This window comes from Papaver somniferum, unplaced genomic scaffold (genome assembly GCF_003573695.1).
Source record: "Papaver somniferum cultivar HN1 unplaced genomic scaffold, ASM357369v1 unplaced-scaffold_19, whole genome shotgun sequence".
Lineage (NCBI taxonomy): Eukaryota > Viridiplantae > Streptophyta > Magnoliopsida > Ranunculales > Papaveraceae > Papaver > Papaver somniferum.
This window is the reverse complement of record NW_020628818.1, coordinates 3719125-3790557: the sequence shown is the minus strand read 5'-3', so window position 1 is coordinate 3790557 and position 71433 is coordinate 3719125. Positions and strand designations below refer to the sequence as shown.

Here is a 71433-nt window from a genome sequence, read left to right as displayed (position 1 = left end):
TATTTCTCCAGCAGCACTACCATGTTATGCCATGACGGGAAGCTGTTAGCCCTTTCTTTTGTTAGATCTCTCTTTCTCACTGGTTTTTTGCGGGAGTATTAGGGATGAAGTTTAGGAAAGACAAAAAATCTTATAAAACCCTAGGTTTATCAAAATACGAAGATGTTGAGATTTGCATGTGAATTGAAACTCCAATGAAGAACTGAGACCAAAGCAGAATTAGAGAAGAAGAAGAAGAATAAAAGACCGAAACATAATTTCAGAAACTATGGGTTTGGGAGATATTTTGTCGTAGAAAATGGGTGTGCGCCTGTATTTTTTTGAGCGTGGGTTTCACAGTGTCCAAAATATGGAAAATGGGTGTGGCTGTAGTTTTCACATTTGCTAATGCTTAGCTCGAGCCCCAGACAAAGTTGCTCAGGTAAAACACAGATATAGACAAGCATCCTCGCTAATGAATAATACTATAACTTAGTAGTTCCAAGAGGTAAACCATGTGCAAGTTATCCTTTGAGAAATGTAGTTGAATTAAACAAGATGACACTTAGCTTTTTATGAGATGAGGCACGTGTCTCGAGGGCTTTGTTCTGGCGCCTTCTGCTGGAGGTATGTTACGTGGAAGGTCTGAGTCGATGTTACGACTCATTCTTGAGCCATCCACACAACAACACCATCTTCAATTTAAATCCATTGCAGACTCATAACACTCGATTGTAATTCAAACACTTTCATCTTGTAACTCGAGCTACAATAACCTCCGTATATTTATAGGTCACAACTTCTCCTGCACATCTGCAACCAACCGACTCTGTGATACCAACATCCTCTGCTTGTCTTAAGCCAACACAAGAAGCAACACTGCCACTTTTCCTCAGCTTGCGGTTTCAGCACTTTCCCCTTGTTCTTGCATTATCTGTAAACGCTTATATCACGGCTCATCATCAAATTCATGACAATCGCTTCCCATTAGCATCCGCTTGTCAGCTTCACCAAAGATTCTTCTCATTCGATCTCGTCCGAGCCAAATTGCCTCCACCTAGGACGCGCCTAGCATATTCATACTTCCTGCCAACTGATTAAGAACAGAAGAGAGAAGAGGGGGGGGGGAAGAGGAGTTAAATTAACCAGGGAAAACCTAAATTCCGATTAGGTAAGGAGGAATCGAGAGTAAATCAAAAATCAAGATTAAATCAAAATGAGGGGTGCAAATTAAAGGTCAGGGACTTAGGGTTATAATGAATTTTTGTGACAGAACAAGCACTTCTTCAAGATTTTCTCAAAAAATGATTAACTAATCGAAGCCAATTTTCGAAACCCTAAAAAGAGTTTTTATGAAAAATTCTTTTCGTGGCGGAAAAGTCACAATTGTTTATCGAAGGAGAAAGAGAAAGGGAAATTAGACTTATCTCTTTGTTGATTTAATCAGTCGTTGGTGTCACACTGAGTAATCAATCTGATTGTTTGAAGGAGAAAACTTAGCTTTCCTTGACGTAGTTTGGTGCCGCCGGAGAGGAGGAAAAAAGCGTTTGTGTTTGTTGACAACGACAACAATCATGGGCGCGGACATGATTTGGGAGAAGTCTTCAAACTTGAAAGTGAAGATCGGCTAGGGTTTGATATAATCGGAGGAGGAGGAAGCGGCTCTGGTAATTTGGTGTAGTCGGAGATGGTGAACGCGGGTGTAGGAGGAAAGGTGAGTGAAGGCGCTTATGAGGTTAATTGGCATGGTGAGAAGAGACGCGGAAGTGGTTGGGTTTAGGTGGCAGGATAAGGCACGGGGGAGGTGTACATGAAAAAGTGTGAGCGCGTGAGTGGGAGTACTGATTAGAGGGGAAAAGTGACGCGGGATGTCATGGAAATTGGATGGCTAGGCTACAAGCCTCCGGGTGTGGTCGCCAAATGTTAACACCCAATTTTTGGTTTAGATTCTACCCGTCCTAGCCATATCATATCAAATTCCCTATAGAGAGAGTGGATATAAAGAGGTGTGGTCGCCAAATGTTAACACCCAATTTTTGGTTTAGGTTCTACCCGTCCTAGCCATATCCTATCGAATGCCCTAAAGAGAGAGTAGATAAAGAGAGAGAAAAATAGGATCCCCTCCATTGTACTACATGCCTCTTTATATAGACTTTTCAAAAACCCTTCTTTTCATGATATCATGCCACATGTCCTAAACCTCCTTAATTACTACTAATGACATTCCTTCTTTAATACAACCTCTTTCTTTCCTATTAATTCCTCCCTTGTCCTTTCCATCTTATGGATACTTTCTAGTGGACTTGGGCTTTAGTCCCCATGTTTCATGTTGGGTTTGCCTCCCTTTTGCGGGCGCACTAGACCGGCTAAGAGGGAATATTTTTCATGTATCAACAACGGTACAGTAAATGACACAAGTGTTTAACTTGGTTCAGCTTACAGTGAGATATGATATTTTTGCATATGTAAAGGGAAACACTCTAAGTTACAATGTTCCTCACTCTACTCGTAACTCTCCACACAAATTTGCCAACCCCTTCTTATGAACCAAAGCTGTATATTTTTATAGTATTGACTGGGACCCTCCAAGTGACTTCTATATTTTCTAACCTGCCAAATATCGTTTATCATGGTTTACGTCTTTCCCTGACGCTGCTCGCTCCGCTGGAAACCCTCCACGCGGAAGATAGAGTTAGGTGGAGGCATTAAAGGATGAGCTGGTTTGAAACACACGTGTTAACGTCTCTCCTTTACTGTCTTATCACATTACAGCTTCGTGGATGCATTCTGTCTATCTGTACGAAGCGATATCGGGTTGATTAGTAGTGAAGGAGAGGGAGATAGTGTTGGTGAGCAGTGGAGGAGGCAAAAGCATCACTGGTGGCTGGAAATAGCGTTCTAGTGGAGGAAGCAGTGATATTGGTGAAAATGTGAAATCAAATGTTTTTTTTATGCAAGCGTAAAAGTTTCTGAAGACAATAATAACGCAAAAACACAATTTTGACACCTGCAATTACTTGCCATCTTCGTTGAACGTATTGTAGCAGAAATATACTCCAAAGAATATGAGAACTAGTAAGTATTAAGATTAGACTCATGGATATGGTTTGTTAAGCCTATTCCTATGCACATGTCAAACATTATATTTTTTTCCGTATATGCACCCACTATGGGTATGCCAAAGTGCCAAACATATATGTATATATGTCAGATATAACATACAGGCATACACGACAGACTTTCCAGCGAGCGATAGAGTGTCCATCGCTAGATGGTCAAACAAGCGCTCGTTGGTCATTCCAGCGCTAACGATTGTCACTATGTCGCTCGCTGACTTGATCATCGCTTATCAGTTCCTCATCCAACGGCTACAATTTTCCTATAAATGCCCAATTTCAAACTCATTTCAACTTACACAAGAATTTCTAAATCTCTCTATAATTTCTCAATCTCCAATTATTTTCACCACTCTTCCAATTCCTCAAAGAGCATGGCTGACAATACGAACACGGCTGAGTTCGTGGCAAACCAACATGTTGTTGAAAATCAAAGAGTTTTTAATCGTGCCAATGTGCGACCAAAATTTACTACTGAGGAATATGAATGTAGTTGCAGGAATTTTGTTTCTTTTGCTGAGACTTGAAAAAGCTGGGGTCTAACAACCACACCCAATATTTCGCTTAGCAATCTGTATGGACAAACTCTAATATACTTTCTAGAAAATCAACTAGACAGTGGTAGCTGGGAAAAGAGTACCTAAAACTACAACCTATGTTTTACCTACAAGTATACAGGGTCTTGATGAAGCTAGTGTGCAAGTAGGGGAAAGTCCATAAGGACAAGGAGGGTGACATGTTGTTTTCTAAGTGATTTCCTAAAGAATTCTAAATGGCAGTGATATGGGAGGGACTAGGATCTTGAATCCACCCTTTTCCTAAGCTAAGTCCTCCTAGTTCTAATAGAGTCTTGTTCCTTGTATAGATATTAGTGAAGTTCTAGCCTCATCTAACTATCTAGATGGCAGTTGAGGTTCTATGCCTGCTGCTCATCAAAGGATGGTCTTAGGAGAATGGTTCAGTGTCTCTAAGATGATCCTAATCCTAGTTCTAGCTGCCTTCTCACAATGCAACTAACTATGGATTAACCTCTTAGATAGCTAAACAATCCTGAAGGATATTCTAATCGCAACTAAGGTGTTCCTACAAAGTACTAACTGTCTGATAAAAGTACAATTATTAAAAGTTATGAACAACAATCTGTTAAGCATGAGTTGCAACACATTCAACATAGAAATAACCTGACTACAATGGATACAAGGCATACATTGTGAAAGTAAAATGCTGACATGTTTAGATTATATTTATCCACAACATTATATCACAACAAGAACACTGTCTAGAATATGAACAACTTAACATCAGAATTGGGGTTTCATCTAAACCCTAGACATGAAATCATAACATAACAAACATTGTGCAAAACAATTGAAAATAACACAGTTGAGGAACTGGCTAGTCCAGTCCTCTTGGGTGAAGCTCTGGCTAGTCCAGGCATGCCCCAACACAACACACAAGCCTTCTATTTATACCCAATTTCAATTCCCCCAAAATACCTAATTTCTAAAATTAGGGTTTACAAATTAAATCAAAAATTCTTACCAACTACTTATGAAATCCACTCAATTAGCTTGACCCACGCTTCCTCTTCCTCTCCTGCTCACTCTTCTGGTACAATTGCCCTAGCTCGAGCTATTCCATCATTTTCTCTCCTAGGGTTTCAGGAACTGTGAAGAGGAGAAAGTGATAGAATAGTAGGCTAGAATGATGGGGGATTAGGTGGTAGTGATGGGTTCGAGTGTTTGGGGATTTGACGGCTCGTGGAGGGGAGTGGTGGTGGTTGAGGCGACGGAGAGGGTGGAGTTGGCAGGAGCAGAGCTCGACTGCTCGAAGGAGGAAGATGAGAATTTGGGTAAGGTGCGTTTGGCTGAAGGGTATAGGTGTCAGGTGTTGTAATGTTGAGCGGAACATCAAAATCTGATGAACATCGAAGCGAAAGCGTTGGATTATCAATTCTAGATTGATTCTAATGGCAAGATGGAAGCAGGTCTTGAGCGACCGTTGGATGCGTGACACAACGAAAATGACGGCTCAAGATGGAGTTAGGTGCTATAGTGTTTGACAGGAGCTTCAGATTTTGATGCACTATGATGAAGCGACTGTAGGATGCTGAGATGATCCAATCTGACGGCTGAAGATGGAGGCGGGTATGGATATTGGAAATGGGTTTGGGTAAGGGTTTTGAACCTTGGGTATACCAATCCCATATCTTCTTTAAGAACAATTCTTCCTTGTTAAGCCCATTTGTAGCCTTTTGGTCTTGTGCACAACATTCCTCGCGGCTTCCTTGCGTAATTCCTCCCGGCTTCCACCACTTTTCTGCTCTTTTCGCTCCGTAATTCCATCCAAACTTTATTTAGAACCTAAAAATACAAAATTAATTAATAAAAATATTTATTCTTGAAAACAATGAAAATACAGAATATGGGATAAAATGTAGAATTAATGCACAAAAGATGAGTTAAATGCCAAGAAAAATATATAGAAATATGCACTTTTTAGCACTCATCAAATACCCCCAAACCTGAATTTTACTTGTCCTCAAGTAAAACAAAACTAAGAAAATCCTACCTATACCACTGTCGCTGGTCTCTCGAATGCATTTAGCGTATGCACTAAGCCTTTTAAACCACTAAGTGTCCCTAGTGGACGAGTTGAAGTCTCGTGAAGGTTTGCTTAGAACGTACCTACAAAGTTCTAGGACAAAATATAAGCTCAGATTCCATGAAATGTGACATGTGCAAGACAGTAGAAGCTCACAGCAAAATGGAGATGTCAATCTAGCTATCAAAGGCACAATCCTAGCACTGATAACAAATAAAGGCATGTGATAAGAGTGTAAAGTGTATCTACATATGTGTAAAGAAAGATCGGATGTTATGACTACTAATCACCAAGAGATAGTTTCTCAGGCTAAGAACCGAGGTCGAAATCTAGCTAGCTGTCCGGACTTTACGAGAATTGTGAATGAGTTGGAGGTATTTCACAATCACTCGCGTTGTACATCAATGGCATACACCCTTCCTTGCTTATTACAAGACTATTTACAACAAAAAGATGACTCTTTACATGACTCTTATTTACATTGATTACTCTCTTTTATTTTTGGAACAAGAGAGAACTATTGTCTTTAACATGACAAAACATGGAATGAATAAATAAATACTTGATTTTTTTTTATTTTTTTTTGAAGAAATAACTTTGATCTTTACAACATAGTGACACTTTTGATACATGAACAAAAAGAAAAACATAATTACATGACTCTTAGCAAGAGGTGGCCCTTATCGAATGCATCCGGTCAAATTCTATGGTTGCTTTTTTTAACGTATCCTCCAACTTCTATCACAGCCAACCAAAGAACAAGCTAGTCAAGTCTCATTCAGTATTCTAAAGTGATTGGCAATCTAACTTCCTATCAAACACCTTGAAGATCGAGGCTATACATGTATTGGTAGATTGTGCGTGTGCAAGTTTCTTATCACATGTGAATTGTGCTAGAATCAGGGTGCCTAAATATCTAGACTAAGAATCCTTATGTTTACATACATGCACAAGAGTCAACATTTCAAGGTAAATGATCTCCATTTTTATGATTTTTTTTTTTTAATTATTTTTTTTTTCAAAAAGAAAGAGTTCTGTTTTCAATTATTGCATGCTATCGTGGTATCTACTCTTTACCCCCAAACCTAAACTAAACATTGTCCTCAATGTTTCAAAAGATGAACAAAATTGTAATACAACATATGAAGAGGATCATACTGAGTAGAGAAAAAGGAAAGAGATTACCCAATTTGACGGCGAAAGCAAGATTAGAACTCCGTTATTCAAGGCTAGAATCCAACATTTTTTAGCCGAGATCATATTGGATTAGCACAATATATACAAAAGAAAAAAAAGATTTATCTAGAATATTATCTACTGGATTATATACAAGAAAATTCACCATACACTAACAATCTAAAGAGTTGAGGATCAACCCAAAAGACGGAGTGTAGACATTTCAACATCTTCACACAATAATAATAGGAAAGAAATGCAAGTGAGGCTGTGAAAAAAAATGAGCTACCCCAAACCTGGATTTTTCAACAGATATAATTTTGGGTACTAAATCTCGCAGTTTTGGGGTTCATCATGCCCAAGGTCTAGCTCGAAATGAACTTTGCTAGGGACGAGCAAACATGTTAATTCCAACTGTGGCTCCTCAAAGATATTATACTTAGATGCAAAATAGTCCAAAAGGACTTGGGAATCACACAGTTCCAAACCAAGGTTGGGCATTCTCAGAAAAATTGGTTTGACAATATCGGTAGAAACCAAATCTAGGTTGGGTGGAAGGCCATCAGATTGTGACTTATGTAGGAAGATAGGCACATCATTATTAATCAAATCAACATCTCCTAAGTCTTCTACAAGTGTCACAACATGCTCACCATGCTCACACAAATCAGAATCATCAACATCATCAGAAGAATTATTCTCATGCATCGGCAAATCAGTGGAAACATCACAACGTGACCCAGGTAGAGGATCCGACACAACAATTATATTTTCATGCATATTAGTGTCAACAGAAGATTCTATATTACCTAAGTCATCTTTATAGGACAGATGCACATGCTCAAAATCAGTATCAACATCACATGTATATGGAATACTAGAAGAAACATCATTCATGAAGGTCGAGGCAGAGAAGCCTAATATATTTGATAAAGGTTCCATAACATTTTCAGTATAGACATGTTCTTCTAACATAATATCATAATCATAATCATCATCATCATCATCATGATAGGGATTTTGCAATCTAGGATAATTTTCAATCCTAAGATCGGAGCTATCACAAGAATAAGACTCTAACTCATGGGGGTGACTCATACCATGTGGTGTTGTCCCTGTTTCCCTAACAGATTCCCATTGATGGGTTTTCTCTGCAATCTCAGCTAAAAATTTTCATGCATCATCCACAGATTTATCAAGAAATTTACCATTACACATAGACTCAACCATGGTTCGAGATTTAAAGTCTAGTCCCTCATAGAGGATGACGACAAGTCTCCACTTCTCAAATCCATGGTGCGGACATTCGCTCAACAAATCATTAAAACATTCAAAATAGTGAAAAACAGTTTCCTCATCCAATTGGACAAAACAATTGATACTTTGACGAATAGCGATGGTCCTATGATGTGGAAAGAATTTTTAAAAAAATAGATCTGTGAGTTGGTCCCAAGTGTTGATTGATTGTGGTCTCAAACCTTAAAACCATGTTTTGGCCCTTTCCTTTAGAGAAAATGTAAACAAACGCAATTTCAGAGAGTCTTCGGACATATGATCAGGTTGCATAGTCCGACAAATTTGTTCTAACTCTCTTACATGAGTATAGGGGTTCTCAGAATAGAACCCTTGAAATATAGGAAGTATTTGTATCATGCTTGCATTTATTTTAAAAGGGTTATTGGTTTGAGGTAAGACAATACATGATAATGGAATTTTTATTGTGGGATACATTTATTCATGGAGAGCACGAGGTTGGCCCATATTGAAAAGACACAAAGCCCACTATTTGGTTTTAATGGGTTTTCAAAAACTCCTTTTGGTTTTAATGGGATGAGGCCCAGCTAACTGGTTCAAATTTTCTGTGGGACAAGCCCAGCGGACGGCCTATAGATTTGAGTACACGGCCCAACTAACGAGTTCAGCGAACCAAGCCCAGGAATGCACGAGGCCCAGCTGGGTATTTGATTTTTGGGCTCTCAGTTAGCCAAAATACGATGCCCACTTGGGCCTAAAAACGTTTTTCAAATTTTTGTTGGGTCAAGCCCACAGTTCAGTTCAAATTACAAACCCAATAGAAAACGGAAGCCCACAATTTGGGTTCTCTTAATGGGTTTAGGCTTACTCTTTAAGCACAGCCCAGCTGCTCTGATTTTGGTTGCACAACCCAGTTGGGCTTGGTTCTCAGCAACAAGCTCAGACCAGCAACTCAACAATATCAGAAGGAAAACAGCAGCACCACCAGAGGCTGGCTGTAGCAATGGCCCAAGCACCAGCAGCAGCAGGAAGAAGTAGCAGCAGCAGCAGGGAGAAGAAGAAAGTAGCAGCACAGCTGCAGCAACAACAGCAAGAGCACCAGAGGCTCAGCACCAATTAGTAGCAGCACCAGCAGCAGCACAGGTTCAGCAGTACCTGTCACTCAACCAAGTTCTTAGTTCCAGAAGTTTCAATAACTTGAGAGCAAGATATGCAACTGCTACAAGATAAACATGGCCAGAGATGCACTACACAGCAGGTTACAGAGCTACTAAGATGCAAGAAAACAGATGATGAAGGATGAATATGAAAATGCAAGATGAATATGCTCCTAAGTTATGCAAATTATGCAATGATATGCAAGTATGACATGACAGTATGCAATGCAGCTAAGTTACACTAAGTTACACTACACAGCAACTAAGTTACACAAAAAAAAACAGCAAAGTAAGATAAAAAGAACAACAACCACACAACGCAAAGTCCCCGGCAGCGACGCCAAAAACTTGGTAGCTGGGCAAAGAGTACCTAAAACTACAACCTATGTTTTACCTACAAGTATACAGGGTCTTGATGAAGCTAGTGTGCAAGTAGGGGAAAGTCCACAGGGACAAGGAGGGTGATATGTTGTTTTCTAAGTGATTTCCTAAAGAATTCTAAATGGCAAGATATGGGAGGGACTAGGATCTTGAATCCACCCTTTTCCTAAGCTAAGTCCTCCTAGTTCTAATAGAGTCTTGTTCCTTGTATAGATATTAGTGAAGTTCTAGCCTCATCTAACTATCTAGATGGCAGTTGAGGTTCTATGCCTGCTGCTCATCAAAGGATGGTCTTAGGAGAATGGTTCAGTGTCTCTAAGATGATCCTAATCCTAGTTCTAGCTGCCTTCTCACAATGCAACTAACTATGGATTAACCTCTTAGATAGCTAAACAATCCTGAAGGATATTCTAATCGCAACTAAGGTGTTCCTACAAAGTACTAACTGTCTGATTAAAGTACAATTATTAAAAGTTATGAACAACAATCTGTTAAGCATGAGTTGCAACACATTCAACATAGAAATAACCTGACTACAATGGATACAAGGCATACATTGTGAAAGTAAAATGCTGACATGTTTAGATTATATTTATCCACAACATTATATCACAACAAGAACACTGTCTAGAATATGAACAACTTAACATCAGAATTGGGGTTTCATCTAAACCCTAGACATGAAATCATAACATAACAAACATTGTGCAAAACAATTGAAAATAACACAGTTGAGGAACTGGCTAGTCCAGTCCTCTTGGGTGAAGCTCTGGCTAGCCCAGGCATGCCCCAACACAACACACAAGCCTTCTATTTATACCCAATTTCAATTCCCCCAAAATACCTAATTTCTAAAATTAGGGTTTACAAATTAAATCAAAAATTCTTACCAACTACTTATGAAATCCACTCAATTAGCTTGACCCACGCTTCCTCTTCCTCTCCTGCTCACTCTTCTGGTACAATTGCCCTAGCTCGAGCTATTCCATCATTTTCTCTCCTAGGGTTTCAGGAACTGTGAAGAGGAGAAAGTGATAGAATAGTAGGCTAGAATGATGGGGGATTAGGTGGTAGTGATGGGTTCGAGTGTTTGGGGATTTGACGGCTCGTGGAGGGGAGTGGTGGTGGTTGAGGCGACGGAGAGGGTGGAGTTGGCAGGAGAAGAGCTCGACTGCTCGAAGGAGGAAGATGAGAATTTGGGTAAGGTGCGTTTGGCTGAAGGGTATAGGTGTCAGGTGTTGTAGTGTTGAGCGGAACATCAAAATCTGATGAACATTGAAGCGAAAGCGTTGGATTATCAATTCTAGATTGATTCTAACGGCAAGATGGAAGCAGGTCTTGAGCGACCGTTGGATGCGTGACACAACGAAACTGACGGCTCAAGATGGAGTTAGGTGCTATAGTGTTTGACAGGAGCTTCAGATTTTGATGCACTATGATGAAGCGACCGTAGGATGCTGAGATGATCCAATCTGACGGCTGAAGATGGAGGCGGGTATGGATATTGGAAATGGGTTTGGGTAAGGGTTTTGGACCTTGGGTATGCCAAGCCCATATCTTCTTTAAGAACAATTCTTCCTTGTTAAGCCCATTTCTAGCCTTTTGGTCTTGTGCACAACATTCCTCGCGGCTTCCTTGCGTAATTCCTCCCGGCTTCCACCACTTTTCTGCTCTTTTCGCTCCGTAATTCCATCCAAACCTTATTTAGAACCTAAAAATACAAAATTAATTAATAAAAATATTTATTCTTGAAAACAATGAAAATACAGAATATGGGATAAAATGTAGAATTAATGCACAAAAGATGAGTTAAATGCCAAGAAAAATATATAGAAATATGCACTTTTTAGCACTCATCAGACAGTCAGACTCAATCTAGACAAACAATGTATCAAAGAGTTTATATCTCAATCTGTTGATTTAAATCTTACTCAAGCAAACTGCGAGTCTCAATTTAAATACAAGAGAGATAAACTTGGATGGTACCAAAGACCAATATCCAAGTGTCAATCAATTTAAATCAACAACCAAAATGTCGGATATTATAATTGATTGAACAACGCACAACCTGTATTATTTCAATTATATAAACAAATATAATGCGGAAAAGAAATAACACAGACAACAGAAATTTTGTTAACGAGGAAACCGCAAATGCAGAAAAACCCCGGGACCTAGTCCAGATTAAACACACACTGTATTAAGCCGCTACAGACACTAGCCTACTCCAAACTAACTTCGGTCTGGAATGTAGTTGAACCCCAACCAATATCACACTGATCCAAGGTACAATTATGCTTCTACGTCTCTGATCCCAGCAGGATACTACGTACTTGATTCCCTTAGTTGATCTCACCCACAACTAAAAGTTGCTACGACCCAAAGTCGAAGACTTTAATAAACAAACCTGTATCACACAGAAAAGTCTACGATAATAGATAAATTCGTCTCCCACGAATATACCTACGAGTTTTGTTCCGTCTTTTGAAAAATCAAGGTGAACAGGAACCAATTGATAAACCGAACATATCTTCCCGAAGAACATCCTAGTATTATCAATCACCTCAATAGTCTTAATCGATGCAGCGGAAAAAAATATTGTGGAATCACAAACGATGAGATGAATATGTTTGTGATTGCTTTTTATCTTGCCTATCGGAGATAGAAATCTCAAGCCTATTATTACAATTGTACTCGTACGATAGAAACGGCAAGATCAGATCACACAACTACAAGAAAAGTCGTATCGGTCTGGCTTCACAATCCCAACGAAGTCTTTAAGTCGTTAACCTGGTTTAGAAGAAGAAACCAAAGGTTAAAGGAGAATCGACTCTAGCTTAGCACAACTACTATCACACAGAATGTGTGGGGATTACTTTTCCCAGTTGCTAGAGTTCTCCCTTATATAGTCTTTCAAATCAGGGTTTGCAATCAATGTTAGCTTGGTAACAAAGCATTCAATATTCACTGTTAGATGAAAACCTGATTTAGATTCAAGTTAATATTTATCAACCGTTAGATCGAAAACATAGCTTGTTATACACAAATGAAACGCACGTTCCTGGGCTTGTGTAACCGTACCCAAACTTGTACATTAGTTGGTTCAACAAAAGTTAACCAAATGGTTAGCCATATGATCACTTTCATATCAACCATATTCTTCTTCACCATAACTAGTTCAAATGACTCAAATGAACTAGTTAGAGAGTTGTTCAATTGCAAGGAAATCTCATGTACTAAACAAGACACAATTGAAGCAAAAATGATTTGATTCACATGAATCGGTTCATGAACTCTATAGCCACGGTTTGCAATTGCATTCCTTAGTTTATAAAGATAAGTTCACTAAACATCGTTTTTAGACATAACCTACTCAAGTTCGTGGACTGGGTTCACGGGCTTAAGTTCCCGAATGGAGTTTACAAACTCCAGCAGAAATTCTCGGGTTTGAGAACTTCGCCAGTTCGCGGACTTAGCTCACGCACTTCTCCGGTTCACTTGATCAACAAAGTTCGCAAACTTCGGTTCAAGCAATAAGGACTTATACATATATATGTTTCCACAACAATGCTTATATCCTCCAAATGGTTATATATTCTAAACTTTCATTTCAATCATTGAAACGTTCTCAGAGGACGTTATATAGTTGTTATTCACAAACCATTTTTCGTCAGAGCAATTTTCAAAGTGATTGAAACATAACACGACTTTCTTCACTAAGTAAAGATGAACTTGGCTAAAGCGAAAGCTTTACCAACATATATTTCGAGAAATAGATAGGTGAGGTAAACTCGGCTCGGAATACCAAATGTGTATAATCTAAGTCTATATAGTAAAACGACTTTTTTCTCAAGATAGGAGATAAATAGACTTTTGAGTGATAGATAAGTTTAAGTCTCCACATACCTTTTAGTCGATGAAGATCCACCAGTTTGAGTAGTCCTTCGTCTTGTATGATGATTTTCATGGAGTTCTTGAGCTTAACTACACTTTCTATCCTAGTCCGAGACCTTAGATATAGTAGACTAGAAATCAAGACTTATAGTTTTGATCACTAACATTGACAAACATGCTTGAGATAGCAACGCGTGCGAGTTCGACCGAGCAATGCTCTAACAAGACTTTATTCGCAGACGAATTCAGTCCTCAAACATTTTGGGAAAGGATTTTTGGGAAATTTCAAGAACAAACAATGAACCTAAACAATCGTGATGTTTCAGGGTTGAGTTATCGCTTCACTATACTCAATAAGGAAGTTATTAATATATTGTTTTACTTCAGCAAGAAGGTCCAAACACGAGGGATGGTGAAACCATGGTGGAACTTCAACAAAGATGTCATGCGGAATATCGTCGCATCTACGAAAAAGTCTTCCAATTTGGAAGTTGTTTCGAGATTTCAAGAGGGTTGCCCAAATATTGTCCAATAATTATATTTTAATTTCTTAATTGTCTACATAAGTTTAAGTATTAAGTTGTAATATTTGTTTAAACTATTAAATGTATCTCTAAAATGTAAAATTGGATTAAGAATAGAATTAAGTTTAATATTCAACAATGCTCGTCAAATTTTCAAATTCATTGAACTTCGATATAATCATCAATAGTCATTTTACAAGACATAAAACTAGACAATAATAATTTGAAATATAGACTTTAAAAATAAAAATTTGGGACAATGTTCTTCATCTTGTTAATCTTCTTCATTTCACAAAACTTTCAATCAATGTGCTTAAGAACGGAGTTTCCTTTGTTTATGTTCTTCTTTGGCTTCAAATTTGTTTTGTCTTGATTTTCCTTGCCTTGAACTTTTCATTGCCTTTTCTTAGTTACGGTTTTGACTTGGTTAATATCCAAAACTTGAAGACTTCTTTGCTTCTTACCTATTTCTTTATAACTATCACATATCTTCTCAACGTCACCTTCAAGCATTACTCCAGAAAAATCAAGTTGCCTTGCCAGATCAAGTTGGGTTTGAAATTGTGTCATTTGGGGAAAATAAAAAATATAAAAAATTAGATTGGGAAAGAGATAAATATAGAAATTAGATTGAAAATGAGAGAAATAGAGAGAAAAAAAACACACAAAAATTGGGGTAAGTTTTGAGTTTGAAAATTACCTATTTATATGCGATAAAGAACTAGTAGTTAGTGCTAGACTCAATATCGAACAATATGAAAGGTAGTGCTGGCGATATTATCAATATCGATCACTAGAAACTCTGTCGCTCCGTGGTTTTTTCATAATGGCCCAACTAGTTTACCATACCACCTGTTATATCAAACAAATTTTATTTTTGGCATGTACATAGGACTAAGCCTTCTTAACAAGTTACTGCCAAGATAGAGATTCAAATACCTAATATAATAAGACAAAAGGAAAAAAACACAATTTTCAAAACAATAAAAGAATTTATTGTTCACCTTCACACTCTTTGTATTCCATGGTCGAATTACATTCATATCCACTCTCATATGGAAAGTGGATTTGATTCACATGTGAAAGACTCACACGTAGGGCCCATATTTTTTTCCACAAGGTTCATACCGAAAGAGTCCAATGGATTTGACTGTGGGTTCCCCCATCACATGGATAGAACTTTTTTCCAATTAGATAAAATTTTGCTAGATTGTTATTTATCAAAAGAATATATATTTACTCTAGTTTAAAAAAATGACTAATAATCATCTCTGGAAAGTATCGTGCAGCATAATCCAATGCACACTTGCACAGCCCTTATAGAATCAGTAAGACAGTATTTAATAAAATCATATTCAAATGTTTATTGAGTTGGCCCACATATGTAACAAACCTCCACACTTGCACACTCCGGGAGCATAACTGGCAAACGCTTTCTCTTCTCTGCTGTGAAGCGTCTAGACTGATCACACAAAACCCCTCTTTCTCTCCATAAAAGCTTCTCCCCAAAATCCCTTTCTCTTTCCTGCCCTAATTTCTTATCCTCCGCTCCTCTGAAGCGTCTAAACTACCGTAAGTTCTTCATCATTTTCGTTTTTGTAGAGCTCTTCATTCTCTAGCGACATTGTTTTCCTCTTTTTGAAATCATATGCATAATATTGTTGTTGGAAGAAGATTTTAGGGCTTTTTTAGAGGGATTTTGGTGCTTAAAGTAGGATTCTATAACTCTACTAGTATCAATTTTGTTGTTGATTGTTGTATGCTCTGTATTATCTGTATATAATCTTTACTTGAGGATTATTGTTTTTTTTTGTTTTTTAATTAGGTTGATTTCGAAGTATTTTTCTAGGCTTCGTTGTTAATGTGCAATGAAATCTCTTCGAATGCTGTGGTAATAATCTAGGTGTAAGTTTTTGCTGTTTTTTTTTAATTGAATTTGGGCTTTTGTGAACTTTTTATCTTTTGTCTGCTTTTGCATGTCATTGAAAATCGAGGGATTTGAAGCGTGTATCCTCATGTTTGGGTTGGAAAGTGGCGGTGTAGATATATTGTTGGTTTGATATTTGTCAAATGTATTATTTACTTTTCCCCAGCAAAATGGGATTTACTTTGTTTTGGATGAACTTTTGAGAGTTTTTTTTGTTTTTTTAATTATCCGTTTACATTGTTGTTGGATTTGTATCAGATTTCTTTGTAGAACATTTTACATTCCAGTAGTTTATAGTGCGACTTTAGCACTTCGACGCGAAGTGAGCATATGAGCTGGTGGTTAAGGGTTTGATCATCTTGCGCTTTCTCACTTTTGTTCAATGATTTCTGTTTAAGTACATGATTTCGGGTTTATTGTTTTATTGTCTTGCTGATGTGATATATTGGATGATATCGATGGTTTTTTTGTTGTTGTTTAAATCTTGCATATAGTTCAGTTTACTAGTACATAGGTGATCAGCTATTTGGTAAATAGGTTATCTGTTTTTTTTTGGGATTTTATGTTTATTTTCACATATGGAATCGGTATACTTGTATGCCTGTTTCTTTCAGCTCGCTTATTTGGTTTTGAGATATTGTTTTCTTACTATTTTTTCAGCCGCAAATGCACGTGGAATGTGTAAGTTCCACTTCGGCCTCCAGGATTTAGAGAAGAACAAGAAACTAGGTAGTGAATAGTGTCGTGAGGAATTTCTATGGACATCAGAACAACAATGGTACAAGATCAGAAAGTTATAGATGCCTTGCAGGCAATGAGGGAAATGGACATTCCGGATGAAACAACACACAGAAATCTGCAGAAACTTTTGAAGTTGTCTAAAAATAATTGGGCACTTCTAGAACAAGATAACTTCAGCAGATTGGCAGATTATATATTCGAGTCCGAAGAACATAAGGTGCACCATCTTTTGTCTTGTCATTAGTTTTTTTCCTTTTTTTTTAACTGGTTAGCCTGTGTCTTTCAGCCTTTAGTACTTGGTTAATCTTGTTAGTCTGCTTTATCAGGAACAAGGTGCAGAGAAGGTGGAAGAAGTGGATCTTAGAGCTCCTCTAAAAGAACTGCATCCGAGACATGATTGGGAAGCTTCACCTTCTGCTGCATTTTCTGGTCTACCACCAGTAAAAAAACAAAAATTGCAGAAGCATTTAGGTGATATTTCCAGTGACGCTACTTCAAAGCCTTCACCTCTAAATTATATAAATGGGGAAAGAACCGAACATTCTCAGAACCATTCCAAGGAAAAACAGAATCAGTCTGTTTCATCACCTCGAACTTGTTACCGTCAGGACTGTGAAGAGTTATATCATCCAAGTTGTAGAGAACCTGTCTCTGTTTTAAGAGAGAAGAAATCAGAGGCAAAAATATCATCTGATATGTATCTTACTAATGAGCAACCTACTGGTGTTTTCAATTCCATGAATGAGCAACCCATTGTAGCCTCTGCCCAGTTCGAGGTTCCTCTTTCAGTGATCCACCCGAGCGACTCTGCTCCAGTTAGAACTGAAGGTAAAAAAAAATTGCATACATATTTTGTGATTGATATTTGCTTTGGGGAACTTAAGTTGAATGGTGTCAACTTGTTTCGTCACTTTAGTCATGTTTCTAGAAGTTCTCGTTTGCTTTTCCAAGAAAATTCACGCACTGGATGAAACTTATTAACTCTTTACAACACGTCTACTCCTGTCAAATGGAGCTCCCTAAAACTAAATATGTTAAGAAAAAGATTCTCCCGCGCAGCATTGAAGTCGCTTTCTGCTTTGTCACGTATTAATACAAGTTAGAGCTCCTTTAAAGTAGTATGAAATATGAAACTCTTACAGCCAGTATCATAAGTTTATAGGCAGATCTACTGTAGCAGAGTATACATGCATAGTGAGCACAGCACAGATTATCACTACACTTCTTGTAAGCATCTTTATAACAAAATAACAAATGGCTTAGGAGGAACCTTCTGAATATTTGGAAACAGAGAAACAAAATTAGCTTTATGAACGAATAAAATAAAAGGAGCTTAACGAATACAATATTTTTTTCGTTGTTTTCATAATCCTATCTTCCATTGTGTTTTTGGTACATGGGATAATAGATGCGCCTGAAAAAATTTCTTTTAGCTGGTTCGCCTTGTGCTTATTTCATATCTGAATTCATTGAGTTTCAGGATATTTATTGTAAGATGCAAATTTTATCTAATCTTGTGTTGCATGTTCGTGTGTTCGCATTTATGTTGCATGCTATATCATTGATTTATTTCTGATCTTCTTATGATTTTTCTGGTCAACTTTCTGGTTCGTTATGTTAAGATGGTGTTCCAATCCCAAATGATTCTATGGGCACACAAGCCTTGTTGGAGTACAGGATGCCTTGTAATAATTCCGAAGAGAAACGCGAAGATGATGGCATTTCGGACCAGCAGACTAGCTCCACGGCATCACTGGAGCATGCAAACAATCCAGAGTCTCATTCTTCTAGTTTTGAGATTGCTTCATCCGAAATTGGACAAGTTAAAATTTCTCTGCAGATTAACTATGCCCATGATCGTCCAGACTTCCGTGTGCCAAATCTAGATGCACTTTTCAATATGGTGGAAGACAAATGCATCAAGTCCTACAAAATTGTTAACCCCGACTTTTCTATAAAGAAGCTGATGCAAGACTTTTGCCAATCCTATCTTGATGCGGCGACTGAGAGAAAAATAGGCAAGGGAAAAGCACTTGTAAATGGGACACCACCCCTTGATGTGTTGAAGAAATCTTCTGTGCTGCCTAAAGCCAACCATGTGTTCAAACTCATTATTCTAGAAAGCCCTGTGAAAAGCTCATTGAATTCTCGGGCCCAAATTCCCCGCCCTATTTCAACAGATGGTCTTGGTCTCCCTACTCAAATTATTCAGCCAAAAGGGAAATTGCTTCTGACGACTAAAGGTGAGAAGGATGAGGAAGACATTTTCAGTGGCTCAAAACCTTCAAGTTCAGGAAGTTCCATGGTTCTTGACCAGAGTGAAGGTACCCTTGATGGGACAAATCCATTAGGTTTGGTGGTTCTTAACCAGAGTAAATGTACCCTTGGTACAAATTCATTCCATAAGGTGGCAGACATATCAAAAGGGCAAGAAAGATATAAAATTACAGTAGCAAATGAAGTCTGTACTGAACTTCTCCCTCCTTCCTTTCATTACATACCCCGAAACTTGGTGTATCAGAATGCTTATATCCAGTTTCCACTTGCTCGTATTGGGGATGAAAATTGCTGCTCAAGTTGCGATGGTGATTGTTTGTCCTCGCCAGTTCCTTGTGCATGTGCAGGTGAAACTGGTGGTGAATTTGGATATACAGTGGAAGGACTTGTTAAAAAGGAGTTTCTGGATGAGTGCATGCCACTGTGTCGCGATCCTAAAAAACACAGCTTTGTTTATTGCAAAGAGTGTCCCCTTGAAAGATCTAATGATGCGGATTTCCCTGATAAATGCAAGGGGCACTTAGTGAGGAAGTTCATCAAGGAGTGCTGGAGTAAATGCGGATGCCACATACAATGTGGTAACCGTGTGGTGCAAAGAGGTATATCGCGCGAATTACAGGTTAGGTTAATTAATAATAATCATCCTATTTCTCGGTGGCAGCTCAGTTTCAAATCCATCAAATTAGCTTCTGGTCACTTTTTTCTTCTGTGTATTGAAGTTTTCTTGGGTCGTCATAATTTTCTGAGGTTCCTTATGTTGCAGGTATTTTTTACAAGAGAGGGGAAGGGATGGGGCATTCGTGCTCTTCACAAATTGCCTAGAGGTGCTTTTGTTTGTGAGTATGTTGGTGAAGTATTGACAAACACTGAGCTATATGAGCGGAATGTGCGGAATACTGGTAACGAGAGACACACATATCCAGTGCTATTAGATGCTGATTGGGGTTCAGAAGCCGTGTTGAAGGATGACGAGCTCCTCTGTTTAGATGCAACATATTATGGAAATGTTGCAAGGTTTATTAACCACAGGTATTCTCCACATACATATTCCATATGCCTAGTTGGATAGAAGTTGCATTTAACATGGTGAATGTGCATTTTTCTCTTCACTTATATCTGACTTTCCGATCCATTGGTTAATATTATAGGGTCAGGTGTTTGGCCTACTATTCTCAAATTTAAAATAATAAAAAATAACTTGTGGGTCCTACTAGAACGAGCTTTTGATTAGTTGCTCAAAATATATAATTACTCTTTCAAGTCTCCATGAGTTAGAGGCACTATATTATCTGTGAATTTGGACCATTTGCTTTGTACATTCATTGCAGAATTGCTGAACTTGTTTTTTGATACTGTTCGTAGGAAATATACTATGATTTCCTTTCTAGTTCCATATATGCAATATTTTTGTTGTAACGTCTATGACTCTGTTATTATTGAATAGGTGTTTCGATGCAAATTTGATCGACATCCCCATCGAGATCGAGTCCCCAGATCATCACTACTATCATGTACGGATGTGTAATTCAGTAATTGGCTCTATTGTGCAAACCATCCTGTGTAGTATAATTTTGTAATACTCAAGTCTATTCTTGGAAAGCATGCTAATAGAACTTTCATGTATTTTTCTTTCTTGTTTATTTAATCCAGATTGCTTTTTTCACATCACGAGAAGTGGCGGCAATGGAGGAACTCACTTGGGTAAGTAGACTTGGGTTATAATTTTGAGGATGTTATAAATTTAACGAGGATGATCTATCCAATGTGTAGAAACTCCTCACTAAATCTGCTCTTGAACCCTGTGTGTCTCGATTTTAGTCTGCACGAGAATCTTTCAGATTGCTATTTCCCAATTTTACCACTTCTAAGCTTCTTACCATGACATGCTTTTAATATTTTTCAGGACTATGGAATTGATTTTCTAGACCACAATCACCCTATCAAGGCATTTCAGTGCCTCTGTGGAAGTAAAGGCTGCCGAGATATACAACGCAGGACAAACAGGTAGTATTCTATGTTGCCTAGGCTCCATACTGGCAGTTGCACATTTAAGTTCCTTTTCAAACAAGGCTATGCATCTTTGCTTAATAGCTTAGTATTCTATTTTGGCAGCGCTAGTAGATCGAATCGTCATGTTTTGAGTCGATGAAGCGTAACTCTGTTGGAAGGACAGTAGCCTGTTATTTTGAAGTTGATTTTGAGGGGGGTATATTGTACAGGGGTATATGAAATGTGTATACAGGTCCCTTATTTTTGTAGCGGATATTGGTAGATGCAAAATTTCCTCACACTGTTGCAATTAGATGTAAACACACTATTTTGTTTTTGTTTCTGTTTTTAGGTTCAAAACATGGTGGCACTTTTTTAGTGAATAGCATTTATCATCTTTGATACTTTGTAGAATATTTCTTTAATCATTACTAGGTTTAGCCAGTTGATTTTCGTTTCCTGTATAGGAATGTTAGTTTTCCAAGGACGCAGAAAATCATATAGGAATCTTGGTGGACCAAAATGAGATGGACTTAGAAATCAATCAGTTATTTTTTATTTATTTTTAATAGGAAAACACCAATGTCTCCTGCCTGTCCACAGAATGAACCAGGCCTTGAAACAAGGTTTGGACTCCTAAACGGAAGTGGAGTTGCCATAGCATGATTAAAAGCAAATAAAGCAAAAGAATATGGATGGACTGGAAGCGGTGTCTTCATAATTCCCTTGATAACTCTCATGGTAGCTGGAGAACTTTCTGAGTCTTCCTGGAGTTTCCTTCTCATGGTAGCTGGAGAACAACCTAAATCTTCCCTTGAGTTTCCTTCATGTATAGCAAGTTTATTCAACGTTAGTGTGTTGCATTTCGTTGGCCAACTTGAAAGCTAGGTATGCTCCTCATGTTGCTCCATGATATCCTAACTTCCATCTTTCTCCAATGAGGTTTTCTGCAAGATCTGCAGCAATTAGAGTAGTGTGATAATAGAATGTCTCTGGGTTTTGGAGAATGTAAATCTTATTGGTAACTCCAAAATACCCTGAAAGAGTTCCGCATTGTTGACAATATGCGCAAGAATTTTATGGATTCTGTTGTAGTCACAGAGATTGTGTTTATCTATATCTGGATACATTTTGAATACGCTCATATTTATAAGAATATCTATATGTTAGCTCTGTATAGAAGCTAGAAGATGGGCTTAGACTTCAACCCATGACCTAATGAAGTGTTTTAGTTAAGGTTCACTAGTAAAACCACATGATGCACTGGCTTGAATTTTACTCTTTTAACAACTCTAAACTTGATTACAGTGATATTTTTTCGTAGAATAAAATTTAATATTCTTATTTATACTCATTATGTAGGTAATTCGAATAGCTTTTCAAATGTGTTGATTTTACAAAAATCCGGTGTGTATTTTGAAAAATATAATTTTTTTAAAACAATGGCATTTCTGTTAATTTGTAAATATGTAAGGTTGATTATGTAAATATTGATTTAATGTACGTTTTTACCCTTAAATGTACGTGAAGTGGCAGTTAATATTAAAGGTCGTATTAGTAATATCAGTGTTACACCAAGCTGCTTTTCCTTTTGTGACCAACCAAAATACCTCTTATATTAGTATGAGATGAGACGGGCTAAAAAGCTACTAAGCCCACTTCATATATACGGTCCAAACAAATACATCTCAGTTTTCTTAAAGATATTGTCACACCCGGCCTTGTAGATGTACCAACACCTACTTGCATAATGATGCTGATAATTTGTTCTGTTACGGGTAATAGCAAACCAAGAGTTTAACCTGTTAGGGTCCGTTTGGCACATAATATTTTGAACTACACGTAGTTGCAACTACATGTAATTGTAACTACACAGCATTCGAACCACATGTAGTTGGATTTTGGTGTTTGGCATGGTATAGAAGAATTTCTCATTTTAATTCTATATTATTGCATATCATGTGTTTTGAAAATAATTAGAATGAAGAATAATTCCATCAAACACTTAATTATCCATCAAAAACTTAATTGCTCATCTTAGATCTTTCATATATTACTCAAATCTTGATATTTCTCCTTAATTTTATATGACCAGAGCTTATGTCAACTATTTTACTAACCCAAAATTATCCAAATCGAACATATAACTTTTCATCAAAACCCAAACCATTAACAGATCTATGAAATCAACATCTATGATTATTGAGGAATTATCCAAACCGAACATATAACTTTTCCATCAAAACCCAAACCATTAACAGATCTATGAAATCAACATCTATGATTACTGAGGAACAAATAAGTAAAAGAAGGAGAAGATTTACTGATGATGGGTTCTTAGGTTTCGATTGATTATCTACAAAAAAAATCATCTGGATTTTGAAACCCTAAGTTGCAGACACTCCAAAGACGGAGAAGATGAGTTTCTTTCTATGGAAAGATAAAAGATAAACATTTAATTAATGTTGGTCAAACAAAGTCACAGGTAGTTTGACATAAGTAATAAAGAACAAAAAAGGGCGACATTGAATTCCCTAGTCTAAAGGTATGCATTATACTACCTCGTTATAAGGTAGTTGAACTACGTGGGTAGTTCGAATGTCGTGCATTTGGATGTTCCAAACACCAAACTTCCCAATGCATGAGTCCTACTACGCCCTTTGACTGCACTCCCACCTCCAACTACATCGCGCCAAACGGACCCTTAGTGAAGTTGCAATATTCCCAGATATTCTATGATTTTGGCTATAGAGGATCTGCTAAACAGATCTAACATATGGGCATTCCATGAACAAATGAGACAGAGTTTCCTCTCCACTCTTGCATATGTCGCATAAGTGATAAATATATTGAATAATGCTAGCAATTTTAGCATTAGCGGGAACTTTCCCATGAGCACGCCAGCATGGGATACATCCAAATTCCAGATTTTCCCTAGTCAGCTATTTGGGTTTTACCGTTGTATCTTTGCTCCATTTTCGCCTTATACATAGATTTTACAAAGAAATTTACATTTTTTATCAAGTCTTCCTCATTGTAGTTTAGATTGGTATTTATTGGAGCTTCAATCTCCTCATAGCTGAACCCAAAATTTAGCTTGTGAATATCCCAATTACTATCTAAGGTAATGAGATGCTTAACCAATAAGAGATCTTCAGGAAAGTTTTTAGCTACGGTGAGGTGGATGATAGAGTTACCAACTCTCCTGTCTTATCATACGTTAACCTTAGGCGCATTGCCTATTTTATAGATATTGTGCTTCTTTATGTTTTGGATTTTCTGTTAGGACTCCTTTCCGAATCCATGGATTCCCTACCTTCTTATATATGTCTATGATTTGGATGTTTCCGCCCTTCATAAATTTAGCTGTCATTGTAGTAGTCCATAAAGAGTCTTCTTTAGTATCCATTATCCAACCAATTTTGGTGGTTATCGCACTGTTAAACATCTCCATCTAATAACTAATATAAAAAAAGAGCAATTTTTTGATCATCGTACGGATCCTTGATATCTATTCTCCAATATCAATTTTGTTGGCCATAACATGGTTGAGCATCTCCATTAATCTAATTTAATAACTAATATAAAGAAAAGAGCCATTTTTCGACCTTCGTACAAATTTGATTCGCAGGGGTTAGATTATAAATTACCCTTACCAAATTAGACATCTCCCTTTTAAATTGTGTAATTTTCAAAACACTAAAGGATTAAACAGTAAAGCGGGATTTCTATTTCTATCTTCTTTTTTTCTTCGTGTCAATAACTAATCCGCAAAATGATTTTAGAGTTTTGATAATTTGGGTGTTAGTGGTGCAAACGATGGTTGCTGTCTAAATAACTCTTCTTCCTCCTCACTATATACCAAATGTACAAATATATTTGAGTACAAAAAAAATAATCCTTTGATTAAGCAAGATTAGGAAAAAAAAAGTCAGTCACTGATAGGAAGAATAAATGACACCAGATAGCAGTGAAGTACCAAGAACTCGATCAGACATTTTGACACACACACACAGAACGACATGAAAAATAAAATGAAAAAGCTGGGGTCTAACAACCAATTTAATATTTCGTTCGGCAATCTGAATAGACAAACTGCAATATACTTTCAAGAGAATCAACTAGACAGTTAAGCTCAATCTAGAGAAAAGTATATTAAAGAGTTTTGTATCTCAATTTCTCAATTCAATCTGCAATCAGCAAATAGAAATTTGCGAGCCCGGTTGAATATAAGAGAAGTAACTTGAAAGGTACCAAAGACCAATGTTCAAGGATCAATCAATTTCAATCAACAACCAAAGGTTGGATTTACCAACTGATCGATTCAACGCAGAACCTGTGATGTTTCTATTATATAAAAAAATATAATGCGGAAAAGAAATAACACAGACACAAGAATTTTGTTAACGAGGAAAACCGCAAATGAAGAAAAACCCCTAGGCGTAGTCCAGCTTTGAACACCACACTGTATTAAGCCGCTACAGACACTAGCCTACTACCAATGATCTTCGGACTGGAATATAGTTGAGCCCTAATCAATCTCACACTGATCAAGGTATAGTTGCGCTCCTTACGTCTCTGAACCCCATTAGGATTCTAAGCACTTCATTCCCTTAGCTGATCTCACCCACAACCAAGAGATGCTACGACCCAAAGTCGAAGACTTGATAAACAAATATGTCTCACACAGAAAAGTCTATTAGAATAGACAAATCTGTCTCCCACGGAAATACCTATGAGTTTTGTTCCGTCTTTTGATAAATCAAGGTGAACAGGAACCAATTGATAACGTGGACTTATATTCCCGAAGAACATCCTAGTATTATCAATCACCTCGCAATAATCTTAATCGTATGGTAGCGAAACAAGATATCGTGGAATCACAAACGATGAGACGAAGATGTTTATGACTACTTTTTATCTTGCCTATCGGAGATCAATCTCGAGCAAATCTTAGAGAAGATAGTACTCAATACGATAGAACATGGCAAGATTAGAACACGCAAGTACAGAAAAAATAGTTGTGCCTGGCTTCACAATTTCAATGAAGTCTTCAAGTCGTTAACCTACAGGGTTTCGTGAAAAACCTAAGGTTAAAGGAGAATCGACTCTAGCTTATGCAACTAGTGTCACACGGGAGGTGTGGGTATTAGGTTTCCCAGTTGCTAGAGTTCTCCTTTGTATAGTTTTTAAATCATGGTTTGCAATCTAAGTTACCTTGGTAACAAAGCATTCAATATTCACCGTTATATGAAAACCTGATTAGATTCAAGCTAACATCTTTCAACCGTTAGATCGAACTTAACTTGTTATACACAAATGAAATGCACTTTCGTTTAGGTTTAAGTAACCATACCTAAACGTGTACACCAAGCTGACTCAACAGTAGTTAACCGAAGTTAGTTATATGAACACTCTCATATCAAACTTATTCATCTTAACCATAACTAGTTCAAATGACTAAAATGAAACTAGTTAAAGAGTTGTTTAATTACTATACAAGAACACAATTTAAGCAAAATCGGTTTGATTCACTCGAATCAATTCATGAACATTATAGACACGGTTTGCAAAGAATGCATTCCTTAATATATAAATGTATTAGTTCATGAAAAAACCGAGTATAGAACTTTAACCACTCAAGTATGCGAACGGGTACGCATACTTAAGTAGCCGGTCTGAGTTTGGATTCGCCAGTATGCGAGCGGGTACGCATACCTTAGTACACTTCCAAAACCAAGCCGAAATTCCTGGACCTATACCTTACGCAAGTATGTTTACCGGTATGTGTACTTGGTACATGGAATTTCACAACAACAAGTACGCATACGGGTATGCATACTATGGTTTCGGTCATGGATCACATACATGCAAGAATGCATACTATGTTCATAATCCAATAGTTCTAAACTCTATTTCAATCATTGAAACTTTCTTAGAGGACGACAATAGTCGTTTTCGCACACTATTAGCATCAAAGAAATTTTCAAGTTATTGAAATAATCATAACTAAACATTCCAAGTCTACACCAAATGATTGTATCACATAAACCATGTAAGATGTTACTCGGAAATTTTCACATGATCATATTTAGACTTTCGTCGAGAACATAAGATGAACTTGGTTAAAGCGAAAGCTTACCAACACATATTTCGAGAAATATGTACGCGAGTTAAACTCAGCTCTCAAATGTGCATAATCGAATACTATATAGTAATACGACTTTTGTCTCAATATAGGAGATAGATTAGAAATAGACTTTCCAAGTGATAGATGAGTTTTAGTCTCTACATACCTTTTGTTGATGAAGTTCCACAAGCTCTCCTTAGTAGTTCTTCGTCTTCAATTGATTAACGCCGTGAAGTCTAATGCTTAACTACACATGAGTCATCCAAGTTTCTTCATTTTTATTATATAAGGATTCATTTGACTATATTGGCGATTCTAATTTTTCTAAGAGAAGAAATACCATAATTACCATGATAATGTAGTAATTTTTCTATAGTTGTCGTGACGCTATAGAGTATTAGTGTTGTAGTGATGCTTGCAAATGCTATAATATGAAATACTCATCCATCCTGGAAGCTACTATTAACCAGAGATCCGTCTCATCCATAACTATAATTTGAAAACCAATCCTATAATTGATAGTTACTCTTTTTTATGCGGGTTGGAAACATGTTGGAAATATGGACTTGCAGATGATAATGTTATATGCTCGAGTATCCGACGACTAGACGTCCACGTTAAAAGATTTGTTTTAGTCTATATGTGGTGGTGTGGAAAGCGTCTTCGACATAATTTCATCATGGAAAATTAGTTTATCGGACGTTCGACCTATTGTTCGTCTTTTTCCCGTTAGAAGAACCAAATAAAATGGTGCAGCAAAAATTGTTCCCAAGTGGCACAAAGTTCCTAAAGAGCTATTCCGTAACATTGGTATGACTATTGTGAATGCTACTAAAAATTGAATAGTAAAACACTCTTAGCTTCATTAATATTCATATTTTTGGAGTTATTGGGAACCGTTAGATTGTGATGTAGCATAGATATCACGAGTTGGGTTTTTAGAGTATAAATTGTATGAGTTGAAGGACTGTGATGTTAATGTTACACAAACACACTTTGAGTAAAATTCATGTTGATTGAAAAATTATCCAACGAAGAGTTTAATTTGTTTTTTAACAGTACGGAAGGCGCATCCATGTGCATCAAGGCTAGTATTAAAAAACCCAGACCTCTTGATTATTTTGGTTGCAGATGGAGTCCCAAGCCTTGTGTAGTAACCTGATGGGTTATCGGGATATTGTCAATAGAAGAAATCTCTTTGAATTTTTTGTTCAAATCTTGAAAGTTTTTCTTGGAAAAATTTAAAACAATTTATTTGATACATGTTATATGAATGAAGCAATCAGAGTCATTCTTCCAATCGATGTGAGATTTTTGTTTTTCCACCTTGCAAGTCTGAATTTAAGCTTTTTCGCGCAAGGTTTTAAGGAATCAGTTTTTATTATATTGGCGACAAGAGGTGATCCAAGGTACTTGTCATTCATAATAATCATTTGGTTGCGGATGGTGATGTCAATGTCTTCGCTAGTGTTCTTGTGAAAGAAAATCCCAGATTTACTGAAGTTGATGAGTTGGCCAGATGCTTTGATGAACATTTTGAAAATATCACTAGGTTCCTACATTGAATCATATTGGCCTTACAGAAAATTAGGCAATTATAACAAATAGGAGGTGACTTATTGGAAGAGCTTCAGTGCATATTTGTTTTCTCTTGAAATTATACCAATAGTTTCAGCATGTATCAGGGTTATGGATAATGTTTTCATAAAAAAAAAAGTATTGGGATAGAGGGTCCCCTTGTCCGAGGCCTTTAAAAGGTTTGAGAATTTTTTATTTTTTATTTCAAAAAAGAGGATAAAATCAATATATTGATAGAAAAGGACCATGAGATCCATAATTAGAATCATGGTATAACATCACATCTTCTTTCCATGTCTGAATATCTAAATAGGTTAGAATTTCATGATCTACCCATTTGTGTTTGATTGCATCCTTATTACAAAAAACAAAAAGTTTTGCTTGGTTGCACAGTCAACATGAAGTCTCCTGGCTTCTCTAATTGTACATGTATGATCACATAAAATTAGACCAATTCCAGCCTTTTCTTTATTGTCAAACCAATGTTTATTTTGATAGACATGTTTCTTTTTTTCCCTTCCTTTATTGAGTTGTTATATGAAGCACCTCATTATTCTTTCAGTTGTAGTAAATAGACTTTATTATACAGTGCCCTGTTTGGTTGACAGTGATATAACTATTTATAAATTTTATTATGCTATTTGTTGTCATGGCACGATTATTCCTCTTTTTTTAAAGATTATATGTCACCTTGCTTTCCAAATGAACCAAGTTATTATGCTACAGAATACATGCCACTCTATATCAATAATCACTTATATCTGGATTTTCAAAGCAATCATTTAACAAGTCATGGAAATTATATGTTCCACTTTCAGTGAATTCCGTGTCAAAATTAAAATGCATCCATACATGAGAAGCATAGTTGCATTGAAAAAAACGTGAGTTGGAGTTTATCGTCCCTCATTGCCGAGTTTACAAGAAGTGTCTATACTAGGAATAATGGCTGCCACTCTCATATTATTGAATAGTATAGCGTGGGCTGCCTTCCAGATAGTATTCATTACTTGAATTTATGATTCGAGATTTATCAAGTGCCGGCTTAAACTCGAGATTTCTTTTTTGCAATATCCATCATAATACTAAGATCATACGCCATTGTCTCAGTATCTCTCTCTATATATAATGGTAGATAATCTGATTATATAGGATAACCAGTCTTAATATACCTTTGTTGAGAAGTTCTCGTCGATGTCTCCGTTGTTCTCAAGTCTCCAATCTCCAAGGTCGATTGGTGAATACTGATATTCAACTAATGTACTCTATACTTAGTCTGAGACTGACCTTAATAGACTGTAAACCGAGCTATATATTGTTGATCAACTAAATTTGACAACCAGATTGATATACCAAAACTTGTGAGTTTGACCGAGCAGTACTCTAACATAAATGGTATATTTGTTCTTATGGGAATTACACAACCTTATTTTACTTAATTACCGAAATCCTTGTAAGGGAAATTTGGTTCCAACCGAACAAAGTGGTTGTCTGGAAGACGTTATAACATGGTTCTTCAATTTTATACTAGTTATCCAAAAGGGATAAACACTCATTTATCATTAAAAGGTGGTGGTATACCAAACACTAGGTTGAAGGATTTTTAGAGTGCACATAATAATCAACCAACCTGGTTGTATATGAATTTTTTTTTTTTATTAAGTGCTTCTATGTGACCATAAACATCGAGTGGTGTTATTCAGTTCCGTATGGAACCAAGGTGTTTGGTACATGGGTGAAAGACTTATTCTGAATTTAATGAACTTAATAACAAATGCCATAGACGATTTAGATCAAAGTTAGGTTTCCAGAAGAAATTATCTGCATATGTTAGCTGATCTCGAACAATAAGATTACAATAATGTATATTTCCAATAAGATTACAATAATGTATATTTCCAAGACGTTGCTTCTAAAAATAACTAAATGAGTTGGTTTTCATCAATCACGAACCCATTAATTGCAATAGAACCACAACACCTCCCGGAAGTTACATTATATAATCTAACTTTTCACATAAAAATCTCGCTTAAATACATATCTCAAAAATTAGCACTCGATCATCAAGTATGCCACCAATTTCTTGGAAGTTACAAACTATTATTTCAAAAGGGATCCCACTAATTCTAATTGATTTCTCAGACTCTCGATGTTATTGATTCATATTGGGAACACATGCTACTGAAAACCAATGGACGACCCCTTATCAATTTTTGGTTTCAAGCTAAGCGACAAGACGAACCATTTTCTTAGGGTATTTGGAGTTTGGATACAACTTGAGAAGTCATTTTTCGACTTGTAGGATCTAGTTCAAAAAATCATAAGTTAGTTTAACGAAACAAACACAAAATTAGTTCCCGAAACAAACAAGATCATTTCCTTTTTTGTTTATGACTTTGAAAATTGATTTTCACTATTTCTCCGGAAGCACTACTACTTTGATAACCAAACATGATTCTCAAAATTATAACCAAACATGTTTTTAAGATTCTCAAAAATTTCAGGAACTCCTTCGGTTATTCGCATTAGGCATAAAAGTGGTCTTACTATCTAAGTAAGAAATTAAAGACTAAATTATCTTTTGTTATCTTTAATTACCTTACTATCTTTACAAACTCTCTGGTTATCTTAGCAGCTAAGAAAAAAATTACCATCTTAATAGCTAAGAAAATTAGCATCGCTCACTATAAAACGTTTAAGCTGTAGTGCCGTACTGGTTTCAAAACGAAGGGCCATGGCCTGGTTGTGTCAACCAGAAAATTTCCAGCGCATTTTATAACTAAACATAAAACAAAAGAAAGTAAAAGCCCCCTTTCGTTCCTTCCACCACTCTCATTTATAGTCTTCTTCCTCCCCTTTCTTCTCTCTCTTTCTCTGAGTCGGAGGGTGATAAAGTTTTTCTACGGCAGTTTCAGATCTCATCAGTAGTAGTTTTGTACTTTCTCTGAGTATAGATCCTGGTTCTGAACCCTCGTTTTGAGGGTTTTGAATCCTCCATTTGAAACCAATCTAGTAGTTGTCTCTAGTGTCGATCTAGACACCATGGCTGCTGCTAATGCTCCTATCACCATGAAGGAGGCCTTGACTGTGAGTCTTTTCAAATTCTCTATTTTCTTTTTAATCTTCTTCTTCTTCTCTTCTCGATTTATGCTTTGTTTAGCTGAATTGGACATAATATCGGTGTTTTTTTTGACTCGTGTATTGTTGTGTTGACGATCTGAACGAACTAAATTGTGTTTTTGGGTTAGGTTTACGATTAAATATGTGGTGAATTTAGGTTGTAATTTGTTAACCCTAGATCTTTGTTATGCTACATTTGCTTCACTTTTTAGCGATTTTTCTTGGAATTCTGGATTTGAACCTAGATTGTATTTTTGGATCTGTTCAGATCTGTACGATTGATCATGATCTCATTACTCAATGGTGGATCGCTTTGTTATTTTATTGAAATTCTGTCTGATTGTGATTATTTTGGGTTGTGGAAATTGAAAATGTATGTTGTTAACGTTGTGTGTTTCATTTTTTTGTTTGTAGTTACCGTCGATTGGCATTACTCCACAATTCATTACGTTTACTCATGTTACTATGGAATCGGATAAGTACATATGTGTAAGGGAGACATCACCACAGAATAGTGTTGTTATTATTGATATGAGCATGCCTAATCAACCACTAAGAAGGCCTATCACCGCGGACTCGGCTTTGATGAATCCTAATTCCAGAATTCTTGCTTTGAAAGGTATGATGCTGTTCTTTGAAATGTTTAGAATCATTAATTTGCTCAGTTATGCAAGTGGTTAGGTTAATTATTGGCCAATGGTCACTTTAGTTGTTGATCTTGGTGTTTCTTGTGTTTGGTTCTCTGGTTGGTCGCAAATCCTTGATCTCTTTCTGCATTTAATCCTTAATGTTCAAGTATAACTAGATCTAAGAAGGTCATTCAGTTGCTTAAGGATAAAACTTGTCGGAGATGAAAGGAAAAATAAATATGTTGTACGCCAACAGTCAAATGGAATTGAATGTTTTCAGTAGGAAACTCGTTTGTGGCTTTGACGATACTGGTTTGTATCAGTGGTTTTGAAGCGCTTTTCTCAACCAATTGAATGCTAACAGACATATATCAGCTGACCGAGATATAGTCATCAAGATCCCTCTCTCTGCTTTTAAATCTTTTTATCTGCGGCATTATCTCTCCTGCAAACATGTTTTTGATGCTTATGGGGGCGTCAAGCGTCAGATCATTTGTTCGCTATCCCATTTCTGCTGGCTAGAGTTTCTGTAGCACAAAAGAAGTTTTATGCGTATTATTGGTCTAGTAGGTGCTCTGCATTGAGCACTTTCACGTTAAACGGTGGCTAATGAGTTCTTACATTCTATTTGAAGCTCAACTTCCGGGAACTACTCAGGATCACCTACAAATATTCAACATTGAAATGAAAGCGAAAATGAAGTCCCATCAAATGCCTGAACAGGTAAATGTTTTCTTTGTGTCTTTACTATCTGCAGTAACGTGCATTTACTGCTTATTTGGTCTTTTTGGTTTTATTAATTACTGCTTATTTGGTCTTTTGGGTTTTATTAATTACTGCTTATTTGGTCTTTTAGGTTTAACTTGCATCTGGATTAATTACAATCTTTGTTTGTGTTTTAGGTTGTCTTTTGGAAGTGGATTTCCCCAAAAATGTTAGGCCTGGTCACTCAAACCTCGGTATATCATTGGTCAATTGAAGGTAACTACTATCTTTCTCTCTCAGAATACTTTTATTTCTGTAGTATATTAGCTAATGAAAGATTGTTTTGGTATCCATAACATGATTTGGTTGCATCTCATATACAGGTGAATCAGATCCTGTAAAGATGTTTGATAGAACAGCCAATTTGGCAAGTAATCAAATAATCAACTACAGATGTGATCCTTCCGAGAAATGGTTGGTTTTGATTGGAATTGCACCCGGTTCACCTGAGGTATTTGGCGATATCCAATATTGCTTTCTTTCTAATTTAAATTTTATTCCCAACTGGTTCCAAGTGGGTCTTAGTTTTATTGCATCTACTCTGGAGTTATTTCAGCCTTTTCCATTTGAATTCTTGTTTGTAGAGGCCGCAACTTGTCAAAGGAAACATGCAGCTTTTCTCTGTGGAACAGCAACGAAGTCAGTCGCTTGAAGCTCATGCTGCATCTTTTGCTTCACATAAGGTATTTCTCTTCTCAATATGGATCTTGATTATAGGCTAGAGTCTCGCCCAGTATTTTGTTTTTGTTCCATGAGTTATTATTGTTTTTGCTCAACGTGTTTAGTGAATCACATGCATGATTTACCCTTAACTTTTGATCCCTGAGTTCTTTTCCATCCATTGACTTAATTATGATCATCAATGTTCTATTCAAAAGTTATCTTCAATTCAAAAGTTAGGAGTTGCCAATCGTCAATTTCTCCTCTTCTGTTAGTAGTTGCTCCTTGTAAGCTTTAACTTTCAACTGATCAACTGTATACTAAAATAGTGCTACCATTAGAGCCCATAATTCATTTTCACTCGATTTAGCAGCGTACAGTGTCCACTGGGAACGGTGACTTTTCTGTTCATTGTATGTATTCTATAAGTAGGTTTTTTTTTTTTGTATTCGTTGGTCTTTTTATAATTTAAGGAACAGAATGGTATATCATGAAAGTAAAAAACGAAACCGGTTTGCATTTTTCATTAAAATTATGTTTGTGGTGTATTTAACTTCGGAGCTGATTTGAGTTTCACCGTTGAATGGAAGGCTTGTTGGCTTTAATCTAAATAGTTAATACAATATGATCATAGTTTTTGATATTAAATTTGCATATTGTGCACAGATTCCAGGGAATGAAAACCCTTCTACTCTCATCTGTTTTGCCACGAAGACCACCAATGCTGGGCAAATTACGTCAAAATTGCATGTGATTGAGCTTGGTGCCCAGCCAGGTCTGCTTATCCTTGTTCTCCTATTTTTTATAGTTATAGTCAAATTTAGCTTCACACTGCTCCACTCACTATCTTCATTTAGGGGATTAGTATGGCTGTGTAGCGGTGTTTGAATATTGATTATATGAAGCAGATGTGCTTAAATTATACCATCGAGGTTGTTTCATAGAGAACAAGGGCTACATTTGGCTTAAGTAAAAACAACGACAATACATAGTAGAAAGCATCAACGATCTATCTCTCATAACCCTTTTCCAGACCATGTTAATTTGCATGTTCTGTTTCGGTTTCTCTTTAGCCTTCTGGAATGTATATCTAGGAAAGTCACTGTGCACCAGTCATTGTCAATGTTCTCACTTGCTCTTTCTTGTATGTTGAAGGTTGAACCTACTGTTATTGTTTCCTGGTTCTAATCTCGTGATATTTATTATAACAGGCAAACCAGCTTTTTCAAAGAAACAAGCAGATCTTTTCTTTCCTCCAGATTTCGCTGATGACTTTCCGGTGTCAATGCAGGTTAAATTCTTATACTGTGGTCTCCAGATATTTATACTGCTTCTTTATACGACTGTACCAGTGTTATGATATCTGCTTTTTATGTTTACAGATATCACATAAGTACAGCTTGATCTATGTGATTACAAAGCTTGGGCTTTTATTTGTGTATGACCTCGAGACAGCTACAGCAGTTTACAGGAACCGAATTAGTCCAGATCCTATATTTTTGACGGCGGAAGCTTCATCTGTAGGAGGCTTTTATGCTGTGAATCGGCGTGGACAAGTTCTGCTTGCTACTGTTAATGAGGCAACTATTGTGCCTTTTGTCAGCGGCCAGGTCTGATCTTTGTGGCATCTCTTTTGTGTACTACAATGAGAAATCAAATTTCAGTCTCATCTCAAAATTCTTTTATCTGGTGATTGCTGCAGTTAAACAATCTTGAACTTGCTGTAAATCTTGCCAAAAGGGGAAACCTTCCTGGGGCAGAAAACTTGGTGAGTGAATCCTGTCACACATACTTGATTATCTTGTAAACGGTAACTGTATGAGAGCAGTGAACCTTGTAGATAATACTTTGATCATCTTCAACATATCGAAGTAATTGTCCTTATATTTGCTTGGCTTAGCAATTAATGCATGCGCTGAATGTGGTTGTAAACCTGATTGTTCTTTTATACTGCCTTTGGGGTAGATGGGAATTTATCCCATGCAAAACATTGGCATACATATAATAAACCATCAAATTATGCCATCTTCTAGAAATGACTTTACAGAGAGAACTACTCAAACTTGTTTACAGATGTCCGTATAAGTATAGTTTATATAAGTGGTTAATGTGAGCATAAGAATTACATGTTCAAGTTTATTTGTCTCTTCGATGAGCAAATGATCCTAACAATTCAATAGCAATTTGTAAGGGTATAATAAGATAGTCAAACTTGCAGCTAATGATGCCTCCTTTGACCATTGGATATTCACTTTTTGTTATTATCCTTACACCAGGTTATCCAGCGCTTCCAAGAATTGTTCTCTCAGACAAAATACAAGGAGGCTGCAGAGCTTGCTGCAGAATCCCCACAGGGTATCCTGCGTACTCCAGACACTGTTGCCAAATTTCAGGTATTTTTTTTAAGGAGGCATATCTAAGATTCTTCTTAGTGAAAGCAATTAGATTCTTCTCATGGAGTTGTGTTGTCTGTCCTGTGTTCCTGTTATGCTATTGCCTTTGATTATTCCTGTTGGCTGTTCCATTTTTAAATTGAAGCGGGCACCTGTTCTGTGATTGCTTACAAGTTAGGAGAAGGTCTATCACATGATCACAATTATAACTTTTTTATTGCAGAGCGTTCCTGTTCAAGCTGGGCAAACTCCCCCACTTCTGCAGTACTTCGGGACATTGTTAACCAGAGGAAAGCTCAATGTATTTGAATCACTGGAGTTATCACGACTTGTTGTGAATCAGAACAAAAAGAATCTTTTGGAGAATTGGTTGGCTGAGGATAAACTTGAATGCAGTGAGGAACTTGGAGACCTTGTGAAGGTATACTACAGTTAAAGCTGAAATTTTGTCTTGTTTTGTACTATATTTGCTTACCACTAAAGTCTCCCATATTGTCTCAGTTTTGAACTTCTGTTTCACATGAAAAGCCAATATAGATAGGTGTCATCTTTTTCTAATACTTCCATGTGATTTCGAATGTAGACTGTGGATAATGACCTTGCACTGAAGATATACATCAAGGCTAGAGCTACTCCTAAAGTTGTTGCGGCCTTTGCTGAACGAAGGGAATTTGATAAAATTCTCATCTACTCGAAGCAGGTATTGTGATCATATAAGGGTGCTTTACATACTTACCATCATCATATGAAGTTAGTGCAGATTTTCCAATTAATTATAGAATTCCAGTTAATCCTGTTACAGATGGACATTAGGAATTAAGTTATAGTTAATTTTTTCCCACTTCTATCAGAAGCCCTTTTTTTAGATGCTGCTCTCCAAGGACAGGAGTAGTTGAAGAGAGATAAAATCCTGGTCATTCATTCTGTCAAAAGAAAATAGAAGACATCATTAATCAATTTTTTAACTCATTATAAAGATGTCAAAGGTCTCTTCTCTGCCCAAGTAGAGGGATATGGCCAGTTGTGTAAAATATATTTCAGATGGGAAGATGTATCAAGTTAAATTTCGATCTTACTGATTCACTATCGGCTGGCTGTTACCAATACTTAGTATTTTCATACATGTGCAGGTTGGATACACACCTGATTATCTATTCCTCCTGCAAACAATTCTGCGATCAGATCCCCAGGTATATCACGTCTACCTGCAACTGATCAACGTACTTCTGCTTGATAGTTTTCTGTGATGGATAACTTTACCTTATACATGTTCTGGTTGACAGGGAGCTGTCAATTTTGCTTTGATGATGTCTCAAATGGAAGGTGGATGTCCAGTTGATTATAACACAATCACCGATCTTTTCCTACAGGTTCTTTTCTTTTTTTCTGTTGTTTAAGAAGTTTAAGTTAACAAAAGTATTTTCAATTTTATATTGCAATATTCAGGCTGTAAAATTTGTCCGACTTCTGTTACTTAACGTTTGGGTTCAATTGATACTTCTGTAATGGGCTCCTTTTTCATAATGTAAATTTTGAGCTTAGAGTTAAAAGCTAAGATTTTCCCTTTGTGCTTTCCTGTTATAGCGGAACCTGATTCGTGAGGCAACAGCCTTTCTATTGGATGTTCTGAAGCCGAATTTGCCAGAGCATGGTTTTCTGCAGACAAAGGTTATATACATGTTTTTGGTCTTCCGTTTCTAGATTTTTCTTTTCTTGTGTATATTCACTTGGCCTCATCGTTTTTATAATAATTTGTATATGATATTCATTTCAGGTCCTGGAGATCAATCTAGTTACTTTTCCAAATGTAGCGGATGCGATCTTGGCCAATGGCATGTTCAGTCATTACGACCGACCTCGCGTTGCTCAGCTTTGTGAAAAAGCTGGACTGTATGTCCGCGCTCTCCAGGTAATATATCTTGGATTCTGCCTTTTTTCTGTGGTCATATGGAGGTCTAAGATTGTTCCCTATGTTAATGATGGCTATTCCTGCAGCATTATGCAGAGTTGCCTGACATCAAACGAGTTATTGTGAATACACATGCGATTGAGCCACAGGTTTGTGTATTCTAATGCTTGCATTTCTACTGATTTATTGAAGGGGTGTAATCTGATGCAAGTTTTGTGGTGCGCTGCAGTCACTTGTAGAGTTCTTTGGGACTCTTTCTAAGGAATGGGCTCTGGAGTGCATGAAGGACCTTTTACTTGTTAATCTGAGAGGAAATCTTCAGATAATTGTGCAGGTGCGTTTCTGCTTACGGTTTTGTATCTTGTTACCAATTTTTTAATCTACAACAAAGGCTTGACTGACACACCTGAACAGACTGCCAAGGAATATTCAGAGCAGTTGGGTGTTGAGGCGTGCATAAAACTCTTTGAGCAATTCAAGTCTTATGAAGGTTTATACTTCTTCTTGGGATCGTACTTGAGTTCCAGGTAACTAGTTCTGCTCGTAAGTTTGGTTTGCTGCTTTTCTTTCTTTCTGTGGTTCACTGCTATTCTGGTTCTTGATACAGTGAGGATCCTGAAATTCACTTCAAGTACATTGAAGCTGCTGCTAAGACTGGACAAATTAAGGAGGTTGAACGTGTGACAAGAGAATCAAACTTCTATGATGCTGAGAAGACCAAAAATTTCCTTATGGAGGCCAAACTTCCAGATGCACGTCCATTAATTAATGTCTGTGATCGTTTTGGTTACGTTCCTGACCTCACCCACTACCTCTACACTAACAACATGCTGCGGTACATCGAGGGTTATGTACAAAAGGTAAAAATTATCTTCAGTTTTGCTAGTAATTAATATACAAACCAACTCTGCTCATTTGCTTTACTAAGCTATTAGGAAATCAACTGTGTGTCTTATACCTTGTTGTTTAATAGGTCAATCCAGGGAATGCTCCTCTAGTTGTAGGGCAGCTTTTGGATGATGAATGCCCTGAAGATTTCATCAAAGGACTTATTCTTTCTGTTCGTTCACTTCTCCCAGTGGAGCCCCTTGTGGATGAATGTGAGAAGAGGTAATTTTTTCTTCTCTATCCGCCATATCATTCTCTTTTGTTGTTCCGTCAGTGCCCTTATACTGTACTTATGGCTGCAGGAATCGTCTTCGCTTACTGACCCAGTTCCTGGAGCATCTTGTAAGTGAAGGGAGTCAAGATGTGCATGTTCATAATGCCCTGGGTAAAATTATCATTGATAGCAACAACAATCCTGAGCATTTCCTCACCACCAATCCATACTATGATTCACGCGTAGTTGGTAAATATTGTGAAAAAAGGGACCCAACCTTGGCAGTTGTTGCTTACCGTAGAGGACAGTGTGACAGTGAACTTATCAATGTCACAAACAAGAATTCCTTGTTCAAATTGCAAGCCAGGTTTGTTTTTGTGGTAGCTCAGTGCTTTCACTTATATATGTGTCTTCTTGTTGGTCGGCAATTAATCCTGATTTTTGTTTCAGGTATGTGGTGGAGAGGATGGATTCAGACCTCTGGGATTTGGTTCTTAACCCTGAAAATGAGTATAGAAGACAGCTAATTGATCAAGTAGTTTCCACTGCCTTGCCTGAAAGCAAGAGCCCAGAGCAAGTTTCTGCAGCAGTCAAAGCTTTCATGACAGCTGATCTTCCGCACGAGCTAATTGAGCTGCTTGAAAAGATCGTACTTCAAAACTCTGCTTTCAGTGGAAACTTTAATCTGCAAAATCTTTTGATTCTGACAGCCATTAAAGCAGATGCGTCTAGAGTTATGGATTACATCAATAGGCTGGACAATTTCGATGGACCTGCTGTTGGGGAGGTGGCTGTGGAAGCTCAACTGTTTGAAGAAGCATTTGCCATTTTCAAGAAGTTCAACTTGAATGTCCAGGCTGTGAACGTTCTTTTGGATAATATTCAAAGCATTGAACGAGCGGAGGAGTTTGCATTCCGTGTTGAAGAAGATGCTGTTTGGAGTCAGGTGGCCAAGGCGCAGCTCAGGGAGGGTTTAGTGAGCGAGGCTATTGAGTCATTCATCCGTGCTGATGATGCCACTCATTTCTTAGATGTTATTAAGGCTTCCGAGGATGCAAATGTGTATCATGATCTAGTGAAGTACCTCTTGATGGTTAGACAAAAGTCCAAGGAGCCTAAGGTGGACAGTGAGCTTATTTATGCATATGCTAAGATTGATAGGTTGGGTGATATTGAAGAGTTTATTCTAATGCCGAATGTTGCTAATCTCCAAAGTGTTGGTGATCGGTTATACGATGAAGAACTCTATGAGGCTGCCAAGATCATATTTGCTTTCATTTCCAACTGGGCCAAGCTGGCAGTTTGTCTTGTTAAGCTTAGACAGTTCCAAGGTGCTGTTGATGCAGCTCGTAAGGCCAACAGTGCAAAGACATGGAAGGAAATTTGCTTTGCCTGTGTTGATGCCGAGGAATTCCGTTTGGCTCAGATATGTGGGCTCAACATCATCATACAGGTGACTTGTTTTATCCATTCTGTGTTTGAATTTTCATTCTGAAGTCTGATCTTAGCAAATGTTACCATTTAGATACAACATTTACACCCGCGTTGTCGATGTGATATTTAGGTGGATGACTTGGAGGAGGTCAGTCAATTCTATCAGAACAGAGGCTGTTTCAACGAATTAATTTCTCTAATGGAGAGCGGTCTGGGTTTGGAGCGTGCACATATGGGTATCTTTACCGAGTTAGGAGTCCTATATGCCAGGTATCGTCCAGAGAAGCTCATGGAACATATCAAGCTGTTCTCAACCCGTCTCAATATTCCCAAGCTTATTAGAGCATGCGATGAGCAACAACACTGGAAGGAATTAGTATATTTATACATACAGTATGATGAATTCGACAATGCTGCAACCACCATCATGAATCATTCTCCAGAAGCATGGGATCACATGCAATTTAAAGATGTGGCAGTTAAAGTTGCAAATGTGGAACTATACTACAAGGCGGTCCACTTTTACTTGCAAGAACACCCTGATCTTATTAATGATATGCTCAATGTGCTCGCTCTTCGTGTGGACCATACTCGTGTTGTAGACATAATGCGCAAGGTATGTAGTTGTTCAGTTTGCTGATTTTGGTTGTCTTTGACGATTTGTTTTTATCTTGGTGATCTTTGTTTTGCACTCTTGGTAATATCTCTCTTGTGTTTTAGGCTGGTCACCTGCTCCTTGTGAAACCATACATGGTTGCCGTTCAGAGCAACAATGTCTCTGCTGTGAACGAGGCGTTGAATCAAATCTACGTCGAGGAAGAAGACTATGATAGGCTGCGCGAATCAATTGACATGCATGATAATTTTGATCAGATAGGCCTTGCACAAAAGGTTAAGACCTATGATAATCTTTGTAGAGTACCTGCTTTCCATCTCATGTGACTGAATCTTTCTTTGCAAACACTAATAATACATGTTTGAATAGGTTGAGAAACACGAGCTTCTTGAAATGAGAAGAATAGCTGCCTATATTTACAAGAAAGCAGGTAGGTGGAGGCAGTCCATTGCATTGTCAAAGAAGGACAACCTTTACAAAGATGCCATGGAGACATGTTCTCAATCTGGTGATCGTGAGCTTTCAGAGGAGTTGCTCGTGTATTTCATTGAGCAGGTAACTGACCCAAATGTACTTTTATCTTTAATATACCTGCAAGATTTATTGCTATGAGCTGTTCTTTTTTTAAAAAAACAACTGGTGCTTCATCTGGCATTCGCTAATCTTGTGAGGCTCGAAAAGAAGTGCGTGGTGGAATCTTTTAAATTGTAATCAAGCACATTATATATCCTTACCGAAGGTGCTTTTGTAGGAGGACTTGCATGTGCCTATAATTGTATAACACATCTGTTGTCTGGACTTTGCCATTGCTGAAACATGTTAGAACGGATAATTTTCTGGCCATTTATTGTGGGTTTTCATTATGTTAGAATGTATACTGATGCTCTATTTTGATGTCCATTCAGGGTAAAAAGGAGTGCTTTGCATCATGCCTCTTTGTTTGTTATGATTTAATCCGGCCTGATGTTGCCCTTGAGCTTGCCTGGATGAACAATATGATCGATTTTGCCTTCCCGTATCTATTGCAAGTGAGTTGCTCTTTTTTTGTGCCTATACTCTACCTTGTTAATCTTAGGTTCTTGCTGCTGTCTACTGTTAGGTATTACATTATTATGTACTAACAAGTATCTCGATTTTATTTATTTATTTGAGTATGTTCCCCTTCGTAGATAAATTAAAATAAATGGGAAATTTTACTGAGTTGTCAAATGGAGTAGTACCTTTTTGCTGAATTGGAACTTAATAATCTTAGTTTCGACTTGTTTCACTTCCTACAGTTTATCCGTGAGTACACTGGTAAAGTTGATGAGCTGGTTAAGGATAGAATTGCGGCCCAAAGTGAAGTTAAGGTCAAAGAGCAGGAGGAGAAAGATATGGTAGCACAACAGGTATGTGGGAACTAGACTTGTTATTTTTTTTATTTTTTTTGTCACCTTCTTTGGTAGATTGTAATAAGCTGTCATGATTACCTTACCCTGTAATCCCATACTTCATTGAACAAATCTTCATTTCCCGTTGTTGCGCAGAACATGTATGCTCAATTGCTACCACTTGCATTGCCTGCACCACCAATGCCCGGCATGGGAGGTGGCGGGGGAATGGGAGGAGGTTATGGTCCTCCACCCCCCATGGGAGGTATGGGAATGCCTCCGATGCCAGCCTATGGAATGCCCCCGATGGGTTACCAGTGATCCAACTTAAAGCAAGAAAATTGTATTGAACAGTGGTCATTTGTAAGCACCAGCAGACAGAGCATCGGAGAAGTCTGTGGCATCAGGTTGATGGGATGAATGATGTGTAATTCTAATTTAGGGGATGTGAAGGGAGTCAGAGAAATAAGATATAATGATCCATATTCTTTGTTTTTTATCCGGCATATAGATGTTATTAGTTTGTAAAAGATATTCTTTTGGTAGCAGAGAAAGGGGGCATATGTATTTTCTTTTCTTACCTCTATTGGAAGGCTGAGCTGACTGTCTTATCATCTCTTAGTTTATTGTATTTCGAGAATCATCGAGAGTTCTGATGCTAGCAAAAGAAGGAAGGAAAAGATCGTGGAGTGGTGGTGTACTTGTGTTGTATCATCTCTTAACTTCACAGATGATTGTGGTTTATCGGCTGAAGCTGCTTCGTGTATAGGTGGTTTAATCCTTCTTGTTGAGCAGCAGGACTTGGCTCTCCAGTATTTTGTACTTTTTAGATGTGTATGTGATTGTTTTTATTCTGTTGGTTGTGTTTTTTTCGTGTTCATTCTCACATGTCATAAAAACTTAGATTACTCTTCGGAATATTATTAATGAATCCAGTCTGCGGATGGAACCACGAGTCATTTCCCCTTTGGAAGTGTTCCGCCCCCATTGTTTTTCTGTTGACATCTTTTTACTGCTGCCGTAAGTGTTCCGTTCCCTTTGTTTTTCTGCTGACATCTTTTTACTGGCTGCTTGGCCAATATTTTTTTACAGGTTATTGTGCTTTTTTTTGTGTGGATATGGAACAATTATTTTCTCCCCAATCGCGTAACAACCATGATGATGAAGAGTTGGGCTATTATAGCTGCTCAACCCCATTAATGGATGTTCCAGCATTTATTGTCCTAGATCAACTCTGTAGAGGATACTACAAGAATAGTTTTCCGAGCCTTTAGTGATTTCCTTGGTATTTATGATAATACTGAAAGTCTGAAATGCATATTCGTTTGATGTTGGTTGTGATTAGATGAGTATAACCTCAGAACTGTTAATTCAAACAGAAAACATGGAATACCCACAGCTAGGATATCTCAAATTCTCTATACAAAGAAATGAACACAACAAAAAATGGCAGAAAATGGGAGTAGTGTCTAAGGTAATTTATGAGGTACATAAGATACCAAATCAAATGAATTAAGCCCTCTTTTTTTTTCTACTTGAAGTGAGATTAACTGTTGATGATTTGGTGGTCGTCAGTCCATTTAGAATGCAGATTATGGCGAAAGCCAAGAAAGGTGCATAAATAGTCACAACCCGGGATGAACCCTCTTTTCCTGATCCAATCAATTCTGACAAAATTGCAAGGCAAATAAATACTGAATCAGCACTTATATATGTATTATATATATATATATCTAGAATGAAATTACAAGATCTGGCTGGGGGTAAGAAAATACATACCATGCCAGTAGCAGTGGAGACACCATAAATCAAGCAAGTCTTCTTAACCCATGATTTATTATTGACGATACCATAGACATTGGCACTACAGAGAGGCCATTGAAGAAGAAGGTCAACCAGACATTGTATTCTTGTGCGTAACTTGATTTTAAATCAACAAGAAATTTAGGGAATAATTCAATAGGTAGAATTGTTTGGCCATACAACAATGTAATGACACACATGTAGTGGTGCAGGATAAGGAATGTAGCAGTGCAGGTTAAGTTCTTTTAAACTGTATATGTCGGTCAGGTGTACGTTAGTTTGTAATAAATACACATACATAATGTGATGTGTCTGTAATGTTGAATTCATCTTCTCTGTAAGAAACAAAGTGAGTCTCCTGTGATTGATACAATGCTGTTGTGGTATCAGACATCGCAGGTTAGGGTTTTCTCCTTTCCATTTTCGATCCGACCTCTCAAATTTATTGATATGTTCTTCAATTTAATTACAGATCTTTACTTAGTATCAGTCAGAGAAGATTTGAAGTGTTTTCAATCTTGTTTTCTTTCAAGATTTTCAAGATCTACTGATTTTTTCTTTGGTTTCTTGATTTCTTTTCATCACAATCTCAATACCTTTTCTTTGAATCTGCGTTTTGTTTTCTTCATCGTACTTAATGGAGAATCCTACTTCAAACTCTTTATCTGCAATTCCACTCAATCAATTAACTAATTTCGTTCATCTCAAATTGAAAGACAATAATTTCATCACATGGCGCAAACCTGATGAATCATGTTATTGTCAAGTATAAACTCATGAGATTTCTTGACGGATCTCATGAATGTCCACCTCAATTCACAAATCTTCGTAATCAACAAAACGACATTGAGAATCCACTTTACACCGCCTGGATGGATGAAGATTCCACAATCGTAATGTGGATTAACTCAACGATCTCAGACTCTGTCATTGCCTACTTCTCAAGATTTACTTCCTCTCATCAACTCTGGACTAGTATTGAAGATCGATTTGCTAGAGCTTCATCAACTCATTCTATTCAGCTTCGCACCGAACTGCTCTCTCTAACTCAAGGTGACCGATCTATTCCATCTCTCATAAATGAAATAATCATTATCAGGAGAAGGAGAAATTATCTTTGACAACGAACTTGTAGTCATTAACCTCAAAGCACTCAATTCATACTACTTCTATTTGCTACATCTATGAGACACAAGAATCCACCTATTACTAGCATTGAATTACATAACAATTTGTTGAGTGAAGAGGCAGTTTTAAGTGAAAGACTCAAAATTTCTAAAGAAACAACTGAAGCAAAAGCTTTTGCAGCTAATAGAGGTTCCTATAGAGGTGGTTATTATCACAACAATAGAGGAAATTACAAAGGAAGAGGTTATTCTAATACAACTGGTGTCAGATATCCAAATCCAGCTATTTTCAGTAGAAATCCTTCAGATAGAGGTTATACTACAACAACTAAACCACCTCCATGTCATATTTGTCTATCTACTGAACATCTAGCTTCTAACTGCAACCAAAGGCTTAACTTCTCATATCAAGGCAGAAGTCCATTAGTAAATCTGAGTGCTATGCTAGCAGCAGCTAATATTTTTGATACTTCAGAAGAATGGATTGCAGATAGCGGTGCAAATAATTACATTGCTTCTGCTAAAGATAATTTTTAGGAAATTACACCATATGATGGCTTAGAATTCATCCAAACTGCTAGTAGTGAAGGTATGTGTATTACTCATAAAGCTAACTCTAGTAGAATTGCTAGTGATCATTCATTCAAACTCAATGATGTTCTTATTGTCCCTCAATCCTCTCATAACCTTTTGTCCATACATTTATTTACTAAAGACAATAATTGCTCATTGACTCTTGATTCCAATGGATTTTGTGTGAAGGATCTCAACTCTGGGAAGCTTCTTTTCCAAGGTCCACATAAAAATGGAATTTATCCCATTTCATTCAGCTCAAAACATCATGCTCTCACCTCCACACTTCATGATCCATCTTTACTTCACAGAAGATTTGGGCATCCATCATTTCACGCTCTTCAAAAATTATGTAATAAACTGAAATTGTCCAACATCTCTGATAAACCCTTCTTTTGTACTGAATGCAAATTATGCAGATGTCAGAAGTTACCATTTCAACTTTCTAGTTCTGTAGCTACTAAACCTTTAGAGCTATTACATATAGACCTTTGAGGTCCTTGTCATGTAGCTTATACTTCAGGTATTTTGTATTATGCAAAATGTAGTGGATGAATTTACCAAATATTGTTGGCTTTTACCACTTATTTCTAAAGAAGATTTCAAACATGCTTTCACTACTTTTGTCACCAGAATAGAAAAATTATTGTCCCACTCAGTTGTAACTATAAGAACTGACAATGGTGGTGAGTTTCTTAACAAGTTTCTTCTCACTTTCTGTGAATCACAAGGCATCAGCCATGAACTTTCTTGTCCTCACACACCATAACAGAATCGTGTTTCTGAAGTGAAGCATAAACACCTTTTAGGCATCACAAGAACTCTACTCTATCAAGATGGCCTACCAAATTCTTTTCGGGTTGAAACACTTCGGACTGCAAATTATATCATCAATAGACTTCCCACTAGAGATATTTCTTTTCAATCACCTTTTGAAGTCTTATTCCATAAACAACCTGACTATAACTTTCTAAAATCTTTTGGATGTGCTTGTTTTCCCTGGCTCAAACCATACACCACAAACAAACTTGAACCCAGAAGTAAACATTGTATTTTTCTTGGTTATAGTCTCAATCACAAAGGCTACAGGTGCTTTGATCCTATCTCAGGTAACATTTATATCTCAAAACATGTCTCTTTCAATGAATCTTCATTTCCTTACAAAAATCTTGTCTCCGAGAGTCCACTTATGCCTCTTGCTTCACTACCATCTACTGAGCCTATTGTATCTTCTCTCGTGCCTCTTGCTCCACTTAATAATGTTCAGTCTATTGTCATCTTCTTCTAGTTTACCTCTAGCTCCTACACTTACTATGAATGATGACAGCATGACTACTAGGGGTAGAAGAGGAATTTACAAGCCAAAATCTTATTTTGCTACTAAACACCCACTTCCTGTTGCATTTTTATCTACAATTCCTACTTGTATAACTGCTGCTAAAAAAGTGGCAGTTTGGAGAGTTGCTTCTGTTAATGAGTACACTGCTCTGAAAAATGCTGGCACTTGGTCTCTGGTACCACTAGAAGACAATCAAAACATCATTGGATGCAAGTGGGTCTTTAGAATAAAATACAATCTTGATGGCAGTATTGACAGACATAAAACAAGACTTGTTGCTAAAGGCTATCATCAGTAGCAGGGCCTTGATTTTGAAGACACATTTAGTCCAGTAGATAAACCTACAACTATAGGGATTATCTTATCTATGGCAGTGCAGTTCAATTGTCCAATTCATCAACTGGATGTAAGCAATGCTTTTCTCCATGGTGATTTGAAGGAGACAATTTATATGGCCCAACCACCTGGTTTTGTGGATCCTGATAAACCTAATCATGTGTGTCTATTGCATAAAGCCATTTATGGCCTCAAACAGGCACCTAGAGCATGGTTTGACAAACTAGGCACTGCTCTGCTCTCTTTGAAGTTTGTCAATTCAGTTGCAGATTCTTCATTGTTTGTTCACAAGGATGGCTCTCAGATCACTGTTTGCACTTGTTTATGTTGATGACATCATGCTCACTGGTTCCTCTTCAGCTTTTCTTCGTCATGTCATCGCTCAGTTGCAGTTGTAGTTTCCAATCAAAGATTTGGGTCCTCTGCGTTACTTTTTAGGTCTTCAAATTCACAGGAATTCTGATTCTTTATTCTTATCTCAAACTAAGCATGCAGTGGATCTTCTTAAAAAATTCCATATGGAAGTCTCTAAGTCTTGTAAGACTCCTATTGCTTCTTCAGAAAAGTTATCTAAGGATGATGGCATTCTTCTAGAAAATCCAACAAAATACAGATCTTTGGTGGGGGCACTTCATTACCTTACATGGACAAGGCCTGAAATTTAATTTGCAGTCAACTTGGTTTGTCAGCATATGCAGCATCCAAGAACTACACATTTAGTGGCTGCCAAGAGAATATTAAGATATGTTAAAGGCACTCTTGGCTATGGTATTCATTTTACTAAGGGAAGCTCTTTTCTGTTGGGTTTCTCTGATGCTGACTGGGCTGACTGTGTTGATGACATGAGATCAACATGAGGTTACTGTGTTTTTCTAGGCCCTAACATCATTTCCTGGTCCTCAAAAAAAAAAAACCAAAGTGGCACGTTCTAGCACTGAAGCAGAATACATAACTCTAGCTCACAGTGCTGCTGAAATTGTATGGATTTGCTTTGTTCTCAGAGATCTTCATTTGCTGCTACCAGATGTGCCTAAACTAGCTTGTGATAATCTCAGCTCTCTATCCTTAACATCAAATCATGTGCTACAATCTAGAATGAAGCATGTCCATTTGGATTGTCATTTCATTAGGGAGTTGGTGCAATCTAAGGCTCTAGATGTGTTCTATGTCAGTACTATTGATCAGATTGCAGATATATTTACAAAGGGTCTTCATGCTCCACGCTTTACTATGCTGAGGTCCAAGCTCAATGTCAGTTCACTGCCCCTGAGCTTGAGGGGGGATAATGACACACATGTAGTGGTGCTGGATAAGGAATGTAGCAGTGCAGGTTAAGTTCTTTTGAACTGTATTTTCCCTCTCACGTGTGCTAGCTGTCTCACATGTATATGTCGGTCAGGTGTACGTTAGTCTGTAATAAATAAACACACATAATGTGTTGTGTCTGTAATGTTGAATTCATCTTCTCTGTATAAACAAAGTGAGTTTCCTATGATTGATACAATACTGTTATAATGGAACTACAATTGAATTGAATAGAAAGTAAATGAAGAGTAATCCATTGGTTAGCTTCTGCAAAAATATCTTCTCTATGTAAAATCAAAATCTCTCTAACCTCTAATCCCTATGATGGTGACTGATGATGGATAATCTTGGGCGCTTTTGGCTAAAGACGTTGATCAGATCGTGCAGAGACACGATGCTGTACTTAGCCAAACTAAAATACAGATAAATTATAATGCATATAAAGACTATATTTTTTTGACACGAAAAATTTACTAATGTAAAGTTAACTACATCGTCTTGTTGGTTTTTTCCCCTCCATAAAGGAGATTGCAAGGAGCCTATCCTTGGGGAGGTTTAAACGCTGCATCTGAATTGGTTTGTCTTTCCAATGCAGCATCTGAATCCCTGATCACGACTTTCCAGTACAATCCATGATGATTATAAAAGATTGACGAGCATTGTTATCTCGCACAACTTTGCAGGATGATTTCTCGCTCAAACAACTTCTAAGAAGTTATCCATGATGGGTCGAGACTGAATGCGAATAATCAATGGGAGAACGGATCCAATCGTTTATTTGGCGATACAACATCTTAGAAACCGCTTACGCACAAGCTGTCCCGTAAAATGGTGCCGAATAGCATTTGTCGAGACTAGAAACTTGGCCTTTGGATCCACAAAGCGAACTTAGCCGACGCTGCCGACCCAGCCAACCCACAAAGTCGTATGATAATAACATTTCTACTCAAGGACAGACGTGTCTATAATTATAATAAACTAATAACAGCCACCACGAGTGATGCCCTAGTTACAGAAACTTGGCACAAACCTGTAGCTGACCAAAAATATCAACAAGATCTTATCACTTTCTTCCTTCACGAAAACTTCATTTCATAAACCCTAGTTTCTTCTGAAAACCCTAGGTTCGTTCCATTTCTCTAACAAGGTTGATTTTCTGAGTGATTCTTCTGTTTGATTAATCGTGATTTCGGAACAACTAACTGATTTGACAAGGTTGATTTTCTGAGTGATTCTTCTGTTTGATTAATCGTGATTTCGGAACAACTAACTGATTTAGTAGTATTTGTGTATTTCAATTGCAGAAGAAGAGCTCAGAATTCATCTGTTTCTTCTATAATGTCTGACGACGAAAACAAAGAGGAGAAGGAGTTGGATCTCACTTCACCTGAAGTTGTTACTAAATACAAGACCGCTGCTGATATCGTTAACAGTAACCCCCCTCGCCCTCTATATATTTATTTATCATCTTTTGGTTAGTGTTTTGTGTGTTGATAAATTTTTGTGTGTGGAAAAATTGCAGAGGCACTTCAGTTGGTGCTATCAGAATGCAAACCTGGAGCGAAAATCGTAGATTTGTGCGAAAAGGGTGATTCCTATATTAGAGAGTAAGTAAAATCTTTCTATCTCTTTTTGGTATACATGCAATAAGGTTTTGAAGTTAAAGAATCCGAGAAATGGGTTTTCAATGATGCAGGCAAAGTGGGAGTGTGTACAAGAATGTTAAGAAGAAGATTGAGAGGGGAGTTGCTTTCCCAACATGTATTTCGGTTAATAACATCGTCTGTCATTTCTCTCCACTTGCTAGTGATGAGACCGTATTGGTACAAGGGGATACGATGAAGATGTAATACTCTTTCTTCATTCTTTTATCTGTATTGTGGTTTTTTTTTTGCTTGGGTTTTGTTTGATATAGTTTGTGGTTTGTTATTTGTAGTGATATGGGATGTCATATAGATGGGTTCATTGCTGTAGTAGGTCACACTCATGTCCTCCAGGACGGACCTGTGACCGGTAGGGCAGCTGATGTTGTTGCAGCTGCAAATACTGCTGCTGAAGTTGCTTTAAGACTCGTGAAACCAGGAAACAAGGTATTTTCGTTTTGGAGATGTAAATTTGGAATGATATGGTTCCTTTTTTTCCCCCAAAGTTGCTTGTGTGATTATATTTTTATGCTTATTTGTGTCAGAAAGAGTTGCATAATAGATCAGTGGGTTAGCAGATTGTTTGTCGTTGTTTTATGACATGGGTTCCTTCCCCATTGTCTTGCATGTTCTGAGCAATTAAGGGGAGATTTTTCCTCCCTTAAGTTGCGCTGGTGGGCTTGATTAGGCTCTTGTGTGTTTCGGTTCTTGCACTGCGTAATGGTCCTCGTTCTCTGTTTTATTAGTAAGGCATTATAAGAGGTTTCTCAGATTGGAAAACTCAGCTTATTGCATTTGATGATATGTTTGCCTGAGAATCAAACTCTTTTAGAAATGCTAGACAAGCATATTAGGTCAGCACTGACTGATTTTGATGGTTGGCCAAGTAACTCAACTGAATATTGGTATTTGGCCGTTGTTGTTTATATTTATTACTAATATTGTCATTGTTCTTCCTGAATTTGATCCTTTCATTTTTAACTTACTGGTGGTCATAATGCCAAGAACTAATAATTTTATCAGAGTTATTTCCAAGTGAAGCTACATGTAAAGTATCATGTTTCTTTTGTTGTTATAGTTTGGTAGTTAGAGTGAGGTTTTTCCTTCTCAGAACTTCCTTTTGAGGAGACATCTTGAATAACCCACTTGTTATTGTCGTAGTTGACATCATACTGTTAGCATAGGTGTTCTTCTGAACTTATCCTGTTTTTTTTGGATTGGGTTGCCTCCTTAATGTTACTGGTGGACATAATGACGATATCTGATTAAAACTCCTGAGTATTATTCAAGTGAAGCTATAAGTATAACTACATGTGTACAAAGCATATCTTCTTATTGTTACAGGTTATAGCTCTGTTAGTATGTCAATCGTTTTTTTCTTTTTCACATCTTCTTTATTAGGCGACTTCATTCTCATGCAGTCCCTAAAGGGCCAATAAACTGCATGTCTTTTGCTAGATTTCTTTCAAAAGTCTCTTTATCGACAATGTTGTTTATCTGGCGGGTGACACCAATAAAAAATCGACGCTGGTTCTTCAATCCTCCGTCAAATGACTGGCGGATGGCACTGAACCCATCATCGTAGGCATTCACTTCTGTTGTAATAGATATAGCAGCTTCTTACTCCTGGGTTTTCTTTTTGCTAGTTGGCTTTGTTTCTACGCATCACAATTTCTTTGTTTTTTTAGCACCACATGATGGAATCAAATCCCGTGTTATACTAGATATAGCTGCTCCAATAAAGGTAGTTGCAGGAAATATTGTTATTTGTCATCCTTTCATTTGGTTGATGACATTTAACCTACATATTCATCTTATTAATGTTTAGCAAATGATTTCTGGAAATACTGTTGTTTGGCATTTATATACATTCTTTGAGCGATGATATCTTACTATGTAAACTATGGTCATCGTTACACTGGTCCAGCAACATTTCCTTTCTTTCCATTCTTTCCGTTCATTAAAGCTTACGACTATTATGCTTTCCATGCTTCTTGGATAGTATGTTGGCGAGAATGACTTCTGATGACAACTAAATCTAAGCCTCGGGAAAATCTGTGATTTTTTATCTGCCTTGGTCACTCTGATAGAGCAGCATATAACTTGTTTTTCTATTTCTTCTCTCTTTGTTGGCTCAAATAGTATGACTGTGCTTCCAAATAGCATATGGTTCTTTTACTCCAATAGCCAGAGCAATTTCAGGTCTGGTCTCTGGTGTCTGTTGAACTGATTAGTAATAGCCGTAATCACCTAGAAAAATTATCCCTGGGCATTCAGAGAATGTTTACCATCAATCAACTAACCTGTAAGGTTTGCACTTTGACCGACTCAAATAAATGAGACAAGGTTCTGTATAAGCTTTTTTGGCCATCAAAACTCAAGAGTTGTTTGGCTTGGGATCTATATTATATCAGTTCTGTTTTGCAATTTAGCAGGGCTATTGTGTATAATTTGTTTCTTTTTTAAAGTCGCCTCTTGAAGTGGATATTGCTTCCAATATTTGGAAACTTATTTATAAAGTCTTTCTTGATGATGTAGAACAAAGATGTCACGAAAGCTATTCAGAAAGTTGCTGCTGCATATGACTGCAAGATTGTTGAAGCTGTTCTTAGTCACCAACTAAAGCAGTTTGTGATTGATGGGAACAAGGTCATACTAAGTGTATCTAATCCAGAGACCAGAGTTGACGATGCAGAGTTCGAGGAGAATGAAGTGTATGCAATTGATATAGTTGTCAGCACAGGGGAGGGCAAGGTAAGTGTAACTGCAGTGATCACATTCATCGTGCAAAAATGCGACTGTATATAGCATCCATCTTTCGTTCGATTCTTAATTTAGGAATTTGATTTTGCAGCCAAAATTAGTGGATGAGAAGCAAACAACCATTTATAAGAGAGCCGTGGACAAAAGCTACAGTTTGAAGATGAAAGCATCTAGGTTTATCTTCAGTGAAATAAGCCAGAAATTTCCTATCATGCCATTTTCGGCAAGGTACCTTGACTCCCTGCAAAATAAATGCCATTTTCAGTATAGGCTCTCGTCTGCTGTACTAACAGTGTTGGTGCTATTAGGGCTTTGGAGGAGAAGCGGGCACGATTGGGTCTGGTTGAATGTATGAACCATGAGCTTTTGCAACCATACCCTGTTCTTCATGAGAAGCCTGGTAAGCTTCAATACTATTTGAAGAGACGTATTACAGCATACCTGGTTGGCCCTGTATATTTGCTCAGTTATTTATATGATAGTTCAATAACTTTAGGATTGGAACCTTCCTTAATTTCAGGTCATTCGTTTAATTGTTTCTTTAAATTTGTGTTTAGCTGATAGTATTCAAACTTCTGTTACTCCATGAACTTTTCTGAGAATATTATTTGAATGCGAGTCCCTTGGGTGATATGTGCAGGTGATTTTGTCGCCCAAATCAAGTTTACAGTTCTGTTGATGCCAAATGGGTCTGACAGAATAACAAGCCATGCTCTCCAAGAGCTGCAGTCCACGAAAACGACAGACGATGATGCTGAAATCAAGGGTTGGTTAGCCCTGGGAACCAAGAAAAAGAAAGGTGGTGGAAAGAAGAAGAAAGGTGTGTATAACTTTGGTTTGGAAAATTCATTTTTACATTTAAATGCAACAAATGTCTCCTTTCTTCATTTTTTCTTGGATTGGAGATGTAATAGAACCTGTATTTGCAGCCAAGAAAGGAGGAGATAGTAAAGCTGATGAGACGGTGGAAGCTGAACCTATGGATGAGACATCAAATGCCACTACATCATAAGAAGTGCAGCAGCAATAGGGTATTCTGAATTTTTGTTAAGTTAAATAATCCTTTTGTAAGTGGGATGCTCCAGAAAGACGAGGCACCTTTGTCCCATATAGCGGTTTATGTTTGGTCCTTGGACAACGAATGATTGTATTTAGCAGCAGCATCATCATCAACTTAAACTGTGTTTAACAACATCAACTAACTGTGTTTTGAGCTGTTCTATTTACTTCAGATGTCGTCTAATTCTGTGCAACTCACTGCTATCAGCGAAGCTTCTTAGATCAAATATCCAGTAAGAGCTTTCTATCAAAAAATATTACCTACTTCCTTTGTTTTGCCTAATGTGAGGGTTTATTTGATTCAGAAGGTTCAGGGATTCAGATCACCGTTCACAACACTCATAATACATGCTTTAAAACTGGTAAATTTTCAATCCAAAAGGCTTCCACAATTTGTGCCCAAGCTTAGGGCAGTGTTCATGGCATTTTGTTAAATGCAGAAGACAATTGCAACTCATATGGTCGTGCTCCAATAGTGAGAACCCATTCGTTAATATGCAGCCAGCCAAAACAATTGCTACTAGCTGTGGTTTGAGCTTATTAGCTTCGCAAAACCACGATCTTAGGATCGAGGCCAGACATCTCATTCTCAAACGATGCAGCCAGCCTCAAATCGCAGCTCAAAAACACCCTTAAATAGCGACTAGCCGAAGTTCTCTAAATTCAAATCCTTGTTATTGAAAAGAAACATGGGACGCCAAAAAAAAAAAAAAAAAACTACGAACATCATACCGGGAAGGTACGAACATCATACCGGGAAGGTAGGGAGAAGCAAACTTGAAATCACACAAACAACGGAATCATAATTTCCAGACAAATTACAAGCAAAAGATGAATACCACAAGCTCATCTAGTTATGACTCTAGGAGCGTAAAGATAGATTTTCATATTCCATATCGACCTTCTTTCTCGCTCAAATTATTACACCAAAAAAAAACATGCTGAGGCAAAAATCACACAATTATATGTAAAGAATCCGGTCACTAGATCGTCAACTTCAGGGGGTTTTGGGAGTTGGAGGAGGAGTGAATGAGGGGAACTTTGGAAGAGTAGCATTACCAGGCAGTGAAAACGACGTGCCTTTACCAGGGAAAGAAGGTAATTTACCAGTAAAACTACCTTTGCCAGGGAAAGAAGGTAGTTTACCAGCGAAACTAGGCATTGGAGGAAGTGCAAATTTCGGCAGGGTAGGCATCTTGGGTAATGAAGGGATTTTTAAAGATGGAGTGGCGGCTTTCATAGGGGTAGGAGTTGGCGGAACATCAGCCAAAAGATGTCGAGAAGGTATTTTACTCTTAGTACTAGGGGATGGCGGAGTTGTAAATTTTGGCAGTGTCGGGACAGTCGGCATCTTGGGCAGTGAGGGAACTTTGAGAGATGGAACTGTAGGCATCTTGGGTACTGAAGGAACTTTGAGAGATGGAATGGTGGGTTTCGTAGGGGCAGGAGTTGCTGGAACATCTGCCAAAAGATGCCGAGAAGGTAGTTTGCTATTAGTACTAGGCACTGGTGGAGTTGAAAATTTCGGCCGTGCCGGGACAGTCGGCATCTTGGGTAGTGAAGGAATTTTTCCAGATGGAACTGTAGGCATCTTGGGCAGTGAAGGAACTTTGAGAGATGGAACCGTAGGCATCTTGGGTAGTGATGGAATTTTCAGAGATGGAATGGTGGGTTTCGCAGGGGATGGAGTCACTTGGTCATCAGCCAAAAGATGTCGAGCCGAAACCCCAAGATTGACCCATGACAATGTGATGATAAAAGAGAAAACCAAAACAAGCTTAGTACAAGCCATGGGTTGTGCAAGAGGCATACAACTGAGTGTTGAGGTTTTAGATTAGAGTTCAAGAAAGTGCAAGTTGTTTTGATGAAATGAAGTAGCTGCGAGTTTTTGATTTATAGGGCACAAAATTCAATCTAAACTAGTAAAAGTTCAAAGTTTGGTTGAGATATAACTGAAAAAACTATGTAACAAAAATAATTGTTGTTATTTTAACTTCCTTGGTTTTCTAGTTCAAAGTCTTGGCAAGATTTTCAATGGTGCAAATTTAACCAACCCACTAACGGGTACTAAGTAGATTTTTATCCACCACTGACCTAAAAAATGTAACTCACTTTGTAATTCTGGTAATACACCAGTATTTCCTTTTAGAAAACTTAGGCAAGCCAACAATACTAAGAGTACCTACTGCCTAACAATTCATGTTGTGTTCGTGGAAGCATCAACAAGATTTCAATAGTATTATTTAATTGGGGCTAAAATTAGAGTTACACATATATGCATCTTTTTATTTTTCTTGATAGAAAAGGGGAAATTATATTAAGAGAAAAAGTCACTAAAGTGAGGATTATAAAAGGAGTAAAAAACCCTAACAGGGACAATGCATAATAAAATCCCAGTTACATATTAAAGTGGATAAAGAGAAGCTTTTAAACAAACTAGTATGCAAAACCTATATGTACATTATGCATTTGATAGCCAAAATTAGTTGCTTGGCGATTCTTCTTATGTTTGAAAAGAATCAAGCATTTCTTTCATTCCAAATATTCCACCAAATTGCGAATGGAAACATAGTCTAAATACTTTTCTTCTTCGATTTTGCCTTACAAATACTCCAATCCCGTATCACAGCTTTCACATTCTCATGGAAAGCACCTTAAATCCCATAGCTACCCAAGAAATAGTCCCAATATGTGTAGTATAATTCCAGTGTATGAAAAGATTTGAATTCGTTTCGATCATGTTATCATATAAGAGACAGTTTGGAGATTGAACCTTACCAACTCTAGAAAGCATATTCAGAGTAGGTGCACCCTTGTAACAAAGTGTCTATACAAGGAAAGACATTTCCAAAGGAATTCTTGGATTCCATATTTCTTTATCAAGAAAAACCAAGAAACCATCTGTCTCATAAGTATTATAGGCAGAAGAAACCGAAAAATCCTTACTATCCAGCCACTATTTTTGATCTTCACCCTCTGACAAATGATCTGATGATGTACCAATCAGAAAAAGAAGTTGCACAACTGATCCAAATTCATCTTCACGAAGATTTCTTCTGAATTTCATATCCCAAGCATCATTGGAAACCATCTCACTGATAGAAGAGTCATTTCCCCTAGATAGTTTGTAAAGATTAGGGAAAATAGCTTTCAATGAGTGATTTCCAATCCAAGTATCTGACCAAAAAAGAACACTAGAACTATTCTTCACTATCAGATTGAAACTTGCAGACACTAACTTTCTAGTTTTCAAGATACCAGCCCATAAACTGTGACCAACAAAGACCTTACTAGAATTAAACAGAGCCTCAAAGTTTCCACCAAATTTCTGATGTATAATCCTTTTCCAGAGAGCATTCTTTTTAGAGCCATATCTCCAAATCCACTTAGAATGAAGAGTTGCATTAACAATTTTCAACTTTTTTTTATAACTAAACCTCCTCTAGCTTTAGGTAACATCACTTTGGACCATGAAACCCAACTTCTCTTCTTTGTTTTCAAAGATGAACCCCATATAGAAGTTCCTCATAATTTTCTCTAGTTCTTTAGCCACCAAAGCTGGCATTTGAAAGAGACAAAGTAAATAAATGGGTAAACTTGATAACACACTTTAAATCATAATCAACCTACCTCCTTTATAAAGGTAAGACTTTTTCCAAGCTGAAAGTTTTTGATTGAGTCACTGTATAATAACCTCCCAAACAACCATACATTTGGATTTACTCCCCAAAGGGATACCAAGATCACATCCAAAAGTTTCATCCCAACTTTTCCATTGTGTATATTACCAATGCCCACCACTGCACTTTTCCTATAGTTTGATTTGAGTTCAGAAATAGATTCAAAAGCAATCAAAAACATGATCAAGTCATCAGAAAATTGTAAATGGTTAATCATTGAGCCATCAGTTGAGACTTTGAAACCCATAATAAGATCATCATCAGTAACCTTCTTGAGAATAATTGAGAGAAACTCGGCTCCTAAAATGAAGAGAAAAGGGGATAAAGGATCTCCTTGCCTTATTCCTTTATGACTTTTAAGTATTTTAGTAGCTTCACCCTTGAGCAGAACAATAAATTTTGCTTGAGAAATACACCATTTCATCCAACTCTCCCACTTAGAACCAAAGACAAATTTGGAAATAGTGATATCTATATAATTCCAATTAACATTATCAAAAGCCTTTTCAAAGTCCACTTTACAAGTGTCACCAGGCTTACTTCTCTAATTCTAGAATCAATAAGCTCAGCTGCAATAAGAATGCCATCATTAATTTGTCTACCATGGACAAAAGCACCTTGATAATGAGAAATAACTGAAGGAAGGACAAGCTTATTTTTTTAAGCTAATAACTTCGATATAATCTTGTATGTCAGCGGCAAATGAAAAGTTCGAGAATTATCATTCTTATGAACAGTCTTTAGATTTATGGGCTATTTGGCGTTCCATCCCCTCCCAAAATCGCTAATTAGCATTTCCTCCCCAAATTTATTAAAATTAGTGTTTCCTCCTACCGTCAAGTATTCCATCCATTACTGTTAGCTGAGTCAGCAGTTTTGTAAGACATAAAATAGTTTGAATATCCTAATGCAAAAAAATCTAAGGTATCAACCAAACAAGTGTTACTCGAATCATAAATTAGAGGCGGAAACAACAATGTTTTCTCTCTCAAAAACCCTAAACCGAAATAGCAAAGAACCACCGCCGCTACTCACTTCTTACTCAGATTTAGTCCATTAGGGACTAGATCTGAGTAGGAATCCGTCTATAGTATTCACCTCTTATCCTTTTATCTTTAATCTTTCAAGTTTACTTTAGTTTTTTTGTTTTTTTTCCCTTTTCAAAACCCTAAATAAAAAATCCTCCATGAATCTCTGCATCTTCTCTAGATAATCTTCAATTCCACCGTCCCTGAGACGTTGTAGGTTATATTATCCACTAGATGAGTGGTTTGATCATGTTTCCTTCCCTGAATGTTTTGATGGATTGTTTACAATTTCCCTGATTTAGGTTTTGTTGGAGATATATTTTTGGGACTTTAGTGATGATTTTCAAATCTCTCCAGCGCTTTTCCTCTTCCACAACATCCTAATCCCGGGTATGCTTCTTCAGGTAACTTAGTTCTACCATCAGATGGTTTTTTCTTCCAAAACAAAATCTGCAATATTATTTGAGGAACCATTCTTATTATGGGGCAAATAGATCTGTTATGCTGGTAATCTTTTTGATTGTTTCAATTTATCATATCCATTTTGATGTTGATTATAAACCCACCCAATTATTTCAAAACCCCTTCCCTAATCTTTATCAAATCTTTGATTTTCATTCAGAAGCTTCCTTCTTCAAACCTTTCATGTTTAACCCTTGTTCTGAAAACCCAGGTTGTTTTTGTCTTTTTTTTTTTTTTTTGGTATTCTCTCTGCTAGTTGTGTCCTTGTCTTGGACTGTGTGGTTACTGGTTTTGTGGTCTCGTATGCCTCTCTTTGTTTTGTTCTCCCAATCTGTAAGGCAAGTTTTGTTTTGCCGTGTTTCGGCTGCCTTGATTTATCTCCAGAAAATTCATGTTGGTTGAGGCATGTTACTTCAGTGTTACTTTAGTTTCTACTACTGTTGGCTTTATGGGTTATCATGTTTTCTTTGAAGTATCTTAGCGGGTTTTTGGAGTTGTGTCTTATAACATCTTAAAGGTTCATAACTGGCAATCGTTTTACATCTTCAATTATCTTCAATTCATAGGAATGTTTGAAATATCCTTTTATAATCATGTCATGGATTATACTGTTAATGTCATTGGGTACCTGCCACCTTTTAACCATCAATACCCATATCCAGTGTCCTATTGAATGCTAAAGATGATGCTCTGCAGTCCGTGAGGGATGGGGTTCATTCTATCTAATTCGTTTGAACTCTTATTTTACTGGGATTGGATAACTCTTCTAATGCTCGGGATTAAGCATCAACTTGAGAACTCTCCACCTTTTTCTGAAACATGATCAAAAAGAATAAACTCTAATAGATGATTTTTGAGTTTTATTTCCACCACTCTAACATTGTAGCTCTGTAATTTATTAACATCTCTTCTTGGGCCGGTGGATAGTACATCTTTGAAGTGTTCTTTGGTTCTATCTTAGGGTTCTGTATTGTTTAGTTAGTACTTTAATTTTCTTGTAATTTTTCGTTCGACGTTGTATTCATTTCCTAGTTCAAGGTGTAATAGTAATTATAGTGGCTGTATTCCTTTCCCAAGTAAGTTTAAGAAACAGTAGGTGTTTTTTGTAAGCTTTTTATTTATTTCTGTAAGTGTTATCTATATAAAGCACCCTATTTAGTCCTGTTTAGCTTTCTAGTATGTTTTTATTAGCATTATGAGCAGTTGTAACCTATGTCTTCTCTGGGATTCACTACCTAATGGAGCAAGACGAAAGAAAAGGAGATAGACAGTTATCGTACGGGCATTACACCTCAACATATGGACGCGAATGCCTAACTAGCACCATCAATCAAGTGCATCGAGCACCCCTACTATCAACTCAACTCTTATGGACTTTGTTGTGTCCATCAAAAGTACAACTTTTCTCGTGGAAAGCATTGAACGAAGGCCTTTCGACCTTCGACTTCAACATCTCCCCCCGATGCGACTCTGATTCGAAGACTGTTGTTCACGCTCTGCTCCATCATTCTGCATTATTAGATTCTTGGAATATCATTCCAAATATAATCGATGAATCTATGGGTATTATATACCCTCATGTAATAGCCCTTTAAGTAGTTTAATAAAGTGCATGCTTCAAAAAAAAAGACATAAATTTTATGACTACCTAAAATACCCACGTCTTCTTCCCTAAAACTTTTGAAGACCGTTCATTTCTTGTGTTCTGTTTCGGTAGGTACATTAGATATTGCTGCTCCAAAAACCCAATGTTGTTCAATAAAATCATCACCATCTATAGCCAATCTAAAATTGATCCATAAATCCAAATTCAAAATCGCGTTTTTATTTGCTCTAATTCATTCAATAATAAATTTATTAATCCATCAAGTCTCTCTTTAATCAAATCAAACACTGTTTGCAATATCTTCAAGAGAAGCTCATGTTATTGTTTCAAAAAAACCACGACAGCAAGCTTCTTTGAAGCCATTATTAACTTCCATGGTGATTATTGCACCTGCGAACGGAATCGATGACGACTTCAATGAAAATACATCATTTACAAAATAAGATTCTCTATAATCGAATAAGATTTACCATATCTAAAAACTTGATCATCATCATAGATATCGTTCTTTATGTTGATGATGACTTTTTTCTTTTTGACGAAATGTTGACGACTTCAATTACCAGTGCATAGGAACTGTAAATAATGAGATAGGGTGATACTACGCGTTTGATTGAACTTCTAGAAACCCCTCAACCAAAATAATTCACGCATCAGACCAATGGCTAGAACCTATAGCAGCGGCAAGTGGAGAATTTGTCGGTCAAGCCTTTTCTCAAACATTTACTATATGTGACCTTGACAATGGAGAGGCAACTTTGCTCTTAATTTCTATGCCCGTCATTTGTTTTTCCCTGCAACAATTTCAAATAAAGAAAAAATCCAGTCCCCCAAAGCTCAACAGAACTCTAAAAGAACTTGAATCTCCATCATCCATCAAGTATATTGCCGACAGTGAGTTCCATTCTTCCTATTCATTTCACAGCTTGGAAATTCTATCTAAACTTCTTAAAACTCAAATCCACATCAAACCCATCCTTGGTCTCATTAATCTTCACCTTTCATCCATTATCTAATGTCTCTCGGCCAAAACTCTGCCAACACTTATTATAACATGTATTACTTGTTTTTGGTGTGTCTTGGTTCCAAAAACATCAAACCCAAGTGATATTGTTTAATTAATGGAAGAAGATAAGGGTATTTTGGGTACCATGTTTCCCATGTGTACAGTTTACGCCACATGTGCACATGTGATGACTCATCTAACAGAGCAATGGATGGAGTACTTTACAATGGGAGGAAACACTAATTTTAATTTATTTGGGGAGGAAACGCTAATTAGCGATCTTGGGAGGAGAGAAAACGCAAAATAGTCATAGATTTAACGACACAAAAGAGAAAACAAGTGAAGCGTTTCAAAGTCCCTCATATTTCTTTCATGATAACTTAGAGCAAATATTTCTTGGACATAATTTTAATATAATAGGGTAAATCTGACGAAAGTTTCCATGTCTTCAGGTTGTATTTCCACAATGGTATGTTGCATTTATTTGCCCTATCCAAAAACTAAGTCTGCCCCTCATGTTGATACCATGTTTCATTGTATCTTGGATGTCCTCATACCCAAAGTGATTTCCTACAAAGTCAGTGGAAATTAAAACAATGTAGAACAACTGATCTCAGGGTCTTGGATGATACAAGTTTTAATATTGACCCCAGATAACCCTCTATTGGAAGGAGTATGGACTTGTTGCCTTATTTTGTCCCTTCTAGTGTATAAATGTTGTTCAATTGGAAATTATGAACCTTGTGGTATTAACGCAGATGTTGTTTTATGTTCCGCACAATATATTTAGCATTCAGATCAGTTTGGTTGAAGATCACATATGACTATTTAGATAAACCAGTAAGCCGTAACTTGAGCTACCTTGTTGTGTCTAGTATTCATGGTTGTATCAAATCACGAATTGAACCAAGCAATAGCTAGTGTTGCTGCTAAATCCCCATGGTTGGACCTATAAAGTTTTTTCCACACAGGGGTAGCAATGGGGAAATCCTTAAATAAGTATTTCACAGTTTCTGAACCCAGTATTACTTAAAATAAGGTACATATAATTGTATAGAGGTGATATAAGGCAGTCTTTATCTTTTTTTGAAGCATAAATTAATTTTGTTATACTAGAAAGAAAATATACAAGGGTATGTAGTTCCCGTCGAATCAGACAATCAATTTGGTGAAGAACATGCAAAATAATATGGTCGCATATTGTAGTCGACAGTGTCCCTAATTGACTCGCGTCTGCTATTTTGTTTGCCAGTAAGTCTGCCTCCTCCGCGAAAATGCAATGAGAGATTTATCTCATCTTCTCGTTGATTTGTTATCACAATAGTGATGTACCAAGGGATCTCTGCATTTTGTTTCGATGAAGCGAACTAGGGTTCCGAATCTATTTCAAAGTACTCTGGTTCACTATCCGTCTGTTGTCGGTTTTGTCGCTATTAACGTGGCCCAAGTTTCGCGATTTTTGTGGTTATAATTTCTAAATCTTGTTTTAATGTCGTTACAATTATTTCTAAGGAGTATATGGAGATAAAACATTCCCTAGAAAATCCAAGGTGACCTCTTTCTCCATATGCGTTCATCTTAACCAGTCTAAATCAGGAGGTCCCACCCAGCTGCAATTATTGTTGTAGTTCTTCTAGTATTTGGTTTTGCTGTTGGCTGCCAATCTGGGAGGTGGAAGGATAATACCTCTCTCTCCCAGGTGAACTCTTGTTGCAGATTTAATGCCAACTGCAAAATGGTTATCAGGTGTTATTATATTTTCCGATAGATGAGTTCATTTCTTATGACATGTAAGGACCAGAAGAGGAAACAAAAAGAGGTGATGACCAAATATGGGCCTTTAGTATGGATTTTGGTGTATTATGGATGGTGGGGGTAAAAGAAGTAGAAATATGCCAGTTGGAGTCGAGGTTGTTGGATAAGTGGTATAGAAGTAGAAGCCAAGATGCTCGTGCAACCAGTCACTATAGGAGAATGTGTACTACTGTTTATGGTGTTCCATTACAGTTTGGGCATAAGTTGGTACTAGTGAGGTGGATTATATAGAGGATGATGAAGGTAGATATAACCTTATTTATTGCTTTTTACAAAAAAAAAAAAATTTGGTTGGCATGGTAATGTCCACACGGATTTAGTGTTGGTTAGCGTGGTTTGCGTTACGTGATCGGTGTCCCGGGTTAGAAATTTATATCCCGAGGCCATGGTATAATTTCCAGATTTTTTGTTTGGCTAGATAACTCTATCAGGTGTTCCGTCCCGAGGTATAAGGGATATTTATGATTCTAGATGCTGCTAGTGGAGGTAATTGGATATTTTTTCATGCACCTAATTATGATAAAGAGGATCGATTATATCCGTCAATGAGTGAAAAGGTTTATATTGGTTTGGGTCGAGCGTAGAGGATTGTGGGATCCAGTTTGTCATGATAGGGGTTGTAAAACCATTCCAAATATGATGAAAGATATGTTCTTTAAGGTAGGTATGAAAGAAGTTACTTGTTTTTATTGTGGTATGGATATTAAAGATGTCGAAAGGTTATCCGAGAAAATAAAATCTTGCTTAAGGTATTTCTCTTTGCATACTCTTGCCTAAATATAATTTGGTTGGTGATGTAGAATCCAAATTCTCTTCATTATCAGAGCTTTATGATGCTGATCATTCATATGGACGCCCAAGCCTCCTTGAGTTTCGGTTCCGGTTAATTTGTCCCATCCCATAGGGTGGAGTTTTCTAGCGGAAAAGTCATGTCACAAGAGAAAAAATCCCTAGTAATACAATCGATTTTGTTGTGGACACTGTCTAGAGTAACTATGTTCAATCAAGTGATTAGTTGTAGGTGTAAGAAGTGTTTATCAAAACTAACCTTCATTTTGAGGTTACATATTTAATTGTCCATCCTTTAGCCTTTCATGCCAGTCTTTGTAGAAGTGCTATAAACATATAAAATGATGATCTTCCTTGTTTAATTTGGATTCATAGGTGGATTGGTGGGTTTGTGGTTGCTGGAGAGTTGAAATATTTTGAAGTATATCTATTTTATTTTGGGGCAGTGTTAGATGATAGATGATTGCATTTTTTCTCGTGCTGATGATTTGGCACCCATGCCGAAATAATCTAAGAGATATGGCACTCGTGCCAAAATCTGCGTAATCTGAAAAGTGTCTGAAATCTATACGAGATTCCAGAATACAGATGCACATGCATGTTTTACCGACCTAACGAACTCGAAATCGAGTTGTTCTTTTTGCATATGATAGCATATCTTCTTAGGTTCGAAAATTGGTGTTGGGAATTCTATTAGAGCTCGTATGAAGAATCTACATCAACTATACCAAGATTATCTATAGCTGAAAAGAGGATGTACTAGCAATGATGAAATAATTATGAAGATTAAATCTCACCATTAATAGTTGAATTACCGATGGAAGATGATACAACTACAAGTCCAAGTTCACCACTACTTCATGCCATGACCAAGGGAGGACTTCTGGAGCAAATAAGATTCCTAAAATTTGGTGGGCCGACTTCTATACCTAGTGCACGTCCAAAGATATATAATAAACAATTTTCTTACGAAATTAGGCTTTTCCAACTTCCAAAGCCTAGCAAGTCATTGCAACGCGCGTGAATCAATCTCCTAGGTAGGTGGGACGTCGCTCATTCCCTTGCTTCCTCTTGAAAACATTAAATTGAAAATGATTAGGGTTTTGACGAATATAACCATAATTTCAAGTATTTTTTAAAAATTGGGTTTTCTGCTAAAACAAAAGGGGTCAAGTCTCTCTCTACTTCCTCGGTTTTTATCTTTCCTATACATCACTGAAGACTTGCTCATAAGTTTTTTTGACTAAAATACCCTTTGTTCAAAATTTCAAGTATCTTACAAGGGAGAATGTTCTAGTTATATCAAGAGGTGGTCAAGCCATCACCTACTCACACCGATGGCCTCACATACATGGCCATCAATTCCTTTAGTTTTTCAAAAAAGAACGGAGAGGGTGAGGAGTACAGAAAGACAATGTTTTAGAGTAAATAGAGAGAATTTTTTTCAAACAGGAAAATCTAAGTCAATAATTTCCAATAGCAAGGCCATACGCGCTCACCCTATCTATCTTTCAAGTCGTGGATATCTCTGGAGGTATCCACGGTCTCTCACATGCAAAATAAATCAAGTACATAATATTTTTTTTTCTTGACAAGAATACGCTTAGTTTTTAAGGAGTTGAATGAACTCTCATCACACAAGATGCTTACCCTGCAAGATAAAGGCATGCCTACCAAGCCAAATCAAGCCTCTCCAAGATGTCTAATGAAGTCAGGCATAAACAAAACAGAACATTAGGGTTTAGGTCTATGACCTTGATAATCAAGGTTCTACTCCGAGTGGGGGAATTAATGTAGATGGTGAAATTCAGATAAAAGGTAAAATTGTCATTTAAGGCAAATTTCAGACTAGGGGAAAAATGATAGTTTTACAACTAGGGATGAATTGTTATTTTCACCATATTTCGAGTTAATAGTTATTTTTTACGTTTTGCAAAACTAAAATCAAAGATGTCCAAAGACTAATGCGTAAAAAGGGAGTCTCGAAAATGAAGCTCAGCCCTCATTTAAAAAAGACAATCTCGGCTAGTGCAGCCCTCATTGCCAAAAGAAAAACTCATACTATTAGAGCATCGCTAGGTTAAACTCGCAAGTTTTGGTAGGTCAAGTTTGCTCTCAATTTTAGTTGATCAAAACTATGTCTTGATTTATAGTATATGAAAGTCAGTTTAGGACTAGAAGTAAAGCATGATAGTTGAGTATCATAATTCACCAATCGATGTTGAAGATTGAATACTGAAGGTGGCGTCAATGAAAACTTCATCAACAAAGGTATATGAAGACTGACTATTGATGAGTGCCAAATAATGTATATATTTATCCCTTTTTGTTGGCATTTTAACTCATCTTTTATGCATTAATTCTACATTTTATCCCATATTCTGTATTTTCATTGTTTTCAAGAATAAATATTTTTATTAATTAATTTTGCATTTTTAGGTAGTAAATAAAGATTGGATGAGTTGCGGAGCAAAAAGAGCAGAAAAGTGGTGAAAAGCCGGGAGAAATTACGCAAGGAAGCCGCGAAGAATGGTGCGCACAACCTCATTTTCTACACACAAAAACGCCTCCGTTCTCAGCCATCAGATCAGTTCTCAGAAGCATCCGACGGTCGCTCCTTCATAGAGCATCAAAATCTGAAGTCTCTGCCGAGCACCACAGCGCTGAAATTCCAAGCCTTCAGATTAGATGGTAGTTGAATCCAACGGTCGATCCCTTGCTGTTCATCAACGTTTGATATCTCCGCCTTACACTACAACACCTAACCCCATCTAGAGCCGTTAACTTCGTTGTATCAAAAAATCTGACGGTCGCTACAAGCTTCACTTCACATCACCGTCCGATCTACCTACCATCTTCGCATCTCGCAGCTCAGAGTCACAGAACATCAAGATTCGGTAAACCCGCCTCACACCCTAGCAACCGAACCCATCCACCTAACCAAACAACCCCCTTCTCCCATTCTATCGAACCCATCTACCACCATCACCCCCCTCTCTGCAGAACCACCTCCTTCCCTGCCGCACCACCATCATCACCACCACTCCCTGACGCCACCAAACACCACCAACTCTCCACAACAACCCTAACCCACATCATTATTTCCCCTTTCACCAACTCTATGTCCTCCTAATCACTCAATTTCACGCCTCTCCCATGTCAGGAACCCTAGAGGTGAAATTGACAAATTAGGTGAAATAGAGTTGCAATTGGAGGCGTGGATAACATCAGGAGAGTCAGAGAAAGGATGGGTCGACGTCAATTTGAAGATTAGGTGAGTTAATTTCACTGTTGGAATTTGGGGAGTTTTCTATAAACCCTAATTGTATAATTTAGGGGAATTGTGTTTGTGAGCTATAAATAGAGAATGGGTGTAGTGTGAGAAACTTTATGCTTGGAGTAGCCAACATCCAGGACTTTCATGTCCTGTTAAATGTTAATGTGTTCTGTTAATATTTTCACTTTCATTTATGTTCATGTTCATGTTCTGTTAATGCTATTTTCTCCTGTTATTTATAGTTAATGCTCTGTTAATGCTCCTGTTATTTATGTTAATGTGATCATGTTCTGTTAATGCTATTTTATGTTAATGTCCATGTTCTGTTAATACCTGTTACTTGTGTCCTGTTAATGCTATTCTCTCCTGTTGATGTTTGTTACATGTTCACTGTCATGTTTAAATTTGCTGTCACAATTGATGGAATGCTAGGCTAGGTATCTGTGAAGCTTTGAACTAATTGTGCAATGGAAGAAATCAGTGCTCATAGCAAGCTGATTTTCTTGCCATTCTTGTTGTATGCTTAGGTTGCAGTGTTGATTGAGCTTTGGGAGAAACTAGTGCTCATAGCAAGCTAGTTCTCTTCCCATTCTTTTAGTATACCTCCTGAATTCCTTAGTCTAGCCTTGCTTCATTTCAGTTTCTTTATCACCCCTGCCCTTGGCTTAGGCCTTGGTTCATCTTGCACTGTTTTATGCTTGTAGTTGCTTTGTTCTTTGTTTCTGTCACTGTTTTACTTCCATGTTTATTTGCTGATTTATTTCTGTTGCTGCTACTCCTTTTCCTGTTAACTGTTTTTCCTTCTTCTTGGCCTTGTGCTGTTGTGCACTGCTTGTGCAGCTGCTACATTGCCTTCTCTGCAACTCTGCTGCTTTCTTTCTTTCACTGCATTGCACTGCTGCTTTGCATTGTTTGCTTTCCCCTGCTGTTGCTGCTCACTTGTGCTGCTGCCACTTCTTCTCCTGCTGCTGCCTTCCAAAGCCAGCTGAGCCCAATTCAGTTCATTGCTGTGCACTCAAGCCCAAAGCTCACTTCAAACTGAAGCCCAATTCAGTCAACTGTGGGCTTAACCAAAACCCAGTTGTTTAAGACCAAAGCCCAAGTTCATTATTAAGGCCCAATCCAATTCAGGCTTAATCAAAAGCCTAAGTTTAAGGCCAAAGCCCATTCACACTTCAAAGACCAACTGAGCCCAAGCTCAGTTCATTTTATTGTGAACAAACCCATTAGTACTCAAAGCCCAATTTAAGCCAAAAGGCTTCATAGCCCAATAGCAATTTAGGAACCCAATTAGCTAAAACACTTCCAAAACACACCCGATCTCTGTGGATCGACCCGTACTTGCACGAGCTACAACCGACGACCGTGCACTTGCGGTATTACTGTAGGCCCCCGTTTCTTTGCGCTTAATTTTTATACCCTTTTCCAGGCCTACCAAGTTTTTGGCGCCGTTGCCGGGGATAATTTTTAGGACCTTTTAGAAGCCTACCAACTATCATATTTCCTCATATTATCTACCAATAAATTTACTGAGACAAGTGGTATGACTTTAATATAATGATGAACATTGCAAAGAAGAATACAAGCAATAAGGAGTAGTCAAGTTAGTTCATAAAGTTCACAAACGGTTTTACAAGTTCACGAACTTGAACCTATAAATATAAAGACTTGATTAAATAATATCAATCAACTCACATATACGAACTGATTTACTTGGTTCACGAACTAGTCGATTTTGAGATAGTTCTGGATACTATTTAATTCAATCGAAAGCAAACTGATTTATGAAGTTGGCGAACTGGTTGTTTCTGAAAGTTTCTTGTATACCTTTTATTCTCAAGTACGCAAAGTGTTTTAGGCATTTCTCGAACTTGTCAATCTAAAAGGCTTCTGAGTTACAAGACGACTTTTTAGTTCACAAACTGTTTTGACAATTCACGAACTGATTTGATCTCGTGATAAATTAAATTTGTCGGTTCCAGTACTACTTAACCTTGGCTATCTGGCAAACCACTTGGTGCATTACGCATATTTACGGTTTGCACACATCTTCTTTGATATTCAAGGAAAAATTCTCACGTGCTTACATGTACAATCTATTTAGAGAAGTTTAACTTACTTGGTTATAAAATAATTCGTAAACATGAAAACTAGTTCACGAACCTAGCTTTGTTTGTAAGCTACCAAGCCTTGTTCATCGATATAAATAGAGGACTCCCTGCACACTAGAATCTCAATCTTGGCGCTTTTATGTCCTAGCTGCGACTAGAGTCATCCTCTAAAACCTAGGTTTCTTCTGGTGAAACTGTATTAAATTATGACTTTGAAAGACTTCACTAAGGGATTCATGAAGCCTGGTCAGACTATTTTTTACCTGATAGTTCTTGTTATCCGGATCTTGTTCTTATTTATCAGGTAGTTTCCGAACTATAGATCAGGAACAAGATAGATAAAAATCATAAAGTATCATTCGTCTTAAAACTTTGTGATTCCACAAAGTAGATATTTAAATAACTTCTGGTTTTATTTGCTTAGATTGTTCTTGTGGGATGGTATTGATCAAGGCTTCTTTTTGATGAGTATGTAAATGTTCTAGATCCTTGAGGTTTGATGGATTTATTCTATTGCAAACAGGTTTCCATACTTTGATTGAAATATATCTAAAGGAGCACAACTGAAGCTGAATTACTCGTAGGGTTGATTCAGTCTCAACTACAGTCCATTCCGAGGCCTGATGGTAGGCTAGTGTTGTAGCGGCTTAACATAGTGTGGTGTTCAAGTTCTAGACTAGGTCCCAAGATTTTCTACACATTGCAGTTTTCCTCATTCACAAAATTGTTTTGTGTGTGCTTTTACTTTTGAACATTAAATTTTTTTTCGTATCCTTTAATTGTTAAAAGTACTACATAAGTTCCAAATCTTATCGAATAAAAATTTGATGCTGTACTTGGTACCCTCTCCTTTTCAATTGGTATCAGAGGAGGTTCGTGTATTGCGATCTCACAATCGACATGACGATCCCTTGCAACGATATAGCAATTCATGTATATAATTTGATTGTGATTTTGAAACCCTTTCAGACGACTCGTGCATAAACCGG

At 37.3% G+C, this 71433-nt stretch overlaps 5 protein-coding genes across 6 annotated transcripts; 4 read left to right on the top strand and 1 right to left on the bottom strand.

The window, feature by feature from the left end:
* The first annotated feature begins 15562 nt into the window (after positions 1-15562).
* On the top strand, positions 15563-21382 carry LOC113339035 (probable inactive histone-lysine N-methyltransferase SUVR2). The gene is made up of 9 exons (XM_026584436.1): positions 15563-15657; positions 16673-16970; positions 17080-17581; positions 18376-19649; positions 19794-20059; positions 20475-20541; positions 20681-20731; positions 20934-21034; positions 21143-21382. The coding sequence occupies exons 2-9, from the start codon at positions 16770-16772 to the stop codon at positions 21177-21179; spliced, it is 2499 nt and encodes an 832-aa protein (XP_026440221.1). The 5' UTR covers positions 15563-15657; positions 16673-16769; the 3' UTR covers positions 21180-21382.
* A 10142-nt stretch (positions 21383-31524) lies between these two features.
* LOC113339087 (clathrin heavy chain 2) lies at positions 31525-43724 on the top strand. The gene is made up of 30 exons (XM_026584486.1): positions 31525-31811; positions 32259-32463; positions 33108-33196; positions 33376-33454; positions 33562-33689; positions 33823-33921; positions 34565-34673; positions 35110-35189; positions 35281-35508; positions 35601-35666; positions 36175-36291; positions 36515-36712; positions 36875-36991; positions 37422-37481; positions 37575-37661; positions 37876-37959; positions 38066-38200; positions 38287-38349; positions 38430-38534; positions 38615-38727; positions 38808-39060; positions 39174-39310; positions 39391-39669; positions 39753-40755; positions 40867-41352; positions 41457-41627; positions 41722-41907; positions 42258-42380; positions 42630-42740; positions 42879-43724. Exons 1-30 carry the CDS (start codon positions 31767-31769, stop codon positions 43041-43043), a joined length of 5121 nt encoding a protein of 1706 aa, XP_026440271.1. The 5' UTR covers positions 31525-31766; the 3' UTR covers positions 43044-43724.
* Positions 43725-47484: 3760 nt separating this feature from the next.
* Positions 47485-47862, top strand: LOC113338423 (uncharacterized mitochondrial protein AtMg00820-like). The gene has a single exon (XM_026583853.1). The coding sequence runs from the start codon at positions 47485-47487 to the stop codon at positions 47860-47862; it is 378 nt and encodes a 125-aa protein (XP_026439638.1).
* Positions 47863-50190: 2328 nt separating this feature from the next.
* LOC113338738 (ERBB-3 BINDING PROTEIN 1-like) lies at positions 50191-54864 on the top strand. 2 transcript variants are annotated; one of them, XM_026584118.1, is made up of 10 exons: positions 50191-50329; positions 50510-50637; positions 50728-50812; positions 50902-51051; positions 51142-51295; positions 53387-53602; positions 53703-53839; positions 53920-54011; positions 54252-54431; positions 54541-54864. In XM_026584118.1, exons 2-10 carry the CDS (start codon positions 50544-50546, stop codon positions 54621-54623), a joined length of 1191 nt encoding a protein of 396 aa, XP_026439903.1. In that variant the 5' UTR covers positions 50191-50329; positions 50510-50543; the 3' UTR covers positions 54624-54864. The 2 variants fall into 2 exon arrangements, with proteins under 2 accessions (XP_026439903.1, XP_026439902.1); XM_026584117.1 differs by having other exon boundaries at positions 50195-50420.
* Positions 54865-55447: 583 nt separating this feature from the next.
* LOC113338739 (protein PELPK1-like) lies at positions 55448-56552 on the bottom strand. The gene has a single exon (XM_026584119.1). The coding sequence runs from the start codon at positions 56478-56480 to the stop codon at positions 55668-55670; it is 813 nt and encodes a 270-aa protein (XP_026439904.1). The 5' UTR covers positions 56481-56552; the 3' UTR covers positions 55448-55667.
* Between the last annotated feature and the right edge of the window lie 14881 nt (positions 56553-71433).

Excerpts from the sequence above, each read along its gene's own strand:
- LOC113338739 (XM_026584119.1), bottom strand. The coding sequence starts at position 56,480 with ATGCCTCTTGCACAACCCATGGCTTGTACTAAGCTTGTTTTGGTTTTC.
- LOC113339035 (XM_026584436.1), top strand. The coding sequence starts at position 16,770 with ATGGACATCAGAACAACAATGGTACAAGATCAGAAAGTTATAGATGCC. Across the intron at positions 20,732-20,933 it reads CAATGGAGGAACTCACTTGG|GACTATGGAATTGATTTTCT; the intron begins GTAAGTAGACTT and ends AATATTTTTCAG. Across the intron at positions 21,035-21,142 it reads ATACAACGCAGGACAAACAG|CGCTAGTAGATCGAATCGTC; the intron begins GTAGTATTCTAT and ends CTATTTTGGCAG.
- LOC113338423 (XM_026583853.1), top strand. The coding sequence starts at position 47,485 with ATGTTCAGTCTATTGTCATCTTCTTCTAGTTTACCTCTAGCTCCTACA.
- LOC113338738 (XM_026584118.1), top strand. The coding sequence starts at position 50,544 with ATGTCTGACGACGAAAACAAAGAGGAGAAGGAGTTGGATCTCACTTCA. Across the intron at positions 50,638-50,727 it reads CGCTGCTGATATCGTTAACA|AGGCACTTCAGTTGGTGCTA; the intron begins GTAACCCCCCTC and ends GAAAAATTGCAG. Across the intron at positions 54,012-54,251 it reads TGTTCTTCATGAGAAGCCTG|GTGATTTTGTCGCCCAAATC; the intron begins GTAAGCTTCAAT and ends TGATATGTGCAG.
- LOC113339087 (XM_026584486.1), top strand. The coding sequence starts at position 31,767 with ATGGCTGCTGCTAATGCTCCTATCACCATGAAGGAGGCCTTGACT. Across the intron at positions 36,292-36,514 it reads ACACTGTTGCCAAATTTCAG|AGCGTTCCTGTTCAAGCTGG; the intron begins GTATTTTTTTTA and ends TTTTTATTGCAG. Across the intron at positions 39,311-39,390 it reads GTGGATGAATGTGAGAAGAG|GAATCGTCTTCGCTTACTGA; the intron begins GTAATTTTTTCT and ends TTATGGCTGCAG.